This window comes from Mustela lutreola, chromosome 5 (assembly GCF_030435805.1).
Source record: "Mustela lutreola isolate mMusLut2 chromosome 5, mMusLut2.pri, whole genome shotgun sequence".
Taxonomy (NCBI): Eukaryota; Metazoa; Chordata; class Mammalia; order Carnivora; family Mustelidae; genus Mustela; species Mustela lutreola.
The window spans coordinates 123,839,216-123,911,304 of record NC_081294.1 but is presented as its reverse complement, the minus strand read 5'-3'; positions in this window follow the sequence as shown (position 1 = coordinate 123,911,304).

Here is a 72,089-nt window from a genome sequence, read left to right as displayed (position 1 = left end):
AACTAGAATCTATTCAATTATACGGTTGTTCTTCAAGCCTGAAACTCTTCTCCTACCATCTTGAGGATGTAAGAATGTCTTTATGACTATTTAGAACTCTGGAGGAATTTTTTTTTACCTTATTATCATAGTTCAAGAACATTTTAATCAGATAGAATACCAGATACAACTAGTATCTATGATCAGTTTATTTTCTAATAATCTATTCATCTAATAGAATATATTAAAATACTCTTTGAAAGCTACTTTTTCATCAGTATGAATAAGTTAACTAATTTTTCTATTCTAAATTATTAGTGGAAATTGAGCTTAAATACAACTACACATGGTCTAAAAATTCATGTAAGCCCATAGTCCCAATTACAGTTCCTCATCATTTGAACTTGAAGTCTGACAGAATAATAGAATGTTAAAAATTAAATGTAGCCTCGACTGAGATAGAAATGATTTTAATAAACCTCATTTCTATTTTATAGCTTAGCTAGGAGGAGTAATTTAAGTAGATTTGTAAAAATCAATGTTGATGTAGATATGTGTTTATTTACATAAAATATATCTATGGCATATTATTGAGTGGAAAAGCAGGAGCACTCATTCATTGAAAATACTTGATATGAACAAAATACTTGATATGATATGATTGGTCGGGATCCAGTTGGGAACTCAGAAACTAATCTATGTAAAGCAGTGGGTGGTCCAAAGTAACAGTTTTGTATAAAGGTGATGGAATGGCTGAAAGAACACAAAGGAGATGATGGTGTTGCCCAGAAATCAGGAGCTCCCACTACCCCGGCTGGATCCCATCACCTCAAGTTCATTGTGGATGCTTTTAAAGGTATGTACTAAGCAGCAACTTCTATACTCTCATTACTCAAATTACTGATGCTATTGCCTGGGTCCCACAGTCACCTGTAGCTAATGCTGATGCTGCCCCCAGAGGCAGAATGGCTTTCCCTGACCATCAGGTGTCTTACCTCCATCCAAAGACACCTTTGGCAAAACCTATGCAAAATCCAACGGCAATAGAGTTTTGAAAATGTAATTTTCTGGCATCTAGGTCCTTGTGATAGCACAGAAGCATGGGAATGGGGGTGAGTACTAAAAAATATTACACAAATGAGATAAATGAATGAATGAATGAATGAATGAATGGTTTAGACCCATGCCCTTATGGAAAACTTACTAAGGAAAGGTCACTTACCTGAGGAAAAAAGAAAAAAAAAAAGTGATATTACGTCTGTTACAGCTATTATGAAGTAGTGGAAATTTGTGGGGAAAGGAAGGATAGGAAAGTTTCTCTGAAAAAACCCGAGCTAATATCTGAACCATCTGTCACTTGTGTGTTTAACTTGGAGAAAAATGAAGTGGAATATTTACCAGGTAAAGAAATTCCCATAATATGGACATACAAGGGACCATTAAAAGCCACTGTGAGGGGCGCCTGGGTGGCTCAGTGGGTTAAGCCGCTGCCTTCGGCTCGGGTCCTGATCTCAGGGTCCTGGGATCAAGCCCTGCAACCGGCTCTCTGCTCAGCAGAAAGCCTGCTTCCCCCTCTCTCTGCCTGCCTCTCTGTCTACTTGTGATCTCTCCCTTTCTCTCTCTGTCAAATAAATAATAAATAAAATCTTAAAATTAAAAAAAAAAAAAGCCACTATGAATAGATCAGAGGGCCAAAGGGAAAAATGAGTGGAAGTTGCTAGGGTAGATAGGTTATAAAATAATACACAGAATAAAAATCCATTTATGTAAAATAGCATATATAGAAACTAGTATCTATACTGGTTTCTGTACACAGAAAGATACTTCAAAGTTTGTTCACCAGACTTTAGATAGTTTGTAGCATCTTCTTCTGAGCTATTTTTTTTTTTTTTACTTATGAATATACATACTTTTTTAACAATATTATTGAAGCAGAACCAAAATCATTGAGTTAATATTTCTAGGAAATCTGCACTCAAAAAAAGATGACCTAATGTAAGTACTGCCTTATATATGTGAAAAATCAGTGATTTTATTCTGACGGACTATTTAAAAAGCCATATATTTCCAGACAGGACTAAATTCTTAAGTTCCTTTATTTCTTGGCTCAAATGTTGTTTAAGCAAAGGTTTACTATCCAGAGAGACATGAATTATATAATACCGTTGATAAATAACATATGTAACTAAAGTTAAAATATGAAACTATGGTCAGAGTTGAATTCCTGAATTCCTAGACACTCATATCTGGAGAGTCATTCCTGTGTAATCAATCTATTCTCCAAGATTGTAAGAGATATTATGCCATGGTAAGCACATTGAAGGGAATAAAAATTATTTAGGCATTATTGACTAAAAAGTATTCCAAAGTTTCCATAGAACACCAGTAAAATTAAGTGGTAAAAATTTTTCCTTAAAAGGGATTTATGGTAAAAGAACAAAACTTTAAATTTTCTTTATCCTAAGAGTTCTTCCTTAAAATATAGTGATGAACATTTTAAATCTGTAAGAAGGAGACATAATACTTATCATTTCCAAAATCTGTCTGACAACGGGGCCTGGTTTTAAATTATCATCCTGCTTTGCTGATATTCTATAGAACATATTGAAAATGCTATTCAAGAGATATAATTTTAAAAATACTCCTGGAATAGTTAAGTCATCTCTATAACATACATGCATGTGAACTTCAAGAAATCCATAAACCACAAATTTTACATAAATAGAAAACCAACTTTACCCAATTCGAATAACTTAGCCATTTGATTCATTCCTTCTTTTAACCAATCATTTAGCAGCTATTTTTTTTTTTTTTGAGAACTCACTCTTATGCCAAGCCCTATTCTGCATTCCAAAGACCTGATTTGTGTAACTTATCCTCAAATAACGGAATTCCATTTTAAGTCCATGATATGGTTCATGGCAAGGCTTGACATTTGGCCTAAAAATATATACTCTTATCTCATCAGAAAGGTAGTACAAATCTACTGTAGAAGAGTGTGTCCAATACTGAGAAACAGAAACACTGAGTCGCTCATAATTTTACTACACAAAAGTGGCCATTTTTTTCCCTAGTGTATGTCTGCGTTTGTGTGTAAAATACTTGTGTGTAAAATACTTGTGTTGTTATATTCACATCTTTATACCTTTTCTCAGTCGGAAACAGAATGATACAAGAGTACAACATTTGCAATCAAATTTCCTGGATTCAAATTCTGACTCTGTGGTGTTCTAATGATGAAGGCTCAAGCAGTTTAACATCTTTCACCCTTGATTTTATCTATTGTCAAACAGGAATAAAACAATACTCACAAGGAAAAAACAATTGGTTGTTGGTATGAGAATCAGAAATTTACATATATAAGTGTTTGGAACAGTGTTTTACACGGAAGCATTCAATACATGCCAGCTACTAATTAAACAGTAAAACATGTTCTTTTTACCAAAATATTAAAAATTGTTGTGATTTTTTTTACTTTTCTTTTTAATTTTATTTGAACTCTAAGAGGGTTAGCATAAAGTGTGATGTTAGTTTCAGGTGTACAATCTAGGGATTCAACGATTCCCTACATGTCCCTGTGCTCATAGTGCTAAGCGTACCTTCTTCACCACTGTCCCTTACCACTCAATATTATGTTATATTGATATTATATTAATGGACAATTAGACTGTTTCCTTGTTCCATTAAGAGGAATAAAGATTTTGGGTTTTTAAAATTATTCTAAAAGATACATTATCAGAATGGGAACTGTGATTCAAAGTAGATGAAAGCTTTTAAAGATTTTTTTAGGAAAGCAAAATTGTCTCCATTAAGGTTGTATCAACTTCTATTTCTCTGGAAGTAAGTAAGCAGATTATTTTCACAATGCTGAGTATTTTAATCTCCAAACACTTGCTAGGTAAAGAAAACCCATACTGTTTTAGTTTGCATTTTTTATTATAAGTGATAATGAACATTTATCTATCATTAATGACTTGAGTTGCCTGGTTGAACAGCAGTTCTTTGTCATGCATTGGGTAAAGAGTGGTCAGTGAAGCAAACCAAATCCCTTTGTCTTTTTCTTTATTGATGTCTATGAACTCCTCATACTGCGCTGTAGCATTGTGTGCAAAGTTTGACTCAGAGCTGTGTTTTATAGCTGCTAACAGATCACATAAGACCATTTTTAATGTTGCTCTGTATATACCAATTTGTCCTTTTTCTTCTGAATTTTATAAATTCTTTGAGTACTATTTAAACCCCTATGTTCACAATTCATTATCTTATGATATTTCCTTCATTCTTTTTTTAAGAAAAATTTTATTTATTTATTTGAGGAACACTAGAGAGAGAGCAAGCACAAGTGAGGGTCACAGGGAGAGGGACAAGCAGACTCCCTGCTGAGCAGGAGCCTGATGAGGGGTTCAATTCCACAACCCTGAGACCATGACCTGAACTGAAGGAAGGTGCCAAAGGATCCACACAGGCACCTTTGCTTCATTCTTATCCGAATTTAAATTATAGAATACCTGAAATTTAGAGAGAAAAGCATAAAAAGGCTATTGAAATTATCTACATATATATCAGTTAAGTGAAACTAGAAATTTGTGTGCATATACCTGCATTTGTTTCTATGCATATGTATGTACATCCATATCAATATTAAAAAATAAGGATAGTATAACTTAATGGTTCATGTAGAATAAAACATTAAAAGGAGTACTACTAAAAGTTGCAACTACTAAAATGGCAGTCATTCATGAGAATTTACACCCACAATTCTGGGTTTGTTGTCTCAGGTACTCAAAATCATGTATCCTGTATTTATTATTTTGGATAGAGGATAAACACTGTATGTTTATGGGATTTAACACTAATCAAAAATGAGCATGTTAATGCATGAAAAAAAATATTGAGATGTCAGAGATAGGACAAATACACAGTTATTCGTTTGTACATGTATAAAGAACTTAGGTTTATAGGGTTTTCCCATTTCTTCAATTCTATCTCATATTTGAGAAGCTCACTTTACCCCACTTGAATTGAGACAGATATTTTTTAATAATTGGGAAAAAATTAAACTTTATCTTAACTATTTACATATATTTATGAGATTCCAATAAAATGAAAAATTGTTAAATTATCTGCCATAATAATATATTTATCAACAAAATAAAGCCAGAACATTCATTGAAATGAATGTCTTCCTTTCTGAAGACAAGGTTTTCTTTTTTCTTCCTTCCTTCATGATGGTTTATTTTAAATATGATTTTTGCTGCCCTGACATACATATGTAAACAAACATCTTCAACTGGAAAAAAAAAAATAACGTATATCCCTATCAGTCAAAATTCAAGTAGACTTTACCTCAGCAAAAAGCAGGTTTTTCACACACACTGCTTTTTTATTTGGCCCACTCATTTTTTTTTTTTTTTTTTTTAAAGAGAGGGAGTGAAAGAGAGAGAGAGAGATGGGGAGGGGCAGAAGGAGAGCGAGAAACTTAAGCAGGCTCCACATCCAGTGCAGAGCCTGACATGGGGCTCAATCTCACCACCCTGAGATCATGACCTGAGCTGAAATTAAGAGTTGGAGGCTGAACCCACTAAGCCACCTTGGCACCTCTTGGCTCCCTCATTTTCCAAAGAAGAAAATGGTAATGTTTAAGAAAACCAGGGGATAAAATTGGATATAATCTGTGCAAGTAGCCTTTTTTAATTAGGTCATATTTTCTGAGCACCAGAATCAAGTTTCTGCAAGTATTTATTCATATACATTTATTAGAAATATATTAATATGACAGTGTTATCATCTCTTGAAGAATCAATACCATAGCTAGCATGTAATTTAAGAAAAGCTTACTATCGTCATTATGATTGTACTGAGCACAAGATCTTTTTACTACAACATGAAATGAGTACTCTGTGAATATTTTCACAAATCCTTTTCTTAGGAAGATGACAGTCCTGTGATTATAAACAGAAACATACTGAGGTTTGTGATGTAATCATCTTTGTTCTGTACGTTGAATGTTTCAGTCAACATTCTTTAGAAGTTGTGTTGATTTTTTTAGAAGTATTTTAAGGAAATATATGAAGGCTCCATGTACCTAGGAAAATCTCAAGAAACATGAAAAATGAAATTTTATCTTCCTTTGTCTTTTTATATCCTCCAGTAAGATTTCATTAAAATCTATCCTAATTTCAGAAAGTAGTAGATTTTATATTGGTATTCCAGACCATACATATTCTTCCTTTTCTCAGAGCTTCACAAAATGAAGCTGAAAACTGCTAAATGGATTCTGACATATCCTCCTTTATAGATATATAAATTGACAGAAACTGCTGGGAACATTTGGCTGGAGAATAAACTGATTCTAACAGTGAAAGGAAAAAAGAAACATACACTCAAGAAATATAGTGATTTTGACACAAGATCTGAATGAGAACTATACCAAAATGTTTTATTTTTAATTGGAAAAGAAAATGAGTTGTATAATATAACTTTACTGAAGTTCTCCCAAAGGCTAAAAAAGTATATCCCTGAAAATGTAGAAGAATCTTAATTCACAGATAGATAATTCTAAGTACAAAAATAAAAACCTAGTAACATTATACAGGTGTGAAGAATATTCTATTTAAAATGTACTAGCACTGCCTTTATTACATTTTAAAAGTTAAAAGATTTTTAGCTCAAAATGGCAACCTTTGAATACACACATAATTCCCCTACCTCTCAAAATCCCATTAGGCAGTGGGTGATCTCTTGTTTGAGCTTTCTATCACTGCATCCAGAAGACAAAACTACCTTGACATATTTTCCATTAACCCAGAGCCCACAGTCAGCTCTCCTGTTGAAAAGAGACGCTACTGTGGAAACTAACTGGTAAATTGCTAAGAACATACTAGCCACCCACAGTCATCACTCTAGTTCCTAAAAACATAAACAAGAATTATCAAATATTTGTAGTGAAGATCTAACAACAAAAGAAAAGGGACTAAGATGAATTAAAATGAAACATAATGTAAATTATAAAAGAGAATTTTAAAATCCAAATCTGTATTCAAAGCAAAGCAATCTCCAAAAAGCAATAATTGTGTAACTACATGAGAGATGTTTGCTATTTTAAGATCAACTGTGAAAGGGAAAAAAAAAAATCTAATAAAAGGGACATAGATGAAGGGTAAATTAATGATCTGGAAGTTAGAGCAATAACCGCAAGCGTTAGACAAGTGAGAACTAATAATGACATTTTGCCTAATTTTTTTTTTCTGAGTCATTTGTAAAATGTGTAATTAATAAACTTGAACATGAAACTTAGGCACAGATAGTTTTCCAAACTTGCCCAGTTACCTAAATCTTAAAATGACAATATGAAACTTGATAATGTTAGTCTCTTTACTATTTTACTATTCTGCCTTTTCTGAAAACAAGGATAGATTCAGAAAAAGCTAACATCTACTTTATAGAAATTCAAGACAGAATAGAATGAATAAAAAATAGCAAAATAAAATTTGTCATTGCTAAAACAAAATTTCTCATAGAATGAGCCCTTTAGGAACAAATCAGGGCTTTTTTTTTTTTTTTTAAATACACACACCTACATCTTTCTGATGGAATTTCAAAACTCCAAGAAAGTGAAAGCATTCTACATTTTAAAAAGAAGTAAAAAAAAAAATCCTGTATTACAGGTAAAAATGGTTAGAAACACCAGAATCTGGTGGCGCTCAAATAAATTTATCAAAGTTTACTAATCCTGCAGATGACTGAGAAGCTGGAAAAGTGAGAACAACTTCTGAAACTCTCATAGAGCCAGGAGACCAAAAGTGGAAAATGAAATTGATCTGATGGCCATCGGGAAAGAGGGTAACATAGCAGGGGTGTAGAGGGTGTGTGTGTGTGTGTATGTGTGTGTTTGAATTATGAGAGATCCTAAAAGACCAAACCCAGGGTGCCTGGGTGGCTCAGTCAGTCAAGCATCTGTCTTTGGCTTGGGTCATGATCCCAGGGTCCTGGGATGGAGCCCCCCATCGGGCTCCCTGCTCCGTGGGGAGCCTGCAGGCTTCTCCCTCTCCCACTCAACCTGCTTGCTCTCTTTCTCTCTCATTGTCCCTCTCTCTTTCCATCAAATAAAGACATAAAAGCTTGCTAAAAATAATAGCTAAAAATAAATAAATAAAATGCCAAAACCTAAGAATGACAGCCACAAACAGTGCAGCTGTTACAAGGACTAAACGTCTGCTGCCCTGGGTTCAACCCGTGATTGAATTAAAGGTCATCCATCTCCAGCCTAGCTCCCTGACTAAAGCAAAAGTAAATTAGCTCCAATGAGTAACTCATCCAGAGTCTCTTACAAGTTTCCACGCATAATGCTCATTTCTCAGTAAAAGAGATGATCAGTTATGGAAAAGGACAAGAATTATTCAGAAGCAAAAAAAATAATAATAATAATAAAGGCGATCCACAGGTAAGCTGTACACCAGAGTTATCACAGGCTTTAAACTTGCTGTAATTCAGGAATACAAACAAGATGTAGAATTGAGACAGATGACTAAAAACTGCATTTTAGAAATGACGTGGAAATAAGTACATACTTAGGAATCCAGTACATACATGTTTAAGGGAAGATGAGGTACAGCTAGAGTCGATCTCTGACGTTGAAAATAGTTCAGAAAAATACATTCAGATTAAAGTATCAGGATCACAGGATTGGCAACCCAGAATGAGGAAAAAGAGAGCGAGGCAATGCAAAATTGAAAGGGACAAGGGCAAAGGATTTTCCAAAACAGAGCAAAGAAATCAAAGCACAGATCTAAGAAACCCCGGGCTCCTAGTCCCCACTAACAAGCTAACATCTGAGTGTGCATCATGTGACGTGATGCGAGCATAACTATCTCCGTCCGTATTAATGGAGCTGTTCTACAGGAAGCCTCAGCTGGACAGATTTGTGCTTCAGACTGCTCACCTCGGCCCATAGATCTCATTAATCTCAGACAGAAATACAGGATGCCTTCTAGGATGCTGGGAATAACCTCTACACAAAGCGTTTAAAAAAATATATTCCCAAAGAAACAAAAATTCAAAGTGTCTCCTATTTCACACCCAGGCTCCCCAGGCCGACATGGCCTGATCCAAATATTTCTTTGAACCTAATGCTGGATAATGGGAACAGAATCTGTTTCCTTGGCACTTCACAACCTCCAACCTTATCTTACTGTTGTTTCCAAGGGAAGGAGAATCAGGCTGTAGCACACCTCTCATTTTCCCTATCCATTACATTGTATTTGGATTTACAGAAGTCCTTGCTATGTTAACAAGTACTAAATGGTCCTAAATTACATCTTTTCAGAAAATTTCAGCTTGAATCATGTATTCTGTTAATGCTTTTTAGTTTTAAATTTTCCAACATAAAATTGCTACTCCTCTTTTTAATATTCCTTACATAGTTTTGTCTATCCTTTTATTTTCAAATTTCCCATTAAATGGTTATCTCTGTATCACTTACGTATTAACAGAAAGTCAGATGCTTGCTCAATGTTTATGAACCTTTTTATTTTCAGTGAGAATTTAATGCATTTGCATTTATAGTTGGGACTCTTGCTAATTATAACTAAATATAAACTAGATTTTATTGTTTCTATGATTACTTTTGTTTTGTTACTTACTTTTCTGTTGAGGTAATTTTTCAAGGTCACCAAGAATTTTTCTTCCATTATTCATACTTTTGGAAGAGGAAACTCTATCCTGATCTTAATTTGATCACAAATGTTGTAGGCAGAATCACCTTGGTTTTCTAACTTATCTGGAACCTATTTTTTTATTTTTTCTAAAGATTTTTATTTATTTATTTGACAGACAGAGATCACAAGTAGGCAGAGAGGCAGGCAGAGAGAGAGGAGGAAGCAGAATCCCCGCTGAGCAGAGAGCCTGATGCGGGACTCCATCCCAGGACCCTGGGATCGTGACCTGAACTGAAAGCAGAGGCTTCAACCCACCGAGCCACCCAGACACCCCATATCTGGAACCTATTTAAAAATTTCCTCCAAAGCCATGTCTTGAGGGTTTACTTCAGAGGTTTAGACAATAGTTTTCCCACTGAGCTTAAAGGTGTGGGTTCAAGCAGTAAGAGCTGTGGATTTGGTGTGAAATTTGGGTTTTCCTGTACTAAGAGAACTGATGTGAGTACACTCTGCCTAACGGCTCGTCTTGTTTTTACACGGATGACTTTGAGTTTTGCTTTGTTTCCTAATCAAGGATGAGCTGTTGAGGCTTCATTTCTAGAAGAAATAATCAATCCAAGAGACTTACTTGGTAACTTTTTCTCTCTTCCCCATAGGCAGAGGAGGGTCTGTCAATAAGTAAAAACTTCAAGATTTTGACCAATATTATAAATCAACAAAAAAAGAGGAGAGTATCATTTGAGATTGCCTATTCCCATCATTTAAAAAATTTCTATCCTTGTTCATTTTTATTTTTACATTTTGTTCTGAATGGCCATTATCTAGATCGTCTCATGGGTTCCTACCAGCAGATAAATATGAAATGACAAATTCTGCTAGTTTTTTCCTCCAGTATCTGGTGGGTAATGATTCACCTATAGTGGTTATAAAGGACTTTTAATCTAGAGTGATAGCCTCCATCTTATCTCCCCTCTCAATTACCTCCAACTCTCTCATTAATTACTTCTTCAATCCCTCTAGTTACAGCCTGTCTCTTTTGATGGTACTAACTTGCCCAATCTTTAATCTCTTCTGAGGTAGCTTGTTCTTTAGTTTGTATTATCTCTTTTAGCATGTACCTCCTTATCCTTCCTGTGGTCAAGGGCTTTCTTCTATACTGCCTAGAGCTTTTCATAGACTCAGTTTTCTTCTTTAAGAGGCTGGGAATGGACTGCAGAGACCTTTCAAACGGCAATCAAAATTTCTTGTGGGTAAATCCACACACATGTATAAAGAGAAATGAGGAGCCGACTTAGCTGCGTGAAATGTCATCAAGGTGAGGATAGTGATGGTAAAGAGCAGGCAAAAGGTTGTCTGTGGGAGGTTGTCTGTGGGAGTGGTTGTCAGTGGTTCCACTGGGAGGAGAGAGGAGATAAAAATAAGGTGGTATCAACAGTGGTGGTGTTTGGGTGATAGCTGTAATGGTAGGTATGTTAATACCACCAGAAATAGAAAGGGGCCCAACTACAACTATGAGGACTGTTATAGTGGTATTTGAGAGAGAGTGATGGTGGTGATGGCGAAAGTGGTACTTGTGGGCTAAGAGTGATGGATCTCATCTCCTGAAATTTCAGTCTTTCCCTACCTCTTCATCTACATCTATCCTTCCTGAACCCCCTTCCCTGGCTATGCCATCAGTAGTGCCTGAGTGCACAGAGACTCACAGAGAAGAGTTTACTATCTAACTTCACTGTTACAGCTAAATAAAGATGTACCCCTAGATTTTGTTTATTTTTTAAAGATTTTATTTATTTGACAGACAGAAATCACAAGTAGGTAAGAGGCAGGAAGAGAGAGAGGGAAGCAGGTTCCCCGTTGAACAGAGAACCTGATGTAGGGCTTGATCCCAGGACCTTGGGATCATGACTTGAGCCAAAGGCAGCAGCTTTAACCCACTGAGCCACCCAGGTGCCGTGCACCCCTAGATTTTAAATGGAAGCTGAAAGTATTGATCTATAAAATGAATTATGTATATACATTTATAAAGTAATAAATCCATTTTCTCAGCTATAGTATAAGAATCTAATAATACCTCCTCATCTGATTGTGAGGGGGAGGTAGCAAAATACTATTTATCAACAACCATAGCTGGTTTTCATAATGGCTTTTTAGAATACTTTTTCCCAACTTGTCTCTCTCTCTTTTTTTTTTTACCTTAAAATTTGTAGGCCAACCTGGTATGCCAACTGTTATTTCCATTGGAAAAGCTTGCTCTTGTAGAAAAAACAGTTCCAGGTTTCATGAAGCTGGTTCACAAATTAATTTTCAAAACACATGATCATAGAGAGGGAATTGGCAGGATCTGGTTTAAACAACTGGGTAGGAGATTTGTCCCAAATGTCGAGAATAATGTTCCAAGACATATTCCCTCAAAACTCTTAATTTATGGCTTATTTTATACAAGTTGAAGAAGAAGAAGAGGAAGAAAAGTCTGTTGTAAGTCTGTTGTATTTTGTTTTGGCCGTCATGGGGAGCACAACATGTACTGCAACTGACAACACAGATGTAGATAAAAATGCTCAGGTTAGAAGCCACAGCATCACAAAAACACAGAACATTTTTCTCTAATGAGTGGTTAGGCTTACACATTTTGCAGAGAGTATTAAAGGAGAGACATGTTCAGAAATAATCCACAATTTTAAAAATGTCCTAAATGGGAACTTTTAGCAGCTGCAAATCTGCAAGCTAAGGTATTTGTTCTTTTTTAATTTAATTTTATTTTTTTTATAAACATATATTTAGAAATAGAAAAGTTTGGCCTCCACGCCCCATCAGTTCTCCACCTTGAGGCTAGAGCCATCTTTGCAAAACAAGTATGCGATCATTCCATCTCCCTGCTTTTGAATTTTTTGATGGGTACCCAATATTCTCAGAATTAAGACCATGATCTTCACGGTGGTCAAAATATCTAGAATGACTTTGCTCTGATCTATCATGCCCACTCATACTTCACACTATGCTCCTTCTTGCTTGCCCTGCTTCAACCCCTAGAACTTTTTCGATGTCCCCTCAGGCAGTTTGTCCTCACAGCCTGGAATATTCATCTCCCTCAATGAACCTCTTTCACCCTGGAGGGAAATGGATCATTAATTCAAGGAAGCCTCCCCCTAACTTCCTTACCTCGGCCAAATTACCAGTTTGGTGACCCAGGGGTCTCATTTCCATTTTATTCACAGTGGCAACTGACAGGAGTTTAAAAGATAGTGTGAACAGTATCCTATGCTTCCAAATTAAATTTTGAACGCCATGAGGGCAGGGACCATGGCTGTTCTTTCCTTTCACTTACGCTTCCAATACTGTCCACAGTGCTAAGTCCTACTAGACACACAGTAAGTATGTGTCTTCTATTCCCAATGTCCCTTCCCTAGCAAATCAGGTAAGGTGAAACCACAAGTCACAGAGGAAGTCATTAAAGCCCAAGGAGAAAGAAATTAAAATTTTAGTCATAACGGCTAAGGTTTCTCACCATTTTCTTCTTGAGGAAGAAATAAAATACATATGCATTCAAATATAATATTTAGAGTTGATAGCTGAATGTATTTATAATTATATTAATAAAGATATGTATGCCTATACATTTATTTTTTTTTCTGGGATAAAGGGTCTATTAGTCTAAAAAACAAGTTTAGTTGCTATATCCAACCCATCCAAGTAGTACCATTAAAATGCCTGCGATTGGTAGATGTGATATTCTTAAGAAAATATTATCACCAAGTTTCTGTTCCCCAAAAAAATCTTAAAAAGAGATAATACTCCTTGCAGAATCTTGCTTTCTTAAGCTGGAGTTCTTTACAGATGGGCGTAGTATCTATGTTTGATTGACAGTATGGCATTCTTACATACAATATATGACACAATTAATGTTGCATATCTGCACTCACAGTGTTTTTCAGAGAAAGTATGACTCCCATTCTCACTAATTACTTGTCCTACCCATCTTATTCATTGCTATAGCCAAAGTTCTAAACAACAAACACAGACCACACAGAGGTGACTTTAAGGACCATTGCTGGGGACAGTGGAGATCCTTGAATGTATCAAGTCCAGAAAGAATATATATGAGTCACAGACACTAAATCATCCCCCTTCCACTACATATGTATCATTTCCTCGTGTTAGAAGTTAGAGGTTAAGCACATACGGCCTTTAAAAGTGGTTGAAGTCATCAGACTGGTGAATTTATGTTTCTAATAGCCACTATTCATGTGAATCCTCCTATGCATTTATATTTTAGTCATTCCTCTTCCTGTACTATGCTCAAATCACTAAGAACTTATTTTCCGCCCTGTATCTGAGAGATTAGCTCTAATGTTCTGCAATGGAACTGGATTATGTTACAAAGAAGGTTCAGAATTCATCCAGCTGCCAGGATCAAATCCACTACCTGGTCCACAATGGAGGGTTTTTGCCTGAATCAGTGGTAATGAGAATCTAACTGCTAGTTCCTGAATATGTTACACTCTAACAGTTATGAAGCCCCAGAATTTTAGAAGATTATGGAAACAGATCCTTGTCCGTTCCATCCCCCACCAAAGGCAAATGTGCAAGTCTCTGTGAAAATCACTCTACAAGGGCTCCCATGATTCACAGCATCGGGTGAGTCGCTGCCTCCTATATCCCCTTCTTAACCAGTGTTCTGTTATTGTGTCTCCATATCCCATTCCTTCATCTTCAGATATATTGCAGTGTCCGTGACATACACACAGTTTCTCCCATGTCATTATTCACTGTGCTTTCAATTACAATTGAACGTCCAACATGGCCTTCTGGATTATCCCATGCTCCCAGTCTTAAAACTCAACCTGCTAGTCTCGCATGTCCACATGCCTTGGGCCACTGAAGCCAAAGTCTTGAGTTTTACTTCTTTGAAAGGAATATTTAGGAAAAACATAATGGACAGGTTTACAAGTCTCTTGGCCCAACAAATGTTAATGGAGAGAAAAAGCAGTAGGTCTCATAGGAGTTTCCTTACCTGAGCCAAAGAGCACCACATTTAAGAATTATGCTCTGTTGCTACTTTTCTTCAGTTTCCTATGTCAACACTCCCGCTGACAAGAAGCAAGTCAAGTCTCAACCAGACAAGCTTTAGTGTATGGTCCTTGACAGCAGGTAAGACAAAGCTTCTTTCTCCCTACAACCTATTCCCTCTACCCATGGAGTCAGCATATAAAAAGATGTGCACCATATTATTTACCAAGACAGGAAAACATCTCAAGCTGAAATAAACTGCACTAGTAAAAGTGCAAAAGGAGAATGGCTAGGTCGCAGTTTTGTTTTGTTTCTGTTAATTTGTACTCAAAAGAAAGATTTGCTCTCCAAAATCAATTTCTGCCTACTCTGATTCTTGTGTGAGTGTTTTGACAAAAGCTCTGAAGAAGCCTTAAGAGGTAGGAATCAATATTGAGATTACACTAACTGGCCTATCAACAATTCCTGACTTTGCAGCCAAAAACGCAGGATAAAAGCCACGGCAAGAGGTCCTACTTAACTGAGTTTTATACGAGAAGCAATAGAGTGCCTGTGATAGAGTTGGGAGACAAGAAATCTGCTTTTTTCTGTTAGATATTTGATTTCTAAATCCTCACTTATAATATAGTGGAGGCAAAGCAGGCAAAGGTTTTGGATGATATCTGGAAAACTATAAAATTTATGTATTGGAGGTTTCTCTATTCAACATTTATATAAAACTCACAATAGCTAATTTTAGATATTTGGGTAAAAAAAAATTATCTCCCCAGGATAGGCCACCTGCTTTAATATCCTTCTCATAAACATGCGAGGCAAGAGGTCATAAAGGCTCTATAAACTGGGCACTAGCAACAAAGACAGCAAGTACCAAATGGCTTGGAAGAACCGTCAGCAAAGTTATATGTGAGCCTCTGTGTTAAAGGCAATTCATCCTCCCTTTCCAAGGCCTGGCCACCCTTTCTATCAGCAGTCACCTTCTTTGAGCAACCAGGCCTTCCTTAGTTTCCCAAGGATGAGAACATTTAAAAACTAGAGGGACTGATGGAGGATTTGCTTAAGAGCAGACTACTACCTCACCGAATTACAGAAGAGGTAAAACGCCAGGCCCCAGGAAACAGGAACCAGAGTGAACAGATTGTCAGAAATTTGTATATGGTCCTTGTGGACTACAGCCCTTGGACAGCCAACTGGGACCAAAAGCCAGCCCTTAACCTTGAAGGAGGGTGAGAGAACAGTAGTTAAGAGACTGAAAAGCCACAAGGAAGCACCCAAGAAAGTTCTCCACACAGAAGGGATGTTGGTAAGACAAGTAGGAACAGTGTCAGTGCAGTATTCTAGAATGCAAGTAGTCTCATAAAAAGAAAAAACTGGTGGTGCCTGGGTGGCTCAGTGGGTTAAAGCCACTGCCTTCGGCTCAGGTCTTTGCTCAGCAGGGAGCCTGCTTCCTCTGCTCTCTGCCTGCCTCTCTTCCTGCTTGTGATCTCTGTCTGTCAAATAAATAAATAAAATCTTTTTTTAAAAAAATGCTAATGCTAGCATTTTAGCAACACTACAGTATTACTTACAAATAAGCATAATAACTACCTCAATATGTATTCAAATAACGTTATTTAACAAGATGAAGGGTATCCATTTTATTTAAAATGTTTGGCCATCTAAGAATGATGGTTCAAGATGGCACCTATCACACACAGAGCCCAAGAGGCATATAAAAAGACATAAAATGTGTTACTCTGTGCACTCTAGCAGGTTTGGGTCAGGTGAAATAAAATTTTTAGGTTCCCCCCAAAAGGCATATTTAAATTGGAACTTGACACAGTGGGCCCATGCCTCTTCTAGACCATCCCCTGGTGGTTTTAATAGGCTCTCACTGATCACTCTGATTTCCCTTGTTTTCAAGCATCAATAGCATGAGTTATTTTAATTTTAGTTATTTCTGTTAATTATTAATAATTTTATAAGAGCAGAAAATGATGATAGCTAAAAAATAGACCATTTAAGGTGAAATTATATACTAGACTGTAAGAAACAAAAGATTAATGTTTTTATCATTTATTCAGGATATTAAATTTGGGGGAAAATACTGATGGTCTAAAAGTTCTATTTCCCTATTCTTCTTATATTGTACTTTCTTTACTCTTTTAATTTTTATTCACTCTGATAAACTGAAGTAAACACCCAAATGTTCAATCTTAATGAATAAGAAATGGGCTATACTGTGAGTGAGTCTTTTACATTATTTTCATTGTTTTTTTCATTGTTCATTGTTTCATTGTTAATCATTTCCATAATTTAAAAATTACATAAATAAAATTATTTTTAGCAAATTACAAATGTCTGTGTTTCTCCAGTTATTGAATTGCAAAAAGATAAGCCTGAAGAAAACAGTATACTGCTTTTTTGCACCAAGTCTCACCTTCTGGTAGTCCCAATTCAAGATCAATTTTTCCCAAGAAAGCTGAATAACACTTCTCTTAAGAAGAAAAGGAAAATCTAATATTTATAACTAATGTAAGGGCCTATTTAGCCAGAGCAGCTCCATCCGGTTAAACAGTGATTTTGTTGTTTACGCAGAAAACTTAAACGGATCCTGTCCCCCACCCCCACCTCAGGGAACTTACTTAAAAGCAAGTCCAGGAAACCAGTCCCAGGTAACAAAGCCCAAATACAAGGGTGGGTCAGGCCAGGTGGAGGTAGCCCATTAGTGGGGGTGCCTACTGTCTCCCTAGCTACGGAGGAGTATGTGCCCCGCCTTTTGAGCACCTTTTGGGTGCCAATTCTGACCAAGGTAATAGGCTAGTTCAAATACCTACTATACAGTAAATTATAATTCAATTGGTCACTTATGTGTGACTGTGTAGCTTTCTCTGTGTGTGACAATCCCATTGGTCACCTGTGTGTGGCCAGGCCCAACCACTTGGCCTTTGCCCTTAAAAGCTAGTCTGTAAGGCAGAGCCTCTTTGCAAGAGACGGCCCGGGCCCTCGGCCGTCGGTTTGCTTCTCAATGCTTGGCGCGAAATAAAGCTTTGCTTGACCTTCATTTGTATCAGTCTCGCTCCTTTGAACATGGACCCAACACTAGAAAAAAAAAGTAAACTTGTTTTGTTTTCAGTTAGATATACATAGAAAAAAAAAATCCTTAATTGTTTCTTCTTGGATGCCTGATAACCTGAAAACTAGCTGAGTAAAACAAAGATATACAAGGAAAAGAAAGTGCCATTACTTTCTCCCATCTTTATACTACTATGGGATTTTCTCCACCAAAAATATGGCTTAGGTATGCTGAGCAAGGTGATTTTATTGACAATGCCACCAGCTATCATATTCAAAACATGCCTTACTTGCCTGAGTACCTTGGCATGGTTTAAAATCTGTGAATATTTTGCTGTATGAAGGTTTTCTTTGCTTTTATGCACATCTGTCAACAGCCACTCTGACAAATTTAAGAAACCTATAGTCATAACTTCACAGACATTTCAGAAGAATATTTTCCGTCTGCTATTCTATCCAACATCAATAAAAAAAAAAGATACTAATGAACTACTAACTAATCAATTTAAAGCAATTCCTCCATAAAACATAATCTTTTCAATCATCATATTAATTTCTACCCTCTAATGTGCATGTTTTTTTTTTAATTTTACCAGAGGTACCTCCATGATAATGTCTTTGTCTAGCATGCCTAGTTTATTAAGCAACTATTTTGCTGACCTACTAAATAGCTCCAAATAGTTTATTAATATTATCCCTTCTCCTTGACCTTTTTTTTTTTTTTTTTACTTCCATTCTATGAAACTGTAATGTTCCAAGAAATGTCAGAGTTTTGGGGATAACTCTGGTTCTAAAAGAAGTGAGCAAAGTCATGAAGTTAAAACATTTTGTGGTAATGACCTATATCTACCTATCATTAGCACATATTCCAAGGAAACATCAAAAGTTTAAGCGGCAAAACTTTTATCAATCGCAAACTTACAGTTGATTATTTACTGTCTCTGGGCCATCCTGAAATTAAAAAAATCCATCTTTATTAATCACTGATAAATTATCTAATAGTTTGTTAATTTAATCATTCACTGATTAATTCAGCAAAGAACTTTTTTTTGAGAGCATATGATGTATCAACAGTAGACTAAAACACCCTCAAGATTACTGTCTTACCGGGGAGAAAGACAAATTATGACAGTATGCATGATAAATAAAATAAGAGAAAAATAAATGAGGTACAAAAATAGACCAGAGAATAGAGAAATTACCTCTACAGACAAAAACAAAGTCTTTACAGAAGAGGAAATCACTAACCTCTTAAAAATTAGTGTTTACTGGGTAGAAAAATCATAAAAATTAAGTGCATTCAAAGCAGAGGAAATCCTGTGTGCAAGGGCGTGTAATAGCAGGTCATCATCACCTCCACATAACGGAACTTAGGTGAAACTGCAGGAGATGCTGCTGAAGAAGTCAAGTCCATATTGGGAAGACGTTTGCAAAGGCAAAATTAATTAATTAATTTAAAAGACTTATTTTAGAGATAGGAAGACTTAAAGGGATTTCCAAAGGGGAATGCTGGTCTATCACAGCAAAATTTCAGAAAGGTATAACAACCTGTGGTGCAAAGAAAGACTGGAGGGAGAAAAAGATGAAAGGCAGATCATTTGGGGTGTTATTACAGTCACCAAGAATAAGGTTGAAGGTATAAACTAAGGCAGTGCACCAAGAGCCTTGGACAGAATCACAGCCCCACCCCCCATTCATTTGGAACACAGGCATGACTCGGAATCCTCTCCATCATGACTTTTTGGGAATGTCAGCATTGGAATGACCCATAGGGCGTCCTAAGTTTTTGGACGTTTGAACCTGTTATCTCCAAAATTTTGCATCCCCATACATTTACCAATACTGGGCTGCCTCTGATTTTTAAATTTCTCACTCTCGAAACAGCACCACTGGGCACCATGCTCTCTTTCTCCAGTGGTATTTCTACAGTCAAATCTTTGACCTCAAAACTGTAAATCTATAGACTTTTGTAACTTTTCACTACCTATATCACCATGCTCTTATCTTCACTTGCTTTCCTAGCTGCTTTAAATTTTTTGCTCTCATAGTGAATTTTATGTGTCAATGCCCAGGGCAGGGAGTGCTCCCATATTTGGTTTAACTTTATTTCTGGGTATGTCTGTGAGAGTGTTTCCTAATGATATTAGTATTGCCATCAATAGACTAAGAAAGCATATGTCCCTCTCCAGTGCTGGTGGACATCGTTCAATCCACTGTGGGTCTGTACATTTTAAAAAAAAAAAAAGTGTCAAAAGGGAGAATTCAGTCTCTTAGCCTGACTGCTGAGCTGGAACATTGTTCTTTTCCTGACAGGTGATCCTGGCTCTCTGAATCCTTTTGATTCAGGCTGGAACTGCATTATTCATTTTTCTGGTTCCAGCTTGCATTCAACCTCCATAATCGTGTGAGCCAATCCTGCAAACATACATATCTCTTTCTCTTTTTCTGTGTAGGGGAGAAAAATATGAGTGTGTGTGTGTGTGAGTGTGTGTATAAAATTTCTTGTTGTCTGTTTTTCTGGAGAATGTGACTAATGCACAAGGCTAATCATTCTATCATTCTCTTTAAAACATCTTTATACTCCTAAGTTACCTCTCTTTTTCCATAGGCAAACTCCAAACTTGCATGAGCCCAATTTTCTTACCCTTCCAAGGCTAGTTCTCAGCAGTTCAACATTCTTGAATAAACTATAGATATATACTCATTATTTTCCACTTAAAAACAACAATCTATTTAGCAACTATCTACTAAGTGTTCTTTATGAGCCAAAAAATGCAGAAATGAAAAAGACAAAAGCCATGTCCTGCTGTTTTTTTCATTCTAATAAATGAAATCTGTACACAAAAGGGGCAGACGAAGAGGAAACACATTAAACAATTTTAGTTAGCAATAAATATTTTAAAAATTCAAATCAAGGTATATGGTTAGAGATTATAATGGGAAGGAAATTGGATTGGGTCATCAGGGGAAGTCTTTCTGCAGAGAAGAAATCACGGCTAAGAATTAAATGGTATAAATGGTATAAGGAACACACACTGTGAAGATCTAAGAAAACAACCCTGAAACATCCGCTTTACTCCATGAAAGACATGTTTCTTCTGTGCCCTTAGGATGGCCTTCCAGGCCCTAAACCAAGGAAGGTCCTTGTCACTTCTCTGACCTAGCCTTGCTTTTTGCTTTCTTCTTGGCTTATTCTGGTCTAGACACAAGACTACTTGGCCAGTAAAGGACAGGCATGCCTGGAGGTACGCAGGGGTGGTTTCCTCCATGGAGAATACCTTTCCCCAAACATTTACTCCCTCTATGAAGCCTACTTAGAACAATCCTTGGCACATAGAAAGTGCTATCGAAGTGCTAGGAATTGATTTTTTAAAAATTTTTTTTTTTTTTTTTTTTTTTTTTTAGTAACTTAATCTTCCTTTTGGGTGTATCCACTAGTTTAATAAGAAAGTTTGGCATTGGCCTTTTAAAGACTTCCCAACCTTCTTCCCGGCAATGGAGGCAGGCAAAAGGGAATTCCCTTACCACATACTTCTATATTAAAAACTGAAATAAACAAGCACTTCACTAACAAAGCAAACACATCTGTGGTACGCTTTTAACCCAAAGACCATGATTTTGAGACCTCCAGTCTAAGGGTTTCGCCTTTGGAAAACCATGATCAGTCACAATTTCTGCTTTGTACCATGTCATATCACTCCCTTAAGGCAACTGAACACAGTATCTACTTACTGTTTCAAGGGGAGGGATGGAAAAGGAGAAAACATAGGAGCAAAATAGTGAAAAAATAGAAAGAGTTTAGTGTCTCAGAATCTTAGCCTGCCATCATAGATTTTATCATTTGTTTCATGTACCAAAGGATTACCCTAGAAGTTCTTTGAAACTTTGGTGTATCAGAAATAGACAGGTGAAAGGCCTTTGCATTTCATCAGGAATTTTAACTATCTATTTCACATTATTTTTTTATTAGTAACAGTGCAGTTACAACAGAGCTTCTTAAACTTTAATGTACAATGATCAAGATCACCTGGGGATCTTGTTAAAAAGCTGAAATTGATGAAGTAGTTTAGGGGTTGTGCCCGGGGTTCTGCACTTCTAACACACCCTCTGGATGCTGATGCTGGTCCCTGGACTTTAATACGAGCTTGGTTTAGCCAAATCTCTCTTAACAGTGTCCATATAATTGTTCTGTATAATATACCTTGATGTATACAAGTTAAACTTATTTCAAAGAATGATTAGAAAATACGAGTTAAATAATTTGCACTAGGTTTACTCAGAATCAGCAGTACAACAACACCTATAATTTTAGATAGTAGTCCTCAATAATGCACACTGTATTATTCCATTCTAAATTTTCAACACAGAGAACTGGAATTTGGGATGTATGCTTTTTAAAGAAAAACGGTTAGTTGAGTATTTTTAAGAAAAGGGGTTTTTACCTTTTCTTATTTAAAAGCTCATGAGTGAGGAAAAAAAAATTCTTCTTCTCTTTCACATACACATACAGCAACAACATGATTCAGATAGTGTTGTTTTGCTGTTTATTGAACTACAGCCCTGGTAAAATTTCAACTAGAGCACATGCCATAGCATTAAACAAACAAACAAACAAACAAACAAAAAACCTATAGGAAAGAACTTACCACTTGAGACAGCACTTACTATTATTAAACTTATCACCTTGGTGTTAAATATAGGATATCATTTTTTTTTTTAATTAAAAAACAAGGTTGGAGTGGCACTGGGGTGGCTCATTCAGTTAAGGGACTGACTCTTGATTGCAGCTCAGGTTATGATGTCAGGACCAAGATCAGCCCCATGCTAGGCGCGGAGCCTGCTTTCCCTCTCTCTTCCCCTCTCCTTTTACCCTACCCCTCTCTATTTCCATGCCTATGCATGTACACATATGCTCTCTAAAAAAGAAAAAATTAAAATTAAAATAAAAACAAAGTTTATATAAATTCCTTTGTGAAAACTCTAAGTTAATAAAAGAAAATGGTTTATTTTGTGAAATTTATGATCAGAGATAGAAACCCACCAACATGTCTTTTATTGTCATGGCCAAAGAGAAAGTATATTCACTAAATAATTCCTTGGAACACAGTTCTCACCCAAGGTTACAAGTATTATAATTTTTATTTACATAAAACAACGGAAAATAATTGTAGCAGTTTGTGTCTATTTTCGTGTAATTCCTCATGAACAGAAGGAATAAACAACTTGATAGCAGGTAAAAATTAGACCAGGTTAAAAGTATGAGAGAAGTTTATTTTCTCCATTGTCTATTTAAATCTTATTAAAAACAGAAATATTGTGACGTGTACATTTTAAAAGCTATACCTATCCAACAGATTTCTTTTGGCCATGTGGATATTCCTCACCATTCTCCAAGTCCTATGCAACTTTAGGTATCAGTAGCATTTGATGTTTTTTTCTAAGGAATACCTAAGACACCATAAGTCCTTGTTCACCTGACTCATTCCTCTTATCATTCTAGACTCAGGTTAAGAACCATCCTTCTGGTTTTCTGCATTGTTTGTTTATAACTACAGCAGACATTTTTTTCTTCCTATGGCCACACTGGCATCCCGTATGTATTTCTTATAGCACCTATATCACTCTATTAAAATAGGTTGTCTGCACATAGTCTTTAATAACCACAGTTCACTAAATCAGGCATTGAAACAACCCAGATTACTTATGTATCTACCATACTACTTTACTACAATACAGACTCTATCATGGCGCTTGACTGTGTGTTTGGGTAAAGGACTAGGTCAATCAACAGTACATTTCCTTCTCAATATACGGACTTTTAAAACACTTATGATATGGCCACATCGAAGTTTAAAATAGCACCTGTATTTTACCATATAATCCCCACCACATTTTCAAGGAAAAGGGGTAAATATTAATTCCACAAAGTAACAGGGAAACTGAGCCTCAAAAGGTTAATTAATACATCCAAAGTCACTTATGTAGTAAACAATGATGATAAAATTTGAATTCAGACCTCTTAGCTTGTATACCCCGTGACAGTAAGGGTTGGAAAACCTGAAATAGGACATTTGCAGAGGGAAAGTTCTGACTCACATCGAGGTACTTCAGACAAATCTAAGCCTGTGAAATACCTAAAATCCACTATCCGTAAGAATGCTCCTGACCCTTTCACTCATCCAATACATTTTCACCCTGAGCTGACCTTGGAACTTTGTTCTCACATAGATTTGAGCATTTCTAAACTTGGCCACATTCTATAACTTCATACTCTAAAAATGAGGTTGCAGTGGTTTTCTCTGCATTCTATAAAATTCACAAGCCACCAATTTACCTTCACTTTTGAATTCATAATATACAATGAGGCCAAAGAGGAGGAAGAACTAGAGGAAAAATACAGCAACAATATAATTTCACTGCTTTTCATGCTTTTTCTTGTCATACTTTTATGTTAGAAATTTGCTTATTTGTAACCTGGTGAACTAGAGCTAGCAGCTGATAAACATTCATTTAATAAGAAGGGATTAAACAAAATTTATTATTAAAACAAGCACCACACATAAACTATACATTACTATTCATGCTATTTCATTACATACCATGCCAACAAAGAAAACTGAATAAAAGGAGAAAATATGCTATGGACTTGCTATTTTTATTTGTTTTGTATGGGCTTTGTATAGGAGTTTTGAATAACTAACAATAATCCTACTTATACAAACTGGATTTTCACTCAATAAAGAATGATAGAATTCAGTTTAACATGACTTTAAGCAGAACTGGAGTGTATGACTACAGTACAGAAATCATTTATGTATAGCTTCAGGTTCCACACGATTCATGAAAAGAGCTACTGATTATCCTGAATAAAGGACACAATAGCCAGTCAGTAGCACTCGGGGTTACTTTTTCCTGAAGAGGCAACGGGTTTCACTAAGCCTTTCAAACGCATCCATATGGTGCTTTATTAAAACTATAAGCAACAATGGTAATTCCATGTCTTCCTCACGGGTACCACAACCACCTCTCCCCTTCTCCCTATGAATCACTAGCTTTAGTTTATACTAGAATTTACATGAAGACAAACATTTACAAACCAAGTAAAAAATGTGCTTCCCCTTCCTCTTAGCCATGATTAATAAAAGTTTATCAGGCATCTTATGATTAACACCATGTGTTAAAGATCTCTATGTATCATGGTTGGGCCCAGAGAGAACCCGGAAGAGATAAAATGTTATCATGTAGAAGCATAAGAAATATGACCACAGTAAAACTGAGTGAACAGACATGAACTCCAGGAAGAGTTCAGTGGCTAGACTACACAGAGTATAGGTGTGCCTCCTTGAATCCGCCCATTGACCCCACTGTTTCTTGTATCTCGGCTTTGTGTTTGCAAAAGTGCTATCGGTGAGCGTGAAGCACATACTCTCTATGTTGAGCTTTTCTTTGAACTTTGTCCTGATCTCAGTCTTACGAATGAAGTATTCTAAGAAACTGAAAGTGAATGCTTGGAAGTGTTCAAGTAATTAGAAAAATGTTTTCATTCCAAAGGCAAGTGTGGGAAAGAAGAGGAACCATCAAACTCATGTGTTCTGTAAACTTCACAATTTTAAACAGAATTTTACACAGAAAATAAGAAATACAATAATACTAATACTGGCATCTTTAACTCAGTATTTAGTAACAATTTAATAGTGGTGGGCTTTAGTGAGGACTCCCATTCAGGCTTTATTACTTTAATAAAACAACTTTAGTACATTTACTATTCTACAGCAGTACTTTATTATGAGTTATCGAAAGTAACCTGCCCTTGTCAAAATAAATAAAGTACATCTTCGGATTCCACACTGCTGATTTTATAATGCTGCCTTTTAATGTTCATTGCTACTCATTTGCACAATTTAGTTACCTCTTGGGAGTTCTCCAGTCATTAGTGTGAATTAGTATAGTATTAAGAATAAAATGACAGATCCTTCTAAGAATTTTTAAAGAAATGCACTCTTAGCCGCAGATTAATGAAAGTAATGTATCTCCCACATTTACAGCTCCCACAATGAGAGCAGATGGGCCACAAATACGCTTTTCCTAAGTGGTCATTTTTAGTGGCAAAACTGCCGACAAAGCAATAGTGTAAGTCCATTTCTCCAACACAAACCTACAGAAAAACTCAACATGTTGTAGCAGAAAGAATCCCGAGACAACTTTGGATATGAGTCTTGGTCTTTCCTTGGGATTGTCTAAATGACTCCACGTATGATGTGGTTCTTTCATCTGCCCTGAAATGGTGCCTTCCACATTGTGCCTACTCTTGAGTCAGAAATATCTGGCAATGCCTAGGGAGTTGATAAACTACTTCATAATTTAGAGACTTCATACATACCTTTTTCACAATGGGAAAAACTCAGGCAAAAGTGGGGAAACCGTAGCACTTCCAAGAAATTTATTATCCAGGACCACATTGCTAGCAATTGCCGAATCAGTACCAGAACCTACTTATTCCAAGTCCTCATATTGTTTGAAAGGAAGTGACCTCAGTCCATTATGCCTCACGGATTTCACGTTTTAGGAAGAGCAATGTTAGAGCAGTAAAAGGCACCTGAAGACTTCACTAACACACGCTCCCTTCTGACGTAATACCAACCCCCATCCCAACCAAATAAACTTCTTGCCTAATCTTTAAGGATGTTATTGTGTTCTTAGGACTACTAACTTTTAGAATCACCCTGAGCTGTTTGCTTCTTGTTTGTTTTAACTTGCTAACTCTCTGAAAGCATCATTTGTGAGGTCTCTTTGGAGAGGATATTTTCCCCCAATTTAACCCATGGTAATTATAAGAATACTAAGTTCTTAATATATTCCTTATTTACTTTAGTTTAAAATAAAGAATTTCCAGTTATTTAAGAACTAAGAAGAATTGAAGCTATACTCATGTGTCATCAAGTACATGATAAGCAATTACAGGAAGTCTAATATAAGAAAGGAGATATAAAGTGGGTATTTTTAAATTAAATCTGACCACAAATATTAAAATGAAAGTAATGACTACTCTATTCTTGATATTATTCTTTAACCCAGACTAAGTATTTATAGTTCCTTCCATTCTCAACCCATGCTCCAACTTACTTTTTTGTCTAAAGAACTGCTTATACCACCGAGGCCCCAGCTAATACATCAGCCTTCAAGTGTGGCTTCCCTGGGCAATTAAAGCAAATTTGTCAGCTCCTATTCCATGATAACCCAATTTAATCATATATCTTTTTCAAAATTTCCTAGTACTTGACAACTTCGTCCCAGCCTTCACTCTGAGTTTCTGATGTCAAGAAGCATGTTTATGTACCTGCAAAGGTGTGTATGTATGTATGTATTGACTGATTGATGGATTAGTGGTTAAGATATACCTAGTGTCTACAACAGAGACTCAGATTGTGGAATGAGGGAATAGAGGAGGTGAGATGATAGAAAATAATTGCAATCTGCTGACTAAAAAAGTCAGGAGGTCCACATAATGAAATTGAGTGTAGTATTTCTTTTCTTTTTCTTTTTTTTTTTTATAAAGATTTTATTTATTTATTTATTTGACAGAGAGAGATCACAAGTAGGCAGAGAGGCAGGCAGAGAGACAGAGAGGAGAAAGCAGACTCCCTGCTGAGCAGAGAGCCCTATGCGGGACTTGATCCCAGGACCCTGAGATCATGACCTGAGCCGAAGGCAGCGGCTTAACCCACTGAGCCACCCAGGCACCCTCTTTTTTTTTTTTTTTTTTTTAAGATTTTATTTATTTATCTGACAGAGAGAGAGAGATCACAAGCAGGCAGAGAGGCAGGCAGAGAGAGAGGGGGAAGCAGGCTTCCCACTGAGCAGAGAGCCCAATTTGGGCCTCGATTCTGGGACCATGAGATCATGACCTGAATTGAAGGCAGAGGCTTTAACCCAGTGAGCCACCCAGGCGCCCCAAGTATAGTATTCTTTATAATCCACATATTACTTGCTGCAGTAGAAGTGGAACACAGGAATTCTAAAGGGGCCAATAGGCAAAAGCATTTGTGCCTTTCCCTGGCAATATAAAGTGAATAGAGATAAATTAATGATTACCATAGTCCATAAAAAGGTATTGCTTTTCCACTTAAAACTATCTCTCATCTCTTCTTGACATAGTCAAATGGATTCACTAATTAATACTAATGAACAGAAATCTTTAGGTGAATCATTTACTTCCCTTTAAAAGGAGGCCAAATTAACATTAAGATGGGTCAAAGTTAGACCCAAAAACTTCAAAAGTGATTGTTTAATTGAGTGGATTTAACTTATCTTACCATGATAATTGATAGCAAAAGCAAGCATTTAATTGGAAATCGCCATGAAATAAAGCAAGACATACTGAAACCCTATTCCACATTTTTTTTCATGAATCACTTATAAGAAAAATGAAGTTACTGATATATTTAGCAATTAATTTTCAGCTAACTGTCATATAATTTAAATCTTTGACAAGAAAAATTGGGTAACTTTGATGTTTGACTTCTAAAATTAACAAACGATGCTAGATTTATGCCAGAGTTAAATTGCTCACTGTAAATACACAGACTCTTTACCCTGAATAATTAGTAACACAGCAGGTCACAAGATGAAATTCCAAACCAGCATCTTTAGATTTTAAGGTCATTATCGCAATGTAAATGTGAAAAATCTCTGTAACTATCACATGAGGTCAGAAGGTCAATGAACTTTTTAGTAAAAAAAGGCATAAAGAGAATGAGAAAGTCAGAAGAGACAGAGTAAAATAACTAACACAAACTGACCTCAGATTTTGACCCTTTATTTAAAAGGAAAGAACACATATCTACAAGATAAAATCCACATACTAAATACAAAGGCAAGGAAACTCTGAGACAGGAAAAATCTGGTTGATGGAAGAAGTGAAACTGATCACCTTGCCCTCCACTGTCAATCATCAGGTTTGGGCTCATTATCAGTCCTGTGTTTTCTCAGAACAAAAGCAGACAGGTGGAATCTTCAAAACCCTGTAAAACCATTGTGCGGTTGGGGGGTGTGGTTGGCAGGCAGAAAAAAAGCACACAATCTTCTTAGCATGCATTAGAAAGAGCTACTCCCCATTCCCCAAATTCAGGACCAGGTAGGACCCAGAGAGTAAAATGGGTCTCATGCCACAAAGCAGTGATGGCTGACATGGGTACAGAGCCAGGGCAGACATAGGCCATGAGGGGACAGAGATAGCAGCGTTGCTGAAAATGAGCACAGGAAGCCCTTATAGGCCACACACAAGTGATCTGTATAAACCCAAAGACAGATTTCTGAACTCATTTCCTTCCTTTACTTACTAGTTTTGTGGACTTGAAGTTCAAGTTGGAGGACTCACTAACCCTGCTTTCTTAACTGAAGAATATCAACCACACTTGAGGAATTTATTTTTAACAGGCAGGGTTTCCTAGAAAAATAGAAGGCACTCTATGTGTTCCAAGCATGAAGGGTCTATTACAAAGAATGAGAGAATTATCCAGCCATGGGAACAGTTGGGGAGGGAAGGTCAGGCTGATGATCTCAGCCTGGAGCATGGCTAAGGGTTTCTCCTGAGCTGGCAGGCTAGCTCCTACGACGCCTACCCATATATGGAAGCTCTCATTGACTCTCCCTGTCTCCAGCAGGGCAAGAGGGGCGGGGGGGTGGGGGGGGCTTCTCAGGAGCCAGGCAGGAAACCAGAGTCCATGTGTCATCTGCACAGCTTCTGGCTGTAACTGCTTTCAGAGAATAATGGCCTCTCCTTGCTTCTGCCTTCCTCGTGAAACGAAAATGCTTCTTACCAGCCTAGGTCAACCAGGAACCTACAGGGAGAGAGATTCTTAAAAAAAACAAGGCTTGGGGCGCCTGGGTGGCTCAGTGGGTTAAGCCGCTGCCTTCAGCTCAGGTCATGATCCCAGAGTCCTGGGATCGAGTCCCACATGGGGCTCTCTGCTCAGCGGGGAGCCTGCTTCCTCCTCTCTCTCTCTGCCTGCCTCTCTGCCTAGATGTAATCTCTCTCTGTCAAATAAATAAATAAAATCTTTAAAAAAAAAAAAAAAAAACGCAAGGCTTTGGCTTTTCTGCATGGCAGAGGAGACCCTGGGAAGACATGGTGATGGTCCAACTATCTGGCATAAATGGAACCAGGATGGAATTAGGCTATGCATGATGAGAGGACAGTAAGTAGCGGTATCACCACCATCATCACCATCTCCATCATCTTTAGAGGCCAGAAAATCCCGGTGGCAACACTGACTGTAGAAAAGACACCATGTCTAAGGATTTGCTTCCAGGCACAGAGAGTCTCTTCAAAAAAATACAGCCTGGTGGTTCCTCAACAAAAAAAAAAAAAAGAAAAGAAAAAGAAAAACAAAGAAAGAAAGCAAGCAAAGAAAAATGACTTGGGAGGCTTTCTCTGTACTTTGCATTATTTCCCAAAATGTTTTTTGGTGTATCCATATAATTTAGACAAAGAGAGGTTAAACAGCATTATCTTAGGGAGAACAAGGAAAGTGGAGAAGGCAGGCGGGGAAGGAGGATAGAGGGAGCAAAGGGTGAAACCTGCTTGGATTTTAGCTGTTAAGCTCCTAGGACTCTATTCAAGCCAAAAGCTTTTCCTCCTTGGTCTAGGTTACTCATAACTGACACGCCTAATGACTGGAAAAGCACCTTTTTTTTTATCTTTAATTAGTGAGGAATGTGACAACGAGAAGGACAGATTTAGTTAACAGCTTAGAAAACAGAATCAAGCACAAGGAAATAAATCATCTAATTGGTAAAAATCACTGACAATTCAGCAAATCCAACAGACTGACACCACCTACGCCTCAGGGCTGCAAATTATGACACAGTGAAAATATAATGTATTGACTCGACAATATAAAAACTTATCACCAACAAAAACCAAAATATGATTGAACCTCTCTGATAGGCCCAACTCTGGGCTGAAGAAGTTGTGGCAATGACAGCCAGGGGCAGGAGACACACCCGAAGCCAGATAACAGCACAAATCAGCTCATGCCCTGTGCCTAATGATGGGCACAGTGTAACAGTCAAGACAAGGATGCGATATCTGAAATCAAGAGTCAAGAATGGTTCGCCCTCAGAGAAAGTAAAAAAGAGTAAGGAAGTAAGTTCCAACTTTCAAAGAGAGCAAGAAACAAGGGGAAACAAAAAGAAAGTGACTGGAAATGTACCCAGAGTTCCATGAGCCATAAAGCTGTCCACACATACACACTGTGGAGTTAGTCACTGGGAGGGTGGTCATCAATCAGTATGGTCACACTAGAAGACTCCCTTAGGGGAAGTTAAGAGGGAAAATAAAGACCTAAATGGTGCCATATATCAAGCCCATGAATCTGGGAATAGGATGGTAAAAGATGCGTTTATGGTACGAATTAATCCAAATGACCAAGGAGGGCAAATGTTTTCCCCATGTATGCTGTGTGTCATAAAGTATCCTGTGACCATGCATGCAAGACTGGCACATTTCGCCAGAAAGGTCATCCTGTTGACTCTGACTGCAGCCTCTTTCCTGCACCTGTTCAAGAGGTCTCCCTCCACATAGGTTTGCAGCACGCCAATGTATCCAACCCTACATTCAACGTGAAGACATTTACTCTCTTCTGTCCTCAGGCCCTTTGACGAACATTAAACTGTTTTTCTTCCTAACATATTCTGATACATTCTCACAATAGACTACACTGGCATTGAGGATTTCACTGGGTTGTAACACCTAATAGGATAGAAAAAAAAAAAAAATTCGGCTCATTCATTCAAAAATCATTCAAAAGGTGCCTTCAGTGTTCTAGCTGCTCTCTTGGTTACTGGCAATGCAGTGGATTTTAACTACTCCTTCCAACAAAAAATGCCAGCTTCCCATTGCTTTCAGATGTAGCTTTCAAATTCTTCTACACCATGACCCCACTTAATCTTTCAGACACGACTTTGAGTACAAACCTCAAACAGCACATACTTCATGAACATTTTCTTATTTCTTCTGAACTAAATGTGGCCCTTCCTTACATAGAATATCTTTTCTTCTCTTTTATAGAATTCTGTGTCTTGTTTCCAGGTAAATGCCTTTTTGTGATAAACTTCCCTCAAAACTTAGTGGATAGCAACAATAGCTTATTATTTTTCATGTTTCTGAGCCATGTCAAGGAGGTTACTTTGCCAAACTTGTCTGTTCTCATTTAGGTGTCTGCACTCAGCTGGAAGGGGAGCTCAGCAGGAAGGTCCCAAATGGCTTCACCCATGTCTGGCAGCTTCTGCTGCTTCCAAATGGTATCCATCCCTTTCCTTCAATACGCCCTCTCGTCTTTCTGCAGGTGAGATTGACTTAGTGAGAGTATGGTCTCCAAGTAGCATTCCAAGGTGACAAACAAAGACACTGCAAGATATCTTGAGGTCTAGACTCTGGAGATCATAACACTGCTTCACCTACATTTTATTTGAAACAAAAAGTCACAAAGCCACCTATGATTCAAGGAGTGGTAAAAAAGACTACTTCTTTTTTTTTTTTCTAATTTTTTTCCTTTTTATTTATTTGATAGAGAGAAATCAGAAGTAGACAGAGAAGCAGGCAGAGAGAGAGACAGGGAAGCAGGCTCCCCGCTGAGCAGAGAGCCCGATGCGGGGCTTGATCCCAGGACCCTGAGACCATGACCTGAACCGAAGGCAGAGGCCTAATCCACTGAGCCACCCAGGCACCCCAAAAGAGACTATTTCTTGAGGGGAAAATAAAAAGATTTTGTAATCATATTAAATCCGTCACAATATGTCCTCTGGTTACATAAGTACTTCTAATCCTCCCACACATAAAATACAAGTATCTGTTCTCCAGAGCCCTAAAGTATTACCCTTAAGTTTCACTGAGCTCAGAGACCAGTATCTAATGATCTGTATTTTGTCCATAGATCCATAAGCTAAAAAGGTGATGCACCATCACCAACCCCCTCAAACACATCCATTCATCCATCTAACATCCATCTAGCATTGGTAATACAGAGGCAGAATAACCTCAATAGAAATAATGTGAACATATAACCTCAGTATGGATGGGACACATGGAACTTACCCATTCAGCGCGTTTCTGAAATCCAGCCATCACTTACTGCCAGTGCTGTAACTCTGAAAATAGAGAATGTTCTTTGTTCATGGCCCTTGTGCGCTCCCTAAGACTGGTTCCCTAATCCATCCTTCTCCTATGTTCTTGGTACCTTCTCTGGATTCTTGGTTCTGCTCTCTAAAATGTTTTTTCTTCTCTATAGGTCATGTTTATAATTAAGAAGTTATAGTGGGCTGCTTTCTGCTTTCCACAGACTTCTTTTTCTGTTTTAAATGTCTCAGCTCCTAAAGGTCAAGACCAAGTTGGTGGTCTTTGTACCAATTCAACACCAATGTCCTTTAACATAGCATCCTAGAATCTTCTACTTTTATAAAAATCTCCTTTCAAATCAAACAGTTGCTTCATTAGTTCACATGTTCATCATACAGACAAAGCTAGGAAAATACTATGGGCACCTTCATTATTGTCCAGAGATCTCCTTAATCAGACCGCTAAGAGTATTTAGTACAGCATCTTTCTTTTGAATTATAGCAAGTGATAGTTTTGACAACTGTTCAACCACTTGTTACATAAATGTTCTTCCTGCAGCTTCCAATAGTTCCTCTGCTTCTTTCCTAGCCTCCATGGACAGTCTCCTTGCCTTCCTGTATCACCTAGCCCCAAACATTCAGGGTTCTGTTATAGCCTCACTTGCTCACCAGTTCGTGTCTGGCACTTCGTGCTTTGTACCCACTTGGGTACTTTGGTTCTATTCTTGTGGCATCTCATCTTCTAATAGGTCACATCAACTTCCTTACATGAAAATCTCAGGGCAGCATTTTTAAAAGCAGAAAGGGCAAATCCACACAATGTCACTTCCATGTTATTTTATTTTAATTGTCAAAGAAAGTCACAGGGCCAGTTTCCCCTCAAAGACTGAAGAAACTAAATTTTCTTCAAGATTCTTACATCCTCGTTCATCAGAGATACTGGCCTATAGCTTTGTCTCTTTTTTTTTAATAGCATCTTTATCTGGCTTTGGTATGCTGTCATGCTGGCCTTGTAGAATGAACTTAAAATCCTTCCCTTCTCACCTGTTTTTTGGAATGGTTTGAGAAGAATAGGTATTAATTCTTCTTTAAATGTTAGACAGAATTTACCAATGGGGTCGTCTACTCCTGGACTTTTGTTCATTGGGTGTTGATTACTGATTGAATTTCATTGCTGGTCATCAGTCTGTTCATATTTCCCATTTCTTCCTATTCAGTTCTGAAAAGTTATGCGTTTCTAAGAATTGGTCCATTTTTTCTAGGAGGTCCAATTTGTTGGCTTATAATTTTTCATAATATCATCCTTTGCATTTCTGTGGTGGTCAGTTATTATTTATTCTTCTTTATTCTTTATCAGTTATTATTTATTCTTCATTTATTTATATCCCCATCCTTTTTTTTTATTTTATTTAATGAATCTGGCTAAAGGTTTATCAATTAGCAAACCAAATCCAACAATACATTTAAAAACCATGAGAGACTCTAGACTCTGAGAAACAAACTGAGAGTTACAGTGGGTGGGGGAGGGTAGGGGATCAGGTAACCAGGAGACAGGTATTAAGGAGAGCATGTGTGGTGATGAGCACTAGGGTTTATATGTAACTAATGAGTCACTGAATGTTACATCAAAAACTAATTAAGGGGGCGCCTGGGTGGCTCAGTGGGTTAAGCCACTGCCTTCGGCTCAGGTCATGATCTCAGGGTCCTGGGATCGAGTCCCGCATCGGGCTCTCTGCTCGGCAGGGAGCCTGCTTCCCTCTCTCTCTCTATCTGCCTGCCTCTCCCTCTCCTTGTGATTTCTCTCTCTCAAATAAATAAATAAAATCTTTAAAAAAAATTATAAAAAAAAACTAATTAAGTATGTTGGCCAACTGAATGTAATTAAAAAAAAAAAAAAAAAAGGAAAAGAAAAAGAAAAAAATATCCTTCACCGTGATCAAGTAGGATTTATTCCCAGGATGCAAAGATGGTTCAATGTTTACACATTAATCAATGTGAGTCATCACATTAATAAGACAAAGGATAAAAACCAAGTGATCATCTTATTAGATGCAGAAAAAGCACTCAGTTAAGATAAAAACCTTTAACAAAGTAGGTTTAGCAGGAACATGCTTCAACATAATAAAGGCCATATTCAAAAAGTGCACAATAACCATCACATTCAACGGCGAAAACTGTTAGCTTTTCTCCTAAGGTTAGGAACAAGACAAGGATATCTACTCTCAACACTTTTAGTCAACACATAATTGGAAGTCCTAGCCATAGAAATCAGACAGGAAACAAAAGGCATTCAGTTTGTTAAGAAGTAAAACTTTCATTATTTGCTGATGACATGATACTACAAACAGAAAACTTTAAAAACTCTACAAAAATACTATTAACACAAAAAAAATACTACTAACTGATAAATGAATTCAGTACAGTTGCAGGACATAAAGTCAAATAATACACTAATAATGAAGTAGCAGGATACAAAATTAAAAAAACAATCCCATTCATAATTGCACCAAAAAGAATAAAATATCCAGCAATGAAGTTAACCAAGGAGGTGAGAGATCTGTGCTTTGAAAACTATAAAATGCTGATGAAAGAAGTTTAAGATGACACAAACAAATGGAAACATATTCCATACACATGGAATTGGAAGAACCAATATTATTAAAATGCCTATACTACTCAATGCAATCCCTTTCAAAATACCAACAGTGTTTTTCACAGAACTAGAACAAATAATCCTAAAATATCTATGGAACCACATAGCCAAAGCAATCTTGAAAAAGAAGAACAAAGCTGGAGGTATCACAATCCCAGATTACAAAATACACTACAAAGCTGTATTCATCAAAACAGTAAGATACTGGCACAAAAAATAAATACACAGATTAATAGAGAACAGGCAATAGAACTGAATAGACCACATTTTATGGTCAATTAATCTCTGACAAAGGAGGCAAGAATATGCAAGGGGGGAAAACAGTCTTTTCAACAAATGGGGTTGGAAAACTGGACATCCACATGCAAAAGAATGAAACTGGATCACTTTCACTGGACACCACAAAAAAAGAAACTCAAAATGGATTACAGACCTAAATATGAGACCTGAAACCATAAAATTCCTAGCAGAAAACTGCTATGAACATTGGGGTATAGGTACTCTTTTGGGGGTAAATACCTAGTAGTGCAATCACTGGGTCATAGGGTAGCTCTATTTTTAACTTTTTGAGGAACCTCCATACTGTTTTTCTGAGTGGCTGTACCAGCTTGCATTCCCACCAACAGTGTAGGAGAATTCCCCTTTCTTCACATCCTCACCAACACTTGTTGTTTCCTGTCTTGTTAATTTTTGCCATTTTAACTGGCATAAGGTGGTATCTCATTGCGGTTTTGATTTATATTTGCCTGATGGCTAGCAATATTGAACATTTTTTCATGTGTCTGTTAGCCATTTTTATGTCTTCTTTGGAGAAGTGTTCATGTCTTCTGCCCATTTCTTGACTGGATTATTTAGGACCTCATCAAGATAGAAAGCTTTTGCACAGCAAAGGAAATAATGAATAAAACTAAGAGGCAACCCATGGAATGGGAAAAGATATTTGTAAATGACGTTTTAGATAAAGGATTGGTATTCAAAATTTATAAGGAACTTATCAAACTCAACACCCCACTAAACAAATAATCCAGTCAAAAAATTACTTATAAACTCCTATTTGAGCATGGATACATTTTCTATTATGACATAAACATTTTCTCCATCAAACTGCCCTTTCCTAAGCATTCCTTAAAAAGAAATTCCATGACGAGAATACTGTATAAGTAATTTAACATATATATTTTTTTAACCTGTGGCTCTAATTACTTACTTTAAAGAAGTGGTTAAATACTCTTTGACTTCCACTTCAGCATATTTAAAAATAAACCTAAATATTCACCTAGTTTTCTCCAAGTAAATTCAACTTTGATATAAAAGGCAGGAAATGCATTTCATTCAAAGATAGTTATTAAACAATTTTTTTTAATAGTAACTATGTGGCACTGAGGAAATAAGTTTATCTCTTTGGATTTCTACTTTTTCACCTAAGATATGAAATAGGAATTTCTTTCAAGTCTTATAGCTCAGAAATACCTAGTTTTCCATATGCCTTTTTGCTTCCTAACACACTAATGCAAAATTGAAGGACTCATTAGGTTGTTTTTCACTATCCATCAGTTTCACTAACAAGAGCTTTACTACTTAGAAGAATATGGTAGTAGATAATTAATGAGCCAGATCTTCAGCCTAAATATACATTCTCACATTGCTTAGCATACTGATAAACCAGCTAAGAAAAAAAACCCAAGTTGAGACTGTCCAATTTCCTTAATCTGGCAATTTTATTGTTCTCATTTAATGAAGTTAACACCCAGGAGAAGGAATAAGAAAAATAAACAATAAATGTACAGGCGCCTGTAAAATGAGGACAGATGTCAAATCAAAATACAAGAAAACAGGTAAAGTTAGAATAAAATGTTAAATATAACTTACAAATATTTTTTTAAATTATTGAAGTCTCGGGCTATCCTTTTTTCCTAAAGTATTTACACAAAGTATTGTTCTTTGATCATGTCATTCCTTTTTCTCAGTTATTCTCTTGACTTCTAATCAAGAGGTTAAGATACCAGGAAACCTCCCAATTATGTAATTTTATACTTATACTTTCCATACTCAAAGGAACAAAGGCTTTCTAGACAACTGATTTCAGCTGGATCAGGTAATATGTAAGAGATGATGGAGATGTCCTATTTTTATAGAAAACAAACTATTATGTCAAAAGGACACAGAATTCAAATTCAAATGGATTTTGTTGCAACTGCAAGTGGGATTGATTCCTTAACTTATCTTTGTTCTGTCTCACTATTAGTGTATAGGAATGCAAACTATTTTGGTGCATTGATTTTATACCCTGCCATGTTGCTGAATTCCTATATGAGTTCTAGAAATTTGGAGGTGGAGTTTTTTGGGTTTTCCATATCAAGTATCACGTCATCTGTGAAGAGTGAGAATTTGACTTCTCTGCCAATTTGAATGCGTTTTATTTATTTTGTTTTCTGATCATTGAGGCTAAGACTTCTAGTACTATATTGAACAACAGTGCTAAGAGTGGGCATCCCTCGTGTGTTCCTGACCTTAGGGGAAAAGCTCTAAGTTTTTCCCCATTGCGAATGATATTTGCTGTGAGCTTTTCATAGATGACTTTTATGTTATTGAAGTATGTTCCCTCTATCCCTACACTGTGGAGAACTTATTCAAGAAAGTATGCTGTATCTTGACAAATGTTTTTTCTACATCTATTAAGAAAATCATATAATTCTTTTCATTTCATTTATTAATGTGATGTATCACATTGATTGATTTGCAGATGTTGAACCACCTTTACAGCCCAGGAATAAATCCTACTTGGTCATGGTGAATAAATCTATTAATGTAGTATTGGATCTTATTGGCTAGTATCTTGGTGAGAATCTACAGATTCAATGTAATCCCTATGAAAATATCATCATCTTTCACAGAGCTAGAACAAATAATCCTGGAATTTGTATGGAACTGGAAAAGACCCCAAATAGCCAGAGGAATGATGAAAAAGAAAACCAAAGCTGGTGGCATCACAATTCCAGACTTCAAGCTCTACTACAAACCTCTAATCATCAAGACAGTATGGTACTGGCACAAAAACAAACACATGGGTCAATGAAACAGAATAGAGAACCCAGAAATGGACTCTCAAGTTATAGTCAACTAATCTTTGACAAAGAGGAAAAAATATCCAATGGAAAAAGGACAGCCTCTTCAACACATGGTGCTGGGTAAAGTGGGCAGTGACATGCAGAAAAATGAAACTGGACCATTTCCTTACACCACACACAAAAATAGACTCAAAATGGATGAAAGACCTCAATGTGAGATAGGAATGCATCAAAATCCTAGAGAAGAACACGGGCAGCAATTTCTTTGACCTTGGCCACAACACCTTCTTGCTCTAGATGTGTCTACACATCTCCAAAGGCAAGGGAAACAAAGGCAAAAATCAACTATTGGGACTTCATCAAGATAAAATGCTTCTGCATGGCAAAGGAAACAGTTCCCCAAACTCAAAGGCAACCAACAGAAAGGGAGAAGATATTTGCAAATGTCTGATCAGATAAAGGGATACTATCCAGGGGCGCCTGGTTGTCTCAGTGGGTTAAGCCTCTGTCTTCGGCTCAGGTCAGGGTCTCAGGATCCTGGGATTGAGCCCTGCATCGGGCTCTCTGCTCAGCAGGGAGCCTGCTTCCCTCCCTCTCTCTCTGCCTGCCTCTCTGCCTACTTGTGATCTCTGTCAAATAAATAAATAAAATCTTAAAACAAATTTAAAAAGGGCTAGTATCCAAAAATATGTAAAGAACTTATCAAACTCAACACCCCTCCAAAATAATAATCTTATCAAGAAATGGGCAGAAGGCATGAGCAGATATTTCTCCAAAGAAGACACACAAATGGCCAACAGACGCATGAAAAAGTACTCAATATCACTTGGTATCAGGGAAATATCAAAATATAAAAATATCAAAAATCCAAATCAAAAGCACTTCATACCAGTCAGAATGGCTAATATTAACAAGATAGGAAATGGCAGATGTTGGCAAGGATGAGAAGAAAGGGGAACAGTATTACTCATTTGGAATGTTACCAGAAAGATTTTTTTTTTTTCAGGAGACAGCATGGATATAGGGTGGAAAGATACCTTATTGTAAAGAGAGAAGAAGACAAAAAGGAGTAGATTTGAGTGGGATATAAAAATAACAATTTTATGGAAGTGAAAGAAAGGTTTGAAGAGGTTCAACATAAAATGAGAGAAAATATGAGGAAAAGACATAGATAATCTATTCAAAAAATATATGCAAACACTCACTAACACACACATATATACATATATACTCATATATATGTAAAAAGAGGAAATGAAGATTAAGGAAGAAGGAACCGGATGGGAAAAACATGATGGATTCAATAGGTTCTCAAGTATTTAATTAAGTTATAGTGCTTATACCTCATGGTGCTGTCCATTTGATCTGTGGTTATTAAAATAAGTTACAATCCATAATTTATTATCTCTGTCCTTTGAAAGGCTAATTGGCTTTTTTACAATTAAGAACTATTCAGAATTCTTCAGCTGTTTTTATCAAACCTTCAACTGGCTTCAAATTCAAAGCAGTCCCTTGGGAGAAACGGTTTGACTACTAAATTGTCATAAAAACAGACCTATCTGGCCAGTTTTTCTCAAAGTGTGTGGCCGTCTTCTACATCAGCCACCTAGGATCTTCACTAGATGCAGGTTCCATCAGGAGTTTGCATCTGTTACATATGTGGCAGCCATCCTCTGTAGAAACTCTAAGCTGTGCAACTGAACACCTTCTTGCTCACCAGGGGAAGCTAAAATCCATATGGCTCACCTACAGCTTGTTCTTTTTTTTTTTTTTTAAAGCTTTTATTTATTAATTTGACAGAGAGAAATCACAAGTAGACGGAGAGGCAACCAGAGAGAGAGAGAGAGATAGGGAAGCAGGCTCCCTGCTGAGCAGAGAGCCCAATGCAGGACTCGATCCCAGGACCCTGAGATCATGACCTGAGCCGAAGGCAGCAGCTTAACCCACTGAGCCACCCAGGCGCCCTTACAGCTTGTTCTTGGACAGAATCCTGATGGGAACCATGTGACCGACCACATAGATATAGATTTTAGAGATGTTAGTTGAATAAGATCTCACAGATGGTTTGGAAACCATTTTTGTCACCATATCAAGTGTCTTTGGACAAATATACCAGAATACTCCTTTCTTGCTCAGTTCAATTTGTTGGACAAAGTCCAGGGTGATTTCTGTTTCCTCACATTTAAAAAGTCTCAGAGGTTCCATGTAAGACCCAATTAATGTGGTATTCAAGAAATATAAATGGATCTAGTAATTCTGAATGATAATACTGAACTTAACCAATTCCTCATCAGATCGTAGAATGACACTTAACTAAAATGAGGAATGAGCAAAGTGTCCTCTACAAGGTCATTACAGGCCATTCATCTGTTTACCCTGATAGAAAATAAAACTGTTAGTATTTATGCTATCACCTCTCATGTGGTTGTAAGAATTAAGATCACTTATTTGAAAATTCTCTGCGGTATCTGGGTAGCTCAGTTGGTTAGGAGGGTGACTTTTGATTTCAGCTCAGGTCATGATCTCAGGGTTTAGACATGTAGGGCTCCACACTGGGTACGGAGTCTGTTTAAGATTCTCTCTCTCCCGGGGCGCCTGGGTGGCTCAGTGGGTTAAGCCACTGCCTTCAGCTCAGGTCATGATCTCAGGGTCCTGGGATCGAGTCCCACATCGGGCTCTCTGCTCAGCAGGGAGCCTGCTTCCTCCTCTCTCTCTCTCTGCCTACTTGTGATCTCTCTCTGTCAAATAAATAAATAAAATCTTTAAAAAAAAAAAAAAAGGTTCTCTCTCTACCCCTGCCTGCTTATTCTCTGTCACCACAAAAAAAAAAAAAAAAAAAAAAAAAGAGAGAGAGAGAGGGAAAGAAAGAAAATTCTTTAAAAAGTACAATGTATGATTGGATCACATGATACCATTCCAGGATAGTTGTCCCTAGATACTATGTCTATATTAAAATTCCAGAGGGGAAAAAAAATCAAATAAATTTTTGCACATGTATTTGAGATTATGCATAAGAAGTGAGTTATTGTTCATTTAATATCTGCTTATTGCTTCCTCTTATCTTTCACACATCTCATTTACATGCAGGGTATCCCAGCCTTCAGTGATGTCCTACTGATTCTTGTAATTTATTATCTCTTGTTATTCACCTCTGGTATCTAAATATAGCAAAATGGAGCCTTTTAAGCTGTGCATGTGGAAATTTTTGCTAGGTTTGCTGTGCTAACAATATATGGACAGCATGAATATTCCTCTCATTTTCTGCGTGTGTGATTCTACGATTTATCCTTCAACATCCTAAGATACGGTGGCTTCCTTTTTTGCATTAATAATTTTTTGCATTTTTTTGCATACATTCAAGAGGTACTTAACAAGACGAGATGAAAAATTTCTGACAGCTCATGTAAAGTTTTCTCACCTAGATTGCTATACAGTAAACTGTGCCGAGAATAGAAGAACATAACAGCTACCATTTATTTTTTTATAATTTTCTATATACACATATGAATGTTATTATTCCTTATGACCCCATCAACTACATAATTAATTACTCCCATATACCTAAGCTGCAGAACACAGAGGTTAACTGACAGTAAATGGCCAAGCCCAGGTTTGAACCATCTGTATTGAATCCACAGATAACTTCATTTAAAAGCTCCAAGAAGCAAATACCAAAACAGAATTAAAAATCCAAAGATTTTACTTGGGGAAATACCTGTGGGGAAATGGAGAAAAACTCAGAAAGGGTGGGAGAGCTGTCACATCACTAAGCAAATCTCTAGAGAAGTGAAAGAGAGGAAACAAAACGGATGGGGCAGACGTGATTCAGACGCAGGGCAGATTAAAGAAAGTTTGCCAACGCTGTCAAAGTCCATAGGTCAAAGACAGCATCAGAGGAGTGCCCTGTCTTTCAAGACTGAGCCCCCCTTCATCTCCCTGCTGTGCTCAGACACTAAGCAGGAATGGCCCATATGCAGAGTGCCTCGGTGGGACCTGTAGTCAGTTATCCTCCTTATGCTCTCTGTACCTGCAGGTCTGCATGGTGCATTCTCAGAACCAAAACATAATCCTAACCACTACACAACACTGCCCATTAGTCCGAAGTGGGGGTTGGGGGGAGGCTTGGCAAGGAAAACGCAGTCCTGCGGCTAAGTTCTAAGAATGAGTTTAAGAAAAGGGACAGAGTGCAGTAGTAAACCCAGTATAACACAGATTCTATAAATCCTTGCATTTTCCAAGTGACAATTGGGATTCTAACAGACTTCCCTTTAAAAGTCCATATAATTTATGGAGAAAAGGTAATAGCTAGTTGTTTGGATGTATCTCAGATAGATCTGAAACATGGGCTCACGAGAGATGGGCACAGCCAAGGACGTCAGCCTGGGAAAATGACCATGGGGCACTCAGTAAAGCTGAGGATGCCCATGGTTACTGAGACCTAGAGTAAGCAAGTTAGCATATAGCTGGAGACTCCAAAGCCTTTGGGAAGGATAAGAAGGATCTAAATATTCCTGAAAGGAATGCTGAGGGACCTTCACCCCATCAGATGATAGTATCTATACCACACAGTCTTTTGAGGCTTTGAAAACCAGCTTACTGGTTTTCAGAGATAGATGCGATACATGTTATAGTGGGAGTGAGGCGGGGGCAGGATTACCTAGTAAGTTTTCAGAGATACATGCGAAATGCAAAATTTAGATTGAGAACAATCTACATAGAGTAAGTTGTTTCTTTGTATAGATTTAAATCATATCCTTTAAATGAGTCTATAAGCATTTTCCTGTCAATTGCTTTTACCATAGGACACTCAAACAACCTTGTTTTAACCAGCTTAACTTAGAAAATCCAGAAGTTACACAAAAGTTACATATTGCACAAGTCCTCATTTTCTTCTTCATGGCTCACTGTAACAATTTACTAGGTAATCCTGCCCCCGCCTCACTCCCACTATAACATATTCTACACACTTGTCAGATGAATCTTCTAGGAACAGCCGCATATAATGAAAACTAAATACGCAACTGTTTAAATTCCAAGCATTTCTGATCATTTGTATGACTCAGAGTCACGAAAATCTGACACTCAAATTCCTAACCTGTAAAAAGTAAACAATATGGGTTTTCAACGGCAAATTTGCATTTCATTGTCTGCTACTGGACACTGGTTCCTCCTTTCCCAAAGGACATGATGTCAAGTTTTATCAGTAGATGACGCTAGAGGGACACTAGAGATAGGAGGTTCTTTCCTGGTTCTGGTGAGCCTCTCTCCTAGGTTCCTGAACCACATAGGACTCTGGAGGTACCCACACCCTACATCACGAGACAGCCATAGCACCTCTGGGCCAGCAGGGGGCAGCACTTTTCAAAGAGGAGCTTCCTGGGCACACTGCTGAGCTGCTACACAGAAGGTATGACCAACTCCGCACACCCCTTTGAGTAGCTCTCCCCCTTGGCTTTGCAGGGCATTCTGAGGCTCAGAATTTTTCCACGGGCAGCTTCCCCATCACCCCAGAGGAGGATTCATAGTGGGTCTTTTTTTGCAAAACCTCAGCCAACTCTACCATCCAGTAAGTCATGGCTGCAGCCTTTCCAAAAAGGTCTGCATCTCAGTCCCATAGGAGGAAAGCATCCAGCTTTGTCTCCTGTTTGGGTACAAGATGTCAGCCTGGCTAGGAGCAGAAGCTTCTGCTGGTATTCACTATTCTAAAATTCTTTCGTTTTCCTCCCCCCCTAACTAGGCAATCCCATATTACAATAACTTTCCATGTTTGAATTACCATGTGATTTCTGTCTCCTAATTGGAAGCTGATTAATACAGCAGTAATACCCACTGCCACAGGACTGTTAATTGAAATGAAGGATATAAATTGCAAAGTGCAGTAATATGCTAATGGAAAAAGTGCTTAGTAAACTATAACTGCTAATATTATTATTGGAATTTAATCCTGATAATGATAATTCCTAATCAGCCAAATTAGAGAACTCACCATTTTGCAAGCACACTTGTTTCTTATCTCAATGTCTTTCCTCATGCTAATACCTCTGGTTCAACTGCCTTTGAACCAATTCTTCAAGATTCAGAACCTCTGGAAAAATACCACAATTCTCGCCTTGGGTTGTTCAGCCCAAGTACAAGGGAACCATGATTTCAAAGCAAATGCTCTTGGTAGCAGTAAATTCATTTCAATCTAATAAACACTATTTTAGCATTTTCTTTATGACCAAAATTATGCTATTCACAGAAGATACCAAAGAAAAATAAGGTAACTTTCTGCCCTTAAGTCACTTACACCCCATTGGTATATACAGAATCAATGACCAAGAACTATAATGTAATTCTGCTGGGGTTCAAGTTTATTTATACTGCACTTAAATGTGTGCATAAAATTTATCTTCTTTTGTCTATTACTGATTTTACTTTCTAAGTAGTAGATCTCCATAAATGTTGAATTTCCCCAACCTGGTAAAATGTTTATAGCAGTTTCTTTTCATTCTCTTCCTCTTGTCTATCTAAGTAACACTCCACTCTACATTTCCCCCTCTCCAAGAAGGCATCTTTCATTGTTACGGAAGGCATCGAGGTCGGACTTCACAGCAATAGCAGAAAGGAAATACACTTGCCTTGTGCTGGTTCTTGTGTCTGTGTTGTTTGGCATTTCTGAAGTATTGTTACAGGAGTTCCCAGCTTTGGGCCTTTTGGTTCCTGCTGCTCATCATCTGCTTGAAATAACTTGTGGTTTTTGTCCCTGTCAACTCAGTAAGGCCTTAGGAAGACCTTGTGTTGGACCGAGCCCTACTATGGTCCTCTCGCTGGCACTGCAGACATATTCTGATTCTCTTACCTGTTGAGCACCAATAGGTTCCTAGACTTAGTCTCACACATGTCTGTGTTGTGGGGGCTTCTTGGGTCTAACATGTGGCATGCCCCACAGAATCCCAATTATTTTCAGTATCTCACCTGATACGGGAGAAGGAGGTAACTCTGGTATCTTATTACCAAAGAGAGCTAACATTACCTCCTGACTACTGAATAAGTCCTTTGTACCTGACTAACTCTGTTCTCTGAAGAACTGCCCTGGGTCTGTTCCACACCACAACATATTACCACTTGTCTGTGCCAGCGTCCCAAATAGGAAGAGAGCCACAGCGTCCCCAGCTTCAGCGTCTCTCCCCTGACAATGGCAGCCCCTTCTGTTCCAGGATTTCATTTCACAGGGATGACAGCAAGACTCCCACATCTCAACCACATGTCTCCTCTTCCTTTGCTCCCTATTGTCCCCAGGGAGATTTTTATTTTACTTCCCCTTTTCTGCCACAGTTTTGATCCACATTGTATTTTTTCCTTTCGCAGCTCATTTCCCACAAGAAAGCCTTATGGCACACTGAGAAACTGGCTTACCTCTACAGACATTTAAAAAAGGGTTTGTTTGTTTGTTTGTTTTTGTTTGTTTGTTTTTAGACATAAAAAAGTTTTAACTCTTACTTCGTTTTTCGTTTTCACTTTTCAAGATAGTTGGATTAGGAAATTCCCTTTACAGTATTTCCTGAAGACTATAAAAATTCCTGGTGTTCTTTGCTCTCTTTAGAGTAGGACATGTCCAAAATTGCATCCAAAACCTCTCCTTCCTGAGGGCATTGGCTCAACCACATTCCAGCATCTGGCACTAACTCAAGAAAGTGTCTTGACTTTGCATGTGCACATGCACACGTGTGTGTGTGTGTGTGTGTGTGTGTGTGTTAAAAAAATATTTAACCTGACTTTTTGAGCCCATTATTGATTTAGCAACCTATGATCCCTTTTGAATATTCTGTTAGCGGAGCATCTTCATTTTCCTTCTTAGATGCCTGGACTTTATTGACAGATAAAGAATAACTTGGATGCAGAATCCAAAAGAAATGTGTTTCTGGGAGTTAAAAATATTGTAGCCCCACTTCAGAGATACACAAATAAAGAAGTACTTAGTGACTCCAATACAATCCCCAGAATGATTCTATCCAAACTGCAAAAGGATAGGACCTAAAAGGACTTTGAAAGATCAAAAGGAGATACTGAGTTAAATTGGGGGGAGAGGATGTCCTTGAACTGGGAGATCATTTCTCATTTATCTCTGTATTCTTCCTAACACATCACATTGTTCCTTTCAGGTTGTGGCAACATGATTTGCTGAACTGAACTTACCAGAATTGGTATGTCACACTCAGTTTCATACTGAATAAGTAAGAATTAGAGTCACTCACTTATCCCTTGATAAAATAAAAGCATATTCCTTGGGAAAATCTTCTCATGAAATCTCAGGCAGAACCTGAGATGTTTTGGACAGCTGGGCTTATTTTTATTTCTACTAAAAACAAATGCATTTAAATCTAAAAGCTAAGTGGCTGCCACTATGTTTGGTTTCTACACACCATTTCATCAACATTTTCATGAACTATAGCTTTTGTTTGCTTTGCAGTGAAGGGAGTCTGGGGTATTTCTCTGATTGAAAAGAGAGAAGAGAAGTCATTGTTGCATAGACAGTTACAAAAAGGCTTCTTCCCCTGACTGATTCTCTAGTCACAACAAGCATATCGCTGCAGGTAGTCTGAGTCTGAAATTCAGCTTGAGGGAAAGTAAATCAATGATTCACTTCAAGGAAAAATAACTAGCTTTAGGCAAAAAATTAAAATTCAGGACAATAAATGAAAGTGTATGCCATGTTCAGAAATTGTATTAGTGACCCAACAAAGAGCAGAGAATTCAACACTGTTTTAGCCTTGCCTTTATTTGTTTTAAAGTGTTCTGTGCATTTTTTATAAAGTCATCTGAGCTTTCTTTGTCTAAAGCAGGGCTGTAAACTTAGCAAAAAAAAAAAAAAAAAAAAAGCAATACCAAAAAGCAATTTAGTCAAAACTCTGTTACACTGATGAGAACAGATCGTCTACACAGGAACCCAACAGGCAGGATTTAACTGTATCAGTTACACCACAGAAATAGCCTGAGCTGATTACAGATATGCTAGAAATGGTCTTCGGAGTAATTTAATTAGAGTATTCACATACAGTTTTGAAATACATAAAAAGAAGTCAGTAGAATCACATGTTTACTTTAGCAGAGATAGTAATAATGTCTCAGAATAAATGGAGAAGTCACTTGAAGCAGCATAAAGAAGTAGTAGAATTAATAAATGGAGAGTCACATGTTTTTCACAGCATGAAGAAGTGAAATTACTTTTATGTGACAAACAATATAGATTAGAGTAAATCAGAGAAAAGCATATAGATTAGTAAAAAATAAGTATTGGCTTTTCTTTTGGACTAATAAGTAAATTAGTGTTGAAGTTGGCAAAAATCCAAGGTAGACAGATTTTTCTTGATGATACTGAAGGCAAAGGGGCACTCATGAATTGCTGGAGGGACTGCAAAATGGTGCAACCTTTATAGAAGGGAATTTGCCAATATTTAGCTAAATCATAAATGCTCTAACCTTTGATATAGCAATGTCTTCTAGAAAACTATCCTAAAAGTATCACAGAAAATATTAGAAAGATATATGCAACCATCTGTGAACTAGACCACTACAATTTATAATGACAAAAGACTAGAAATAACCCTTAATAGAAACTTGAATACATTATTTTATACCCATATGATGAAATACACATACTTATTAAAGTAATAACTATTAACTAGTATATATTGCTATGGAGTAATCGCTGGTATGTGCTTCTGAGTTAACAATGTAGAAAAAAATTGTATAGTATGCTACCATTCATCTAAAACTAGTATTGTTAAAATTATATTAATATGGCTATCTTTTTTAAAATGGAAGACTAACTCATCAATATTTTTAAATCCTTAAGAATGTATTAATTTTGGAAAACATCACTAATAATTTTATGGAAGATGCCATATATAAAACTACATGAAGGAAAAAATATCAAGCATTAATTTTTTTATGGAATATAGCTCAAAGTAACAAAAAATTAATGAGGGAGATTTTTCTCTTCATAAATGAGTTGGAATAAAGAAAAAGATTAGAATTAGGTCATCACGATTTTGCAATCATTGATGAAATATTAACAGTTGCAAAAAAAGGAAAAAAATGACACAATAGGTGCTTTGTGATGTAAGAAATCAATATCACCTATGAAGGAAGTCTTAAAAATCTAAAACCCCCTGTTTAATCAAGTCTTTACATGAGCATTTGATAGAACATTCAGGGACAGTATAACATCTTAAATAACACAAAAAGGATGCACATAGAATGTAAAAAAAAATTCTACCAACCAGTTCTGTTACTTCAGTATTGAACTGCAAAAAAAATAAATAAAGAGGAGGAAGGAAGCTTTAGGTTAATACAGAGCAATTGCATGGACCGATTTCAGTGCATTGACCTTACTGTAATCATAATCGAAGAAAGTAAAAAAAAAGAGACAGAAATTTGAGCTTCTTATATTTAATAATATTAAGAACTTAACCGTGTTTTAAGTGAGATGATAGTACCATTGGCCATTTCTTTAATGCTTTTTAACTTTTAGATATAAGTAATCTAAACATTTGCTTCAAAATAGAACAGGGAAAGGGAGAGTGAAAGGAGGGAAATGAAATAAGACTGGCCAAGAGTTGGTAATTGCTTAAACTTAGGTGCAATGGGCACCTATGAGTTCATTATACTATTATCTCTGGTTTTGTATGTTTGAAAATTTTAGTAAAATAAATTCTGATGTTGGAAAAGATGATTAACCCTCTCATCTGGATAACTTACCTGCCATGACTGAATAGCTCCTATAAAAGTAGAGCTGTGTTTAGAAGGTGGTTATTTTGTAGGCTCCCCATTAAGGCTGGCTCTCATTATACCTTAACCAAAGTCCACTCACTACAGATCTTTGGCATCTGACATCAAACTTAATACAACCCTGCATGTTATGTAAAATGTTAATACTACCTCTTATATCAGTAGAAAACCAGAAGCATGGAAACTTAAGCCGATGTTATGATCACTTAGGACAAAATTGAACGTTAAACCTAAAATCGAAGTGTTGTTTTATGGAAGTTTAAAAATCACAAATGTACTTTAAAATTACTCAAATTTTAGAGTTGCTTTCTACTTCATGTCAAACATAACAAATGGCTTGAATCAAGAAGAGAAACAAGCACCATGGGTAGCAACAGTTTTACTTGTTGCATTTAAGCTCCATTATTTCCCAAAGATACATATTTGTATCTCTGAGAATTACCTGAGAGGAGTTATAAATACCAAAGCTGTAGTATGAGGCACAAACATTTGTTTTAAGCTTTACTCCTATAGGAGAAAAGGTATTGAATGCATCTGAAATAAAACATGCATTTTAAAGCTAGGTTGTTATACCAACCTTAAAGAAGTGTAACTCTGGGGCTTGTTAAGAGGGATTGGAACTGTTAGAAAATTTTAATGGGCACGGAGGCCACAGCAAGGCAGATTGCAGTTTACCCTGTGACATTTTCACAACAGCTCATCATAATTATGGATGTAAAAGGTGCTTGGTCAGTCAATTCCATAAATTATTGGCAGAAATGCCAAGAAATGTCCTCCTGTCTCTCCCTCAAGTGACCTGAGTCAAACACGCTATTCTGTATTTTCTATCTATCATTCTGAGAGACAGTCACAATGGTGTTTTAAGTCAAAATCTTTCTAATTTCCTGTGACCTCAAGTCACATACACATACACATCCCCTATGCCACCCTCTAAAAGCAAAAAGAATGACTCCTCCAAAATTATTTTCTTTCAAGATAATAAATATAATAATAGCTAAAAGAAAACATGGTGCTTACTCAATGTACTGCTGAAACCCCTTGGGAAATGGGCCATGTAGGGGAAATGACATTTTTGTCTTGCTACTTCTAGGAGAATGTGTATTTTTGACAAGTCTTCTGTTTTCCCCTTTGTATTCTGTTCACATAGGCCTTTACTGTAGCAAACAGTTGCCATTAGGTGTCCTAGTTTAAAAGAAGTTAGGATGGGTGACTTTTAAGAAGAAGTGGAGCCTACTGGAAGGGTCAGAATTAAAAGGTAGACATATATGTGCTGGACCAAAAAGTTCTGAGCAGGGCAAGGCGGGAGTCAACTTGAAAGGTAGGGTATACCCAAATATGCCCCAAATTAGCTGGTTCTCATTTCCAGACAAGGAAGGTATTGCTTAGCTCCAGAGAGGCCACTAAGACAATAAATAGACTGGATGCAAAGGCACTTATAAGTGACATAACTGGTAACCTGTTTCCTAATAAAGTCTAGGAATAAGGAAGTGATATTACAATTGTGCTGAAGGCAGACCATCACAAGTTTTGTTTGTTTGTTTGTTTGTTTTAGTTTTCTTTCCCAATCTCAAGTTGAAAATGTAGTTTACTACTAAGAAGAGAAGAGGGAAGGGAGGTAGAGGAGGGGGAGGAAAAACAAAATAGAGGGGGGAAAAAAAGATAAATACGGATGAAGTCCTTAAAGGAGAAACATGGAAAAAAGGCAAGAGAGAAATATATAACTCCAGATACACCCATAAAATTTATGGATGCTGTGCTTACAATATTAAAAGGCTCTGTGATAAATGGTTAATATACATTATATCTTTAATTTTTAATGTGTAACATACATTATATCTTTAATCTTCCCAATGCCTTTAAAAAATTGTCATATTTTTGGATAAAATTATTCAGGCTTGGAAAAGTTAAATGATTTACATAACATCATGCAACAAGTTGATAACGATTCTAGAATTTAAAACAAAGCTGTCTGATTCAAAAGGTGGCCTCTTTGCCACTTGATAGCCATCAATATATGATGTTTAAAATTCTTAAGGGTATGGCCAAAGTTTATCTAAAGCCAAAAAAGATATTAAATTTAGCATAAAATTACAGAATCAACCATGAAATTGCATATAAAAAGATGACAGATTTGTTGAAATGTTAATCGTCATTACTGTACATGGTGATTTTTGGCTGTTTTATTTTCTTCCTAATTTCTATTTTCCCAAATTTTTAAAAACTTACTACAATGACATTCATTACTTTCATGACCATGAAAAAATGTAGAACAATTGATCTAATGCCTCTAAATTATATTCACCCAGATCAATTTCAATTGGTGTAATCCTAGCACTTCAATTTTATTTATTTATTTACTTACTTACTTAATGAATTTTATTAAAGATCACTACTTACTTTATCCAAACTCAAACCTGTTTCTCTTTTTTTTTTTTTTTAAAGATTTTATTTATTCAACAGAGAGAGATCACAAGTAGGCAGAGAGGCAGGCAGAGAGAGAGAGAGGAGGAAGCAGGCTCCCTGCTGAGCACAGAGCCCGATGCGGGACTCGATCCCAGGACCCTGAGATCATGACCTGAGCCGAAAGCAGCGGCCCAACCCACTGAGCCACCCAGGCGCCCCAAACTGGTTTCTCTTTTTGGAAGTCTTTTGTTTTAAATATAAAAAGTTATTCCCAAATCTATACTGGTCTCTTTATCTCCTCAGGAAATCTGTTCTCTTCTGGAAACATTCTTTTCTCAAAATCAGCATGTCTAAAACCAAAATCAACATTTTTTAAAATCTCTGTTTCATCTGTGTCAATTTCCCTACTATTGGTCATTTTCCTACTGCTTGAGGCAAAAGCATTAGGACAATTCTAAAGGAAAAACTTTATCCCTGGACATTCTACCAATCTTTAATTCTTATGGAAATTTCCTTTCAATTATCTGCCACATGTACCCCCTTTCTTTTCATTCCAGATGTCATCACTTTGTTTCATGCCCTTGCCAGGTTGGTGTCAGGTATGCATTAGATGCATTTCATACACAGTTCGCAAAAATTATGTTAAAGCACGGGCTTCACAATGTCATCCCCATGGTCACAAATGCTCATATACTCTCTAGTGCCTATCGGGTTTTCATTCAGGTATTAAAGCTTCATTTCCTACCCCAACCTAGTCTAATAAACTTTTTTGGTCTCAGTGCCACTACTTACCTCACTGGAGCCAAGCTCTACTCTCCCATTTTCCATGTATTTAATACCTGTCTGGTCAGTTAAGTTCTATGTGCTCCTCAGAGCCTAATTCAAATGTTAGCTTCTCTAAGGTCTAAGCATGAAACCTTCGATAATACAGATCATAATGTTTCTACCAATGAAGTCTAGGCAATCAAGGAGAGTATTGTTAACACTATCAAGATGCAAGAAGAGAAACTTATTAACCTTCTTAACAGAGGAAGACACTGAAAAACACTAAGTGATTGAAACAAACTACATAAAAGCCAGGGTCTACATGGTAATAAATGTATTGCAAAGTACTAACATGATATACATAGCCTTTTGGTAATTGAGAATAAGATCTATCTTATGAACTGTTTCAAGATATGGTTTCAAATAAATATGCTTTTCTCAGGAAAGTATTGAAACTCAAACTTTGCGTCAAGGATAAGTGAAAACAAGAAGTATTATGTCAAGTTCCTTACTCCATGTGTTTAAAGAGACCATAAAATACAATGAATATTCTGTTTCAGAAACATGCTTACCTCTAGCACCTGCTCATTTCAGTCACTGCTTTGATATACAACTCAACACAAACAAGACTACTGAGACCTAATATATTGGGGACAAATAATTCATATGGTGGAAGCAACTTGCATCAGAGGCAAAGACAGAAAACTATACACAGAAGTCTCTTGTCTCTCTGTCCCTCTGTTCTCATGCTCGCAGAAGGCCAAGTAGAAGTATTTTTATTTTCACTCTTATTAATAAAATAAAATAAAATAAAATAAAATAAAAACGTTTTATTTTTCATCTTCTATGGGAAAATGCTCACTTTTCTCTTGTCAGTCAAGTTCTTTGCTGCTCTTTGCCTCAGAGTTCAGCAACAAATTTCAATTTAAATGGCTGGTGGGGGGCACCTGGGTGGCTCAGTGGGTTGAGCCTCTGCCTTCGGCTCGGGTCATGATCTCAGGGTCCTGGGATCGAGTCCCGCATCGGGCTCTCTGCTCAGCGGGAAGCCTGCTTCCTCCTCTCTCTCTCTGCCTACTTGTGATCTCTCTCTGTGTCAAATAAATAAATAAAATTTAAATGGCTGGTGGGTGTTGGTTAAGGCGCTCAGAACTCTCAGATCATTAGATAAATTTCAGAAAGTAATAAATTTTGAGACACTTTAGTAACTTTTGTTTTAGAAATATGGTGCCATGCCATATTTTCCTGCTTCTTGTTCAATAACTTTGAGTTTTGGGGTTCTATTTTCTTTTAGAAAAATGAAGACAGTTAACATGAGTCAAGAAAATGAGTTCAATATATAATTATAAAATCTCATGAAACTTAAAATTATATGCTTATTATCTCAGCAAGTTTCCATTTCCAAAAAATATTTAATACATTTTAAAATGTATAATATTTCATACTATGCAATCCTGAAAGAATTACAGAAGTTCTGTCCCTTTGCCTCAGCTATCAAACGAAATAGACATACTTCTCAAACAAAAGAAAATTACAGAAAGGGCATTTCATCAGCAACATTCTAACTGTCTTTTTTTCCATATGAAAAATATTGAAAACATGAAGTATTTAAGCATTACATAAAATCATAGATATTTATGGAACCATATAATCTGAACTTATTTTCAATTTGGCTTTTTTTTTAGCAATGGTTTTAACTGTAAGTGAAATCTAAAAAATGCAAACTGTTTTCATATCCCTAGAGTCTTCAGAAAATCCTTCCAAGTTTGTTCAACCTTAACTTATTAGCTTAAAATAATTAAAATCAATTATTTTGTTATTTAATTAAATCATTTTAAGTGGTCACATATAAGTCAGGAAGTAGTGTACAACAGATTCTAACAACCTTTACTTTCTTTCCCACCACAAATCCACCTTCACAGAAACCCCACTATCTTCAGGAGTAGAGAACAAACACCATTTGGGAAACCTGAGATCTCATTATACTAAATTCCGAGATTGCCCTAATTAACAAAATACTGGATGCTTACAGTGTAGAAAAGGCAGCCACAGAGAAGAGAAGCATCTGGGAGCCAGGTAGCATGCAATGACAGCAGATGTGCAGGGGGAAAGCTTTGGCAGAGACAAGTGTATCCCCAGTGGCCTTGCAACGTGAATGCTTAAATTATTAGGCACACCTCCTATTTGAGGCTGTGATCATTTGCCCTGGGGGCCTCTTCTTCCTTGTTTTTCTCTTTCAATTCCTTTTCTGTCGCTTTTCATGTTGGGATGTTTATAGGTGTTTCTTGTGAAAGGTATTTGAAAAGTGTAAGAATTTTGTGTAGGATGCTTTTGGCTCTTCAGAGGAAAAGTGCCATAAAATCTAATACATAAATAATAAATCAACTCAACAGATGTTGACTTTTTCTTGTCAGACAGAGACTTTAAACTCCTGATTCAGAATCTCTGACAGAATAAATAAACTAAAAGTGAAACTCAATTTGTCTACCTTACCCAGGGACAAAAGATTAAAAAAACTTAAACAGAATTATCTCTATCTTATCAAACAAGATGGGACAAGGATCATCTTTTATATCTTCAAAGCAGATCATTAATAAAAATATAATACATAGAACAGAATTTTTTTCAAGTTGAATATACTGTGCATTAAATGGAAATTAATAAACCCAAAACATAAGTGCTTAGAATCTGAAAATGACACACCCTTTTTTCTTTGTGTGTGTGTTTTTTTAAGATTTTATTTATTTATTTATTTGTCAGAGAGAGATCACAAGTAGGCAGAGAGGCAGGCAGAGAGAGAGAGAGAGAGAGAGAGGAAGAGAAGCAGGCTTCCTGCTGAGCAGAGAGCCCAGTGCTGGGGTGCATGGCTCAATCCCAGGACCCTGGGATCATGACCCAAGCTGAAGGCAGAGGCTTTAACCGACTGAGCCACCCAGGTGCCCCGTTTTTCTTTGTTGTTGTTGTTGTTGTTGTTTTTTTAAGATTTTATTTATTTGACAGAGAGAGATCACAAGTAGGCAGAGAGGCAGACAGAGAGAGAGAGGAGGAAGCAGGCTCCCCGCTGAGCAGAGAGCCTGACGCGGGACTCATTCTCAGAACCCTGAGCTGAAGGCAGAGGCTTAACCCACTGAGCCACCCAGGCGCCCCTTTTTCTTTGTATTTAATACATCTTTTTTCTAAAGGAAAAAACACTGAAAATTAAGAAATACTAAGATAGAAGGTTTATTTGAGAATCGCCTTTCAATTTTTTTTCTATAAGAACACTATTTTCTGGGGCGCCTGGGTGGCTTGAGAGGATTAGCTTAGCCAAAATTTTGCCAAGTCTCAAAGTTATTTTTTTAAGACACTTATTTCAAACAAGAGTTTTCTTTTTATTTTTTTATCTTCTTATTATACATAAAAATTCTAAACACACAAAAATTCACAACAAATGGGAAATGCTTAAAAATAGAAACATAAGCAGAACCAAGACCCCAGAAATAAAACTATGCATGTACTATTAAATAATATTGAACGGGACAGTAAAGAATATGCAATAGAGAAAAGACACTTTTAAAAAATGGCACCTGGGTGGCTCAGTGGGTTAAGCCTCTGCCTTTGGCTCAGGTCATGATCTCAGGGTGCTGGGATCGAGCCCCCCATCGGGCTCTCTGCTCAGCAGGGAGCCTGCTTCCTCTTCTCTCTCTGCCTGCCTCTCTGCCTGCTTGTGATCTCTGTCAAATAAATAAATAAAATCTAAAAAAAAATAAAAATGGTTCTGGGAATAGCAGATAATCTCGTGTAAAAGAATGAAACTAGACCCCTCAGATCACTCCCCAAAATTAACTTTAAATGGGCTAAAAGCTTAAATGTAAATCCAGAAGCCATAAAACTCCTGGAAGAAAACATAAGGAAAAAGCTCCTTGATATTAGTCTTGGCAATGATTTTTTGGGATATGACACTTAAAGCATAAGCAACAAAATAAAAAATAAGAAGGACTACTTCAGACTGAAAAGCTTCCGCCTCGCAAAAGAAACAATCAACAAAGTGAAAAGACAATGTACAAAGTGAGAAAAAATATTTGCAAACCACATTGCTAATCATGGGTAATATGCAATATATTTTTTAAAAACCCCATAAAACTCAATAGCCAAAAAATAATAATAATGATAATGATAATTCCAATTAAAAATGGGACAAAAACCTGAAGAGACATTTTTCCAGAGAAGTACACCCATGACCAACAGGTACATGAAAACACACCACATATCACTAATAACTAAGGAAATGTTAGTTAAAACCATAATGAGATATTGCATCACGACTGTTAGAATGGTTATCATTAAAAAAAAAAAAAAAAAGAGAGAGAGAGAGAGAGAAAAGTATTCCCAAGGTTATTACGGAGAAAAGGAACCCTTATGCGCTCCTGGTGGGATTGTAAACTGCCATAGCCATTATAGAAAACAGTAGGAGGGTTCCTAAAAAAAAAAAAAATTAAAAATAAAATTACCTTATGATACAGTCATTCCTCTTTGGAAATATACCCAAAGGAAAAGAAAACACTATGTGAAAAACAACTGTACTCCCATGTTCATAGCAGCATGATCTATAATACCAAGACATGGAAACAACCTAAATGTCCATAGATACATGAGTGGCGAAAGAAACTGCTGTAAAGGTAAACAATGAAATATTATTCAGCCATAGAAAAGGAGATCCTATCATTTACAACAACATGGATGGAACTTGTGGGCATTATGCTAAGTGAAATTATTCAAAAACAAATACTACAGGATCTCATTTATTATATACAGCATATTAAAAAAACAAAAGAAACAGAAAATTAATAGAAAGAGAAATCAGATTTCTGATTACAAGAGATGAGGAGTCGGGGATGGAGAAACTGGAGGAAGATGGTCAAGAGGCACAAATTTTGTGGGGAAAAAAAAAAAACCAAAATTTTAAGTCCACCTGTCACCCATTAAAAAAAAAAAAAAACAAAGCCTCTGTGTTCTTCTCCCTCTGAAACCACATTTTTAAATTTATCATTTTGTTGTCTTTGTTTTTAATTTTACAAAGACAATGCTAAGTAACTAAACAATCTATCAGCTAGCCTTGCCTGGTGTTATTTAAAAGTAGCCACTCCACGTTGCTTGAGTTTTTGATCCAGTGTTATGTTCCTGAAATGTTCATTTCTCTATTTATACGAACTTTAGTAAAATGATCCTTGTTGCCGTATAATATTCCAATGTTTATTGCCCTCCCAGTGTTTAGTTACCATCAATAGCATTATCCCCAGCATCATTTCACTGGGAGCTGGTGCAAAAGCAACGCTTCCAGGACATGTGCTCACGAGTTCAATTAAGGGCTGTGGAGAATGCACACCTTTGCCTTGCTCGATCAGTATTCTTTAAATTGGTCATTCAGATTCCTAATCTTCTAAGAAGGACACCATGGTCATCAGGGGAGAAAAAGCTTCCTATCACTCAGGTAGGGGAAGAAAGGGAGACACAACTCAGAAAACATTTAAAGGGCTCCCTGAGAGGAGTACTGATAAGCTTTTATTTAAATGAAAGCATTGCATTTGTCTAGGAAAATACTTCCTATCCATAAAGGAGGTTACACTGAAGATCTATAAAATAACCCCTATGGCCAGAGTACGAAAACATTAGCAATCTCTGTACAAATTAAATGTTCAACTTTTAGAATGTATGACATGAATCACTGTGGGTGATGGACTAGCAGCCTTCATCACAGACTGATACCTACATATTCATTATGCTAATAGACATGCCTTCTCAGTGATTCCTGGAAACCCTTGAGGGAGATAGTCAGGGAAGAGGCCTTCCTGAGGGGCATATATTAATGCCATGGTCACTCTCTTTTAAAAGCAGCTGAAGGTATAAATTGAAATTGTTTAGCACTTCACAAATGTATTCAGAAATGTGTCCCTTAAAGGACATGCTACAATAGAACTTACCATCCTGAAGGAGAAAATCTTGGGCCATCTAAAAAACACAGGTATACTCCCATTAACATACTGAAGTAGAACATTAAATTAGAAAATCATTTTGGAGGTGGGTAAAGGGCCAAAACTCCTGACGTTGTTCTACATGGGGCCCGGACTTTTTCCTGCACTGCAAGCATCACAAAGAGCACAGTACACAGAATGAGAAACTGCTCTGGTATAAAATGGAGTATAAACTCGGCAATTTTTATCCTATCCTCAGCCTTTTACTTATGCATGAAATTGGGTAATTCCTTTATTAGGCCAGGGAAATGGGATTTAGGAGACACAAGGATTCCTTCCAGATGGGGTTTAGAGAATACGAATACACAGAGAAAGGAGCTTATGGATGGTGAGGCAGATTTTTCCTTGTTGGCGTCAGTCTGCAAGCAGTTAAGGGTGAGGGAATGGAACATGCATGCCAGTGTTAAAAGTTAACAGTCTGGGGGCACCTGGGTGGCTCAGTGGCTTAAGTCTCTGCCTTCAGCTCAGGTCATGATCTCAGGGTCCTGGGGTCGAGCCCCGCATCTGGTCTCTGCTTGGCAGGGAGCCTGCTTCTCCCTCTCTCTCTGCCTGCCTCTCTGCCTACTTGTGATCACTCTCTCTCTCTCTGTGTCAGATAAATAAGTAAAATCTTAAAAAAAAAAAAAAAAAAGTTAATGGTCTGCATACGAAGTAGATTTAAGTAGATCCTGTCAAGTATTACCTTTGTAATTATTTATATAGTTATATTTATATTGTATGTATGTATTTATATTGTATGATTTTACAAATACAACCTTTGTAAATACAAAATAATTCTTAAAAATTTAGTATACTAAATTTATAAATGCCACAAATTTAAAGTTATCTTAGATTTTTTTTTATATCTTAGATGTTTTAATACTGAAAACAATTTATTAAGATTTCACTTCAAAAATCAAAGCCTAAATGAATCATTTGAAGATTTTATTTATTTATTTGTAAGAGAGAGAGAGTGAGAGCGAGCACAGGCAGACAGAGTGGAAGGCAGAGTCAGAGGGAGAAGCAGGCTCCCTGCGGAGCAAGGAGCCCGATGTGGGACTTGATCCCAGGACGCTGGGATCATGACCTGAGCCGAAGGCAGCTGCTTAACCAACTGAGCCACCCAGGCGTCCCCTAAATGAATCATTTGAATCACTGTTAGGATCGTCAGAAACCTAACTGCAATTCCTTTTGAATAGATTCACTCTCATTTTTTTAAATATATTCTTGAGCCCACATAATGCTTAGGATTATTAATATTTTATCACTTGATGTTGTCTGTCTCCAGGTCCCATGTGTATGTCTTAACCGGTATTTCCCATGATTTAGAAAATAACACTTAACTAAGTTAATAGTTACAGTTTCTATTTTCTTTATTTATGCAATAAAATGAATTGACAAGATGATTAAATGACTTAATTTTAGAATACTTAGTGATTCATGGCTTTTTAGATCTAATTTGTTTCAATGGACCATAGCAATTTCTCCCCTTTTGAAGTTCTAATTCTCACAATTTGGCCTAAGAGAGCCCCATTAACATTGACTTCTGTGACCCTTTGACATTCCATTAATATTTAAAAGCCTCCTTGCTTTCAGACACAACATGATTTTCCAGCCTCAATTATACCTCCCTGCCCCTAACATCTCCAAGGAACTCAGGTTCATTTTATTAGAAAAATACAATTAACAATCAGAATCTGAACATTAAGGCAAACTCTTTTAGTGGACTAAGTCAAAAAGATGATTTTTTTTCTTTGAAAGACATGCACCTATATTGATACTTCCAGTTAAATTTTAGTAATACATAATTACCATTTAGATTTTTAATCCCGTATTGTATTTGTATCTTTCCTTTAATCCTAAAAAATATTTTTATTGAACTAAAAGTCATTACCTATTTGCTTTATCTGATAATCCAAGAAAATAAATCTAAAACTATATGACATTAAAGCAAACAATAAAATAACTCAACAAAGTTCAAAATTTTTTCGACACTGTTTCCTTTGTTCTTAGGAATGTAGCTCTCTAATGGTATTTTATCAAATTACTTTGTTCAAGAGTTGCTCTTAATCTCTCATTCCGTGTGGTTATTTAAACACTATTTGATGGTCAGTTTGGTTCTATTTCTTAGTTCACTTCCAATTTCAAAGTATTGGTTTTCTTCTAAAGAAAAGAGGCCTCTAGTCACTAGTATTTTTTTGGAAGTAGAAACATCTAAAGAAAAGAATTTTTTTTAATTTTTTAATTTTTTTATTAACATATAATGTATTGTTAACCCCAGGGGTACAGGTCTGTGAATCGCCAGGTTTACACACTTCACAGCACTCACCATAGCACATACCCTCCCCAATGTCCATAACCCCACCACCCTCTCCCTACCCCCCTTCCCCTGGCAACCCTCAGTTTCTTTTGTGAGATTAAGAGTCTCTTATGGTTTGTTTCCCTCCCGATCCCATCTTGTTTCATTTTTTTTTTCTTCCCTACCCCCCCCCCCGACCCCACTACTTTGACTCTCAACTTCCTCATATCAGGGAGATCATATGATAATTGTCTTTAGATGAATGGATAAAGAAGTTGTTATATATATATATATATATATATATATATATATATATATATGAATACTATATATAATGGAATATATATATATATATATATATATATATATATATATATATATATATATATAATGGAATACTATGCAGCCATCAAAAGAAATGAAATCTTCCCACTTGTGACAACGTGGATGGGACTAGAGGGTATTATGTTGAGTGAAATAAGATAAAATAACTTTTTATTCTTTGTCATGAAGTTAGCAAATCAATCTCCAAATTTTCTTTCATGGTTCATGTCATTGTCATTACCTGGTCCATCTATAATGACTTCCTATATAGTTTTAAGTCCAAGATTAGTATATATGATATCTACATGGACAAGCCATATCTACCTCTTGTTTGTCTAATTTTCAGTATTACTAAAATACATGTATGCCCACATACTTAACTTTACTGAATGCCCTGGTCTTAAAGCTTCTGAATTTATCTGGCTTCTTTATCTGAGGTACAAGTTCTTCATTTTATAATGAGTATTTTTTTTTTAACTAACATAAGATACTATATAGTTTCAAATCAAAAATTTACCTCACATAAATCTAAATATTCATTCAACAATAGTCATAGACTTTAATTTTCCCACAGGGTTGATAAGAATGTATGAATAGTGTTCGAATCCCATTTGATTACCAATAATTACAGGTACTTGATATTTTTGTGAAATTTTCTTTTGACTCATGATTATAATGAGACTTTACTTTATATATAAAAAATACCCCTTAATTACTAACAAAGTTAGAGCAAAGCTCCTATTTTAAAAGAACTTTGTTTAAGTACATCTATTACCTTACCCATATAAGTTAAAATACCTTATTGCCATTAGGGAGGTTGAGAAAGACAACACATGTTCATCAAATAAATTATAATTAATTTTTTTTAAATCTAGAAGAAAAATTTGTCTGTAATTATACTTTAAGCTATCCAAAAATTCAGGTAGAAAAATTGTAATTCATTTATCTTCAAGATTACATAGACTAATCCTACTATAAATGATGTATAAAATATTCTCATTTTTATAATTACAGCACATTTAAATTCTATCACTTTCATTTCATTCTATTTTTTAGAGGAAAAATTATTTCATCTATTAAGCAGATACTAACTTTCAAGTTAAAATAAAGCTGTTTATAGTCAGACAGCCCTAAGTGTCAGCATTTATTCAATGCCTTCTGATAGGCTAAGATTTTTCTTTTAAAATATAATTAAACCTCTTGTCACTATGTAATCTACGCTTATTCTGAGGTGAGAGTTTAATCCAATTTGATCTATTTCTAATTGCTCTATCTATTGCTAATTCATTAATGATTTTCTCCTGAGAAGGTATCACTGTCCAGGCAGTGATGAGTGATGATTTTCAACAAGGAAAGATCATTTTCTACACTCTAGAACTTGTTCTGGACTTGAATACAGTACCTGCATTTTCTAAGCTCCTACTTAAAAGGCTAAAAGACCTTAGTGATAAAACCTTAATGGTCAACAGCTTGTCTAGGCATTTTTTTTTTATTTTTAGCATAACAGTATTCATTATTTGTTCATCACACCCAGTGCTCCATGCAATCTGTGCCCTCTATAGTACCCACCACCTGGTACCCCAACCTCCCAACCCCCCACCACTTCAAACCCCTCAGATTGTTTTTCAGAGTCCATAGTCTCTCATGGTTCACCTCCCCTTCCAATTTCCCCCAACTCCCTTCTCCTCTCTAACTCCCCATGTCCTCCATGCTATTTGTTATGCTCCACAAATAAGTGAAAAAATATACAGTGGAAAAAAGACAATCTCTTAAATAAATGGTACTGGGAAAACTGGACAGCTATATATAGAAGAATGAAACTCGAACATTCTCTTACACCATACACAAAGATAAATTCAAAATGGATGAAAGACTTCAACGTGAGACAGGAATCCATCAGAATCCTAAAGGAGAACATAGGCAGTAATCGCTTCAATATCAGCCACAGCAACTTCTTTCAAGATATGTCTCCAAAGGCAAAGGAAACAAAAGCGAAAATAAACTTTTGGGACTTCATCAAAATCAAAAGCTTCTGCACAGCAGAGGAAACAGTCAAGAAAACAAAGAGGCAACCCACGGAATGGGAGAAGATATTTGCAAATGACAGTACAGACAAAAGGTTGATATCCAGGATCTATAATGAACTCCTCAAACTCAACACACATAAAACAGATAATCATATTTTTAAAAGGGCAGAAGATATGAACAGACACTTCTCCAATGAAGACATACAAATGGCTATCAGACACATGAAAAAATGTTCATCATCACTAGCCATCAGGGAGATTCAAATTAAAACTACATTGAGATATCACCTTACACCAGTTAGAATGGCCAAAATTAACAAGACAGGAAACAACGTGTGTTGGAGGGGATGTGGAGAAAGGGGAACCCTCTTACACTGTTGGTGGGAATGCAAGTTGGTGCAGCCTCTTTGGAGAACAGTGTGGAGATTCCTCAAGAAATTAAAAATAGAACTTCCCTATGACCCTGCCATTGCACTCCTGGGTATTTACCCCAAAGATACAGATGTCGTGAAAAGAAGGGTCATCTGTACCCCAATGTTTATAGCAGAAATGGCCACGGTCACCAAACTGTGGAAAGAACCAAGATGCCTTCAACGGACGAATGGATAAGGAAGATGTGGTCCATATAGGCATTTTTTTAAAGATTATTTATTTATTTATTTAAGAGAGAGAGAGAGAGAGAGAGAGATCACAAGTAGGCAGAGAGGCAGGCAGAGAGAGGGGGAAGCAGGCTCACTGCTGAGCCGGGAGCCCGATGCGGGGCACGATTCCAAAACCCTGAGATCACGACCCGAGCCGAAAGCAGAGAGTTAACCCAAGGAGCCACCCAGGCACCCTTGTCTAACATTTTGATAAATACTTCCCAGCATCATCAGAGAAGAGAAATCAGGAAGCCCTGGACCTTTGGTACAAAAAGCAAGTAGGTCCAGGTATAACAAACAGGGCTGTTGATGTTTGCTCTTGCATTTTTTAATGATTATTTTTTAAATATATACATAATTACTTTATTTCCTGCAATGTGACAGATGGAAGAAATAGGGTTCAACCTCTCCTATATAAGTAGTATAATTAGGAATTTAATTTTTTTGTAAATACCATCCTCCTACAAATTTTTTCAATAAATGTAGCTTGGAAAAAATTTTCCAAGATTTCCATTAGCAAGTTTAATACTGTCATAATTATATGTCATAATTACAGTATATAAAGAAAAAAATGTACTTTTGGTAGTCATATTTTGAGATGTTCTGGAAGCAAACTTTGAAGTAAGGAGTGAAGTACAAGTAGTTTCTTTGTAAGGTCATTCCAGAAAATAGCAGTAACAGAATGGTAAAATGAGACAAGGACAAGAAGGAAATCGGTATGTTATAAAGTATGTTATTAAACCTAACTACTGTGAGTCATTAGAATTCTGGAGAACCCTAGGAGACAATGAAGGACACATCTCAGAAATATCCAAACAGGGAACAAGGAAACGAGAGTATTTATCTCTCAATATCCTCTTAGCAATTGGCTGATGGCAGTATGACTACTATATTAAAAAATGCCACAGTAGATTGATACATAGATCCCACCTGAGAGATTAAACAAGGGCTAGAGATATAAAGGATACAGAAATAAGCAAGCAGTCACTACATACGAAAGAGGGATTATTAACTTTATCTAAACCAGTACAAAGTGTAAACTTAGGTTCTCTGTAAAAATGGTTATTCTTACATTCACGTGGTTGTAGATAACTTGCCTGATTAAATGAATATCTCATTAGAGCATCTAGAAGCTTATATACCCCTCCAAACCAGCTCTATGTAGAAAAGATGGAACAGTTCTGCATATGATCTGGTCTGGATTCATACTAGGGACTCTCTCATCTGAGTTACTTTTGTTTGCTTCATGAAGCTTTGAGTTATGCCCTCTGTAGGACACAGGTTAAGGTTGTCAAAAATATTAAAGAATTTTAACCAGGGCCCAGTTCATAAAAACTTTGTCCTTATACATCCCATTTTGTCTTAAAAACATTCTTTCAAAATTATGAGAGAAAAACTCAGCATATCACAAAAAGACTCACTATCTCCTTGTCACAAAACTTATGCTTCCTCTTTTAGGATTAATTTTATTACTGTTAACTTTTCTGTTTGTCTAATTCAAATCTAAGGGTCATTCTTAACCTTTCTTTCTCGTGTGTCACATCCCACCAATTTTCAAGGATTCTATGTTTTCCCCTTTTAATCTCAAGAATCTATTCCTCAGTGGTCATATTCTCAGCTACTGATTTATTTCCAGCCCTCATCTTGTCCTTACAATCAAACAAAATCTTAACTCATTCACCTTTGAAACCTTAAAGCATGCTCTTTTCTGGTTTAAAAGGACCCTAAAATTTTTCCACTTTAACAGGATAAACAGTTCTTTACTCATAATGCCTTATGTTGTTTAAACATACTTTATTTACTTAATTGTCAAATGTACTATCATTTTCTTGTGAACTTTAAATAACTAAAGTGTAAGTTCTTCATGTGCGGGAAATACAATGGCATTCATGTGTTTGACCAGAAATTGAACTTAAATGAACCTGTTTTAATACAAGTTGAAAAGGTCATTATGACAGAACATTCTATCAATTAAGATGTGTTCAGCTTCAAGGAACAGGAAACTCTGACCTAAAGTAGTTTAAATACTGAAGGATTTTATAATATCGATATCCAAGAATTCTATAGGTAGGCCAAGTCCTTTGGAGCCACACTCTGGCTCATCTTATTTTACAATCCCTTGGTTCTTATCTCATGTATTGGTATCATTCTCATGCTGGTAGCATATGACTACAGCAGTTCTAGTTATCATATCCAGATTAAACCTTCCAGTAGACTTTCTCATATCTCATTGGGCAGAATTTTATCACATGCTCATAGTTAAGCTAAATTGTTGGCAAGGAAAACAGAAATACCATGATTTGGCTTACAATAATCAAGACCCATAACCGGGGACTCGAGTTGAGACCAACATCCCCTGAAGCATACATATTCAGAGGAAAATGTACACATAGATAAAGCAAAGGTTATGTTAGGGGAAATATGGATGTCCAGAAGTCAAAAAGCATTGTTTCTCATGATCTGCAAATAAAACCATGCAGAATGATTTTGTTGGTATTTGATAGTGCTGAATAATGTCTTTTATAAAGTCCTTAAATTTCCAATAAACTTTCATTTTTATTTTATGAACAGCATTTTAGCATTACAAAGCTTACCTATATCAAATTATCAAATTTGAAAAGAAGATTATCACAAAGCAAAATGTCATCAAGTAGAATTCCAATTTAAAAGGATCAATTTGATATATCATGCCATAAAGCTTTTCTTCTCTTACTCTAATCAGTAATATGATCTAAAAATCAATATTCATAATATGGAATAATATTTTACAAACTAAAGAAGAAAATGTGTATCAAGGATTTTAAAAATTATGAGGAAGTATTTATCATTCATCTATTAAAGGAGAAACTCAATTAAAAATTATTCAAAACTCTCATTTTATTACTAAAAGCCAAATAGCATTGTCATCTTTTGCCTCACAGTAAACAGTAATATATTGAGGCACACTTTTTTTAGCTCCCCCCCCCACACACACTTTTCATTTGTTTTTGCTTCAAGTAACTTTATAGGATCCAAGGACTAATTAATTATTAAAATATTTAAGTTTGAGAACAGTAAGAAATCATTACAAATACTAGTGAAGAGCTTACATAAACAATGCATAGCTGGAAAAATAATTTTGCCCTAATTTTTAGAATATGACATGTAAATCAAGGGAGTTTTTACTTGGTGGAAACTAATAATAGAAATTATTCTAATATGTAACTCAAACATGAAAAAGGACAGTCCTTTCATCTATGTATACATATATGTGTATATATGTGTATATATATATATATTTCTTTTATTAGCCTACATTTCAAAAAGACACAGATATACCAAAATTTGTGGGTTATAGCAAAAACAACTCTAAAAAGGAAGTTCATAGAAATAAGTGTATAAATAAACAAGAAAAATATCAAACAACCAGCTTTATATACCTCCCCCAAAGAACTGGGAAAAAAAAACCCAAATGAAGCTCCAAGTTAGAAAGAAGGGGGAAGAAAAAGATTGGAGCAGAAATATATGTCAGAGAGACTGAAAAGACAATAGAGATTTTAAAAAACTAAGAGCTGGTTCTTTGAAAAGATAAAATTGACAAACCTTTAGCTAAACTCATCAAGAAAAAAAAGAAAGAAGATTCAAATATAATCAGCTATTAAAGCTATTACAACTGAAACCACAGATACACAAAGAATTATAAGAAACTACTTTGAACAGTTATATGTCAACAAATTGGAGAACCTCAAAGAAACAGATTAATTTCTAGAAATATACAATCTACCACAAGTGAATCATGACAAAATAGAAAATCTAAATTGCCTGATTATTAAGGAGATTGAAAGAGTAATCAAAAACCTCTGAAGAAATAAATCCAGAACCAGAGAGCTTCACTGGGAAGTTCTACCAAACTTTCAAAGAGGACCAATCCTTCTCTAGTTCTAAAAAAAAAAAAAAAAAATACAGACGAGAAAATTCTTCCAAACTCATTTTATGAGGACAGTATTGCAATGATACCAAAACCAGACAAGGATACCACAAGAAAATTACAGGTCAATATTTCTGATGAACATATATGCCAAAATTCTTAATAAAACATTAGTAAACTGAATTCAACAATACATTACATTCGGGTGCCTGGGTGGCTCAGTGGGTTAAAGCCTCTGCCTTTGGCTCAGGTCATCATCCCAGGGTCCTGGGATCCAGCCCCGCCCGCATCAGGCTCTCTGCTCAGCAGGGAGCCTGCTTCCTCCTCTCTCTGCCTGCCTCTTCGCCTACTTGTGATCTCTGTCAAATAAATAAATAAAATCTTTAAAACAAAAAAAACAATACATTACACTCCATGATCAAGTGGGATTTATTCTAAGGATTCTGGGATGGCTCAATATCTGTAAAGCAGTCCATGTTTACACAACATTAACAAAAGGAAGGATAAAAATTATATAAACATTTCAATAGATGTAGAAAAAACAATTAACAAAATTCAACATACATTAGTGATTGGGTGAGGATTGGGTAAACAAATCCCAGCATAACAAAGGCCATATATAATTAATCAATAGTTAACACCATATTCAATGGTGAAAAGCTGAAATCCTTTCCTTTGAAGTCAGGAACAAGATAAGAATGTCCTCTCTCATCGTTTTTATTCAACATATTATTCATAGTCCTTGTTAGAGCAGTTAGGCAGGAAAAAAAGGGAAAAGGCATCCAAATTGGAAAAGGAAAAGAAAAACTGTCACTATTTGCAGATGGCATGGCACTGTATGAAAAAAAACCCAAAGACTCCACCAAAAAGTTGTCCAAACTAATAAATTAATTCAGTAAAGTGCAGGATACAAGATCAATATACAAAAATCTGTTGTGCTTTTATACACCAATAACAAACTATCAGAAAGAGAAATAAAATAATTCTATTTACAATTTTGTCAGAAAGAATAAAATACCTCAACAAAATTTTCAACAAGAGGTCAAAGACATGTACTCTGAAAACCGTGAGACATTCATGAAGGAAACTGAAGACACAGATAGAAACATATTCTATGCTCATGTATTAGAGGAATTACTATTTTTTAAATATCCATACTACCCTAAATAGTCTACAGATTCAATGTAGCCCCTGTCAAAATCTGAATAATATTCTTTTTTCTTTTAGCAAATACTTTTGGCTTCTAAGCCTAGTTTCTAGTCATAACCTACTTTGCCTTTGTCCACTTTTAAATTTTTTGCCTTGCTAAATTTGTATCGGTCATATTATATTTACAATAAGTCCTTTCTTAAAAACTAAATAAAATACAAATGTTTTTTCATTTCATTAGTGTATAAGACTTTGCCTATGTAAAAAAAATTTAAGAAGAAAATTGAGTTTGAAAATTTACAACACAGAAGAGAATTATTCATGTATATCTCTATATTCACCTCTTATGTCATTTGGCAACTTCACTTCTCTAACACTATTATCTATATTTTCACCTAAACAAGGAAACAAGGTTGAGGTGATTATTCACAATACCGAAGGGAAAGGACTCGATTTACTTTTAGTCTCTAGAAAACTAATTGACAAATATTGTCCTTCATGTACAAATCCCAAGAAAAAAGAAGCTATTATGTATTTATGTCCATTCATTAATTTTTTTTTAAGATTTTATTTATTCATTTGATAGAGAGAGAGATCACACGTAGGCAGGCAGGCAGAGAGAGAGGAAGAAGTAGGCCCTCCATGGAGCAGAGAGCCCGATGCGGGGCTTGATCCCAGGACCCTGGGATCATGACCTGAGCCGAAGGCAGAGGCTTTAACCCACTGAGCCACCCAGGTGCCCCCATTCATTCAGTAATTTAATAAATTCAAGACAATATACTAGGTACCACTGAAATAAAGATTAAGGAATGGGACGCCAGGGTGGTTCAGTTGGGTTGGTTAAGATTAAGGCAAAATCACTGCCCTCAAAGAATTCTAAGCCAAGTGGGAGAGAAAGACAAGTGAACAGTATACAAAACTGTACTTCACATTTGATAACTGTGGTGTAAAAATATCCGCACCCCCCCCCCCCCGAAAAGAAAAAGTCAGTGAAGTCGGAGGTGGGCAGGGAATTAGAGAAAGGCTGCACATAAAAAGTGATCCCTCAGCTGATCTTCAAGGATGAACAGCAGAGGGATAACGGAGAGACAAAGAAGTGATTTCCAGGCCAAAAAGTTGTTTGGGGGTTTTTTTTGTTTGTTTTATCAAAAGTAGTTTAGCAAAAGTAAAATTCAGTGTAAATATGACAGAAAGGCAAAGAGGGAGTCTGGCATGCAGGCCAGGTTATGAAAGGTATTGAGTATCAAGTCAAAGAAGTTTGTAGGGGATGGAACACCATCTGGGATTCTGCTGGACCCCTTTGGTGGCTCTGTGGAAGCAGAATTTCAAAGGGACAAGACTGGAGGCAGGGTTAGGAGTTATGATTTATTACAACAATGTTAGGTATCCATCATGGTGTAATCCAAAGGAAACTGAAAAAACAGAGAGAATGGACAGATGGAAAGAAGCCAGAGGAGGTAAAATACAAAGTAGGTACAGTTTGGATTTGAAAGCTGTAAAGTACACAGAGGAACACTTTGAGGTATGAGGTTGATTTCAATTTACTAAAAAATTATAGAAAACCAAGATGTATTTTTTTTTTGGTTGTTCTTCCTTTGCTATTGTTATTTGTTCTGACAGTGAAAGGAAAAATGTTCAGTTCAGTGATGTCCAGTAGTCAGACGGAAATGTATATATGTGGTGATGATTTTCAAAATACTTGTCAGTTCAACAAGATTCAGTCAAGGCCACCTGGTGGTGGAAGTGCTAGTGCCGAGTGCTGGAGCCTCCCTATTGTGTCAGGTATCAGGTCTTTATTTACTAAGTTGTGGAAAGAATTTGGCTAAACATTGTGAAGACTAGAGGCGTGGGAGGTAGGGCTCAGGCAGTAACTATTAAGTAAGTGGTATTAAAGTGTTTTAAAATTTTAGCAACTAGTATGTCCACAAGGTACATACTACTTAAACATCATCCCTAACTGAAGCGAGGAAATAGTTGGCATAATTTAAAACTCTGTAGCTCTCTCCAGAGTTTAATGTAGAAAGGAAGAATATATCTTTGGTGGAGATGTTCTTTTGAATGGGAGCACTTTAATAGGTATTTTATTTAAACAAAGGAGGGTCTTGTGCTCAGAGCATACTCTGTAAAGTGAAAGTTGAGGGAAAAAAAATAAATAAATACTTGGAATAATAAAGCGAAAGACTTTCTCACATATTGAAGGGAAGATACTTTGCCCTAAACGGGTATTTTATACTAAGAGATTTTTAGCTGTTTCTAAGGAACACTGAAACAAAAATTTTAAAAAGATGAGTGGGTCCCTGCAACATGGAAACTGATCAGTCCTGAACAGAGGAAGAACCAGTAGGGTGGTATACCAATAAAAAGCATGATACATGTCAAGGGGCCTGGATATAGCTATAAAATACAGAGAAGCTGTGATTCAGTAGCTGGAATTAACAAAGCACAAGTTCACAACAGTAAATAATGAGCACCAATTTAAGTTCCCTCTGAAGATTCTTAAAACAACTTAGGAAGGCATAGGCTTCCTAAAATCAGACAGAATAAAGGTGCAGCCTATGTTTAAATGAATATTAAATAGGATGAAAAAACCTGGTGAATTCAGGAAAACTTGAGTAACATACAAATAGAGTATTTAAGAAAGCTGAGGGACTTACAGATTTAAGATCCTTTGGCTAAGAGATCATTTCATTATTCTGGATGGTGCAGTGACTTGAAATTTGTAGAATCAGGTTAAACTTGAGATAAAATTCTGTAGGGTTTTAACATTTATACAACAGATGGAGAAAGAAGCACCTTTAAGGAAAACCAACGAGTAGGTAAGAAGTGTAAAATTACAAGACTGAACTATTGAACACTCTAAAAAAGATTTTGAAGGTATATGTGATCAAGGTAAGTAAGACAGGACTTAATCAATGGTACTTGGTAATAAAAAATCCATTAGTAATCAATGTGGGAGGACTCTCAGTGACATGGGGCTGACATAACCCTATTTGTTACGACTGGGAAGACCAAAGGGTGGAAAGGAAAATTCAAATGCTAACTTTGACCACATTCTTGCAAAATAAATTTATAAAGAATGATGTAAGTCAAAAGATAAAGAAATGACTGAGAAATATTTTTAAATGGGACTAAACATAATTTTTTAAAAGATTTTATTTAATTATTTGATAGAGAGAGAGATCACAAGTAGGCAGAGAGGCAGGCAGAGGAAGAGAGGGAAGCAGGCTCCCTGCTGTGGGGCTCGATCCCAGGACCCTGAGATCATGACATGAGCCAAAGGCAG